This window comes from Lepus europaeus, chromosome 13, assembly GCF_033115175.1.
Source record: "Lepus europaeus isolate LE1 chromosome 13, mLepTim1.pri, whole genome shotgun sequence".
Taxonomy (NCBI): domain Eukaryota; kingdom Metazoa; phylum Chordata; class Mammalia; order Lagomorpha; family Leporidae; genus Lepus; species Lepus europaeus.
This window is the reverse complement of record NC_084839.1, coordinates 71,514,442-71,586,530: the sequence shown is the minus strand read 5'-3', so window position 1 is coordinate 71,586,530 and position 72,089 is coordinate 71,514,442.

The window sequence follows — 72,089 nt, the reverse complement described above, 5'->3', positions numbered from 1 at the left end:
CATATGCTAATGGATTGCAAGTAGAAACATCAATATAAACTCCCATTTAGCTTTAAGGAGATGTAGATGACTATATACAGATAGTCATAAACATGTATGTATACATGCTTCAGTATACATTCATGTATTTCCTTATTCTGTCAGCTAAGAGACATCACACTCCAGTAGTAATGGGTACACCCAGATCTTTGTTTCTAATATGATTATCCCTCAAAAATAAAGCAGGACTGTAGAAATGGCAAATTCAAGGATGGACACAGGCAATATACAACATGAACCTGGAGCAAGGAAATTAAGATAGTAATTAGAAAAAGAAAAAGGAAGCCATTGGGTACAGCAAGTTAAGCCTCTGCTTGCTACTCTGTCATTCTGTGTCAGAGCGCTGGTTCCAGTCCCAGTTACTTTGCTTCCAGCCAGCTCCCCGATAACTTGTCTGGCAAAGTAACAGAGGATGAGCCAAGTTCCCTGCCACACAAGTGGAGACACAGATGGAGTTTTGGGCACCTGGCTTTGACCTGGCTGCCTCCAATCATGCAAGTGGATGGAAGGTATCCCTCTCTCTCCCTCTCTCACTCCCTGCCCCCCATATCTCCCTACCTTTTAAATAAATAAATACATATTTGAAAAAATTATTCTCAATGATGGGGGTCAAAGGGAAACAAGAAGCAACTGAAATAGTACATGACAGCCACAGCTGGAACAATTGGAGCAACAAAAAGTAGGATTTAATATTTATAAATATATTTATAAAATAATATCCACAAGGTTATATGATAAATATAAGTGGTAGAGAATGGACAAATCTTTCTGCAGCAGAATCTCAAGTTATTTTTGTAGATACTTTGCCTTCAAGATACAGAGCATAATTCCCTACTCCTAACCTGCAGCTCACACAGAGTAACTTCTTTCCAAAAAAAATGGAAAGGAGGGGAAGAAAATTTAGGTTTACACTAGAGAAACCCCACAAACTCTGCCCCAGTTGCTTGGTCAAAGTCAATATTCACATACAGAGGGACTCCTTTGCGGTCCCTCTACCTCCAATTCACAGCCTTAATCATGAGAAAGCACCAAATAAATCTCACTAGAGGGACATTTACAAGATAATTTATCAGTATTCCTTACAAAATGCCAGTTTGAGTCTGGGCTGCTCCTCTTCCTGTCCAGCTCCCTGGTGCGGCCTAGGAAAACAGTGGAATATGGCCAAGTGATTGAGTCCCTTTGCCCATGTGGGAGACCCGAAGGAAGCTACTGGCTCCAGGCTTTGGTTTGGCCCAGTTTCAGCTGTTGCAGGCAGTTGGGGAATGAACCAGCAGATTGAAGATCTTTCTGTCTCTAATAAATAAATAAATCTTTAAAAAAAAATACTCTGGATTGTTCCAGAGTGCCGTATTTGAGAAGGGACCAGATACCCACTTCTTTATGTTATTGTTGACTCTAAATTTTTCTGTAGAAAGAAGGGAGCAATGAGTTGGCAAAGAATGATAATAAGCATTAGCTGAGCATAAAGGATTTCAAATCCTTTCTTCTCATCCTTTTTCTCTCCAACTCAGAGCTTTTATACTACCTTTTTGTATGTGTTCTGCAAGAGAAAAATGAACTCACAGCATGGCAGGCTCTTTACCTTTGGATTCTACCAGAAAGGATAAAAATCAGAACTAAATATCATGTGAACAAAACACAGCCATCCTTGGAGAGTACTGGAAACACAAAGTGTACAACTTTAACAGAGATGACCATCTTCCACTCAGCACCTATTCTTAACATCTTCTCTTCTGAAGATTCCTTATTTTATCCAGAGTGGCCATGTGCTTGTTTCAAACAATTCACTGGGGTGACTATCTGGTATAGCAGTTAACATATTGCCTCGAATGCCTAAATCCCATACCCAAGTTCATGGGTTCAAGCATAGCTCTGTTCCCAATTCCAGCTTTTTGCTAATGTATACCCTGGAAGGCAGCAGGTACTGACTCAAGTTCATGGTTCTCTGACATCCACGAAGGAGACATAGATGAAGTTCCTATCTCCTGGGTCAGCCTTGCCCAGTCACAGCTGTTTCAGATATGAGGAGTTAACGAGTGGATGGGAGATTTCTATACATATGTGTATTTCTCTATGTTCCAATTATTTAAAATATATAAAAATAAAACAATTTCTTAACCTCCTTGGCAACTAGTGATTATCGTATGACACAGTCATGGTTATATCCAATGACAGGAAATGTCTTAAAAGCGGGCTTCACTGAGCTAGCATAGGCCATTTCACCCTATCATTTTCCTTTTTCCTGTCTGGGACACGCTCATGGAGCTATCCAATAGGGATAGGAGCAAAATGGACAAGACAGTGGTTCCTGTGGCCATGAGATAAATGCATGCTACAGTGACTGAAGAAAGGCTGAGATCTGTGCATTTAATGCCAGTGCAGAGTCATACACGAGGCCACGACAGATAACCCAAATTTCCTGCTATGTATGAAGAAAAAATTCTAACTTAAGTTACTCTTTTAGGGCACATTTACTCAAAGCAAAATACAGTTCCTAACACACTGAACACTTTTTGTTTGCCCTCTATGGCTGATGGAAGGCTTTTAAACTTAGTGTCTGAAGACAAACGCATCCTCTGCTGGTTTTCTCTGCACATGGTTAAAGCAGCTTTCTCAGGGAATCTCAGCAAAACCACATGGGCATGAACACAGCATCTAGTTATATTTGGGGGTTAAAGTTTTATATTTTGTTAATCCATTTTCTTTCCTAATAACTTTAATCTGGGTAAAGTATTGATTACCCAAGTCAGTGCTAATGGCACTGTTTCTCCTTAGAATCAACCTTGGCAGATAAACAATAAAACTTCTTTGCTTAATAAGCTTTCTAAGTTTCATCATTTTTTCCTCCCATCTCCATAACCTTATCTCTGTTTATTTTTACAGCATGCAAAAGAAAATGCCAGTGGCCAAAGCTTATTATAAGAGCATTATAAAGGCACACGTATTGGCCTTCAAGGCCATACAAGTTGATTACTAACAGGCATGTAGAGAAAAAGGACTTATGTTTGCTTATTCCCCCTCCTTCCTCAATAGCTGATGGTTCTTTATCTCATTAAGTCTGGGGTAGTCTAATTAATAACAAAATGAATCAAAGCAGTCAACATAGATCCTCTAATGTGGCTCTGATTTACCTACTATCTGGTATGGGTAACTATCACATCAATACCTGTGAAAGGAAGCAAGATATTCCCAGAGTGGGCAAATATGGATGTGGTTACTCATGGCTGAACAAACACGAAAGTTGCTAGAATGAATGGAGATTAATTCAGTTCACTAGGATTTTATCAGTTCTTAGTAAAAGGTAGTACAAGTAGTTCATTTATATATGCCCTAAAATAGTAGCAAGACAATCGAGCTCATTCATCATGTATTAAGATGGATAACTGTACAACCAAATTATAGTCTAATAACATGCAAAAAGCTATAGCCCTTCTGATATTCACCCCATTCCTTTTCCCCCAAGTGAATGTAGATCCTAAAGGTCTTAATGCTGGGATAAAATTATGCTTTTAGAGTTGTGTATCATATTCACTGCATTCACAAAAGATGTAATTTGAGCCATAGGATTACAATAGCTAAGACAGCAAATTTTCCTGGATAATACTAATCATCCCTAGTTTCATCTGTAGTGACTTATTCAGAGCTGGTAAAGTATTTCAGATCTATTATTGTTATTTCTCAAAACGTGTCATAAAGTCGGCCATTTTATTTTTACATTTAATTGAAAGATAATCAAATGTCCACCAGACAGATGAAATGGCAGGCTGAAGGCTGTCAAGTTTATCAATAGTAATTTGATTCTCTTGTTACCCTGCTCAGTTTATGAATCTGGTGAACTTCACTTTTGCCTTTCTATTTTTTCTTTCATCATTAAATATACCAAATGCTCCTCTGTCAGTTAAAATGATTCGAGATGTATCTTCTGTTGATGGCTTCTGAATCTAAATCTCCTGTCATCTTCCATTCAAGTTACAACCCAGTAGTTCTAACATCTCATTAGGTACATTTTAGAGTTAATCTGTCACCTCAAAATCAATATGTAAAAGACTGAGCTCCCCTAAACTGGCTTTTCTCTCCATCACCCAATGTCTGCCAATGACACCACAATTTTCTGAGTCATCCAGGCTTGAAAAGTTCAAGTTGCCTTTCAAGTAGATTAAGTGTAAGTATTCTACATCCTTCAAATCCTGTGCCATACCAATTCCAAGGCAGCTTTTTGTTTTGGGAGTTTCCTGGCAACTCTTTCTTCACAATTCCATTTATATAGATTGATTTTGTATTCAGTCTATTGGCACCATGATACACTAAAGCAGGTGTCAGGAACTTTGTCCATAAAGGGCCCAAATGAATATTTCCACCTTTGCAGGCTGCTTGGTTTTTGATAAAACACTCAGGTCTACAGTGTTGTCTAAAAACAATAATCAACAATACATATATAAATAGACATGACTGTATCCAATGAAACTATATGCAAAACAATAGACTGGCAGGATTTGGCCCACGGGCCAAATTCTGCCAACCCCTACACTTCTCGTCACCACACAATTCAATCACAAGACTCCCTCTCATTGCCTTGCCTGGAAAATGTTCTTTCTCACAAGTGTTTATCTGTAAGCAACGGTAAGCATACTACACAAAGGTCAGGGATAATTGAATTAAAAGATAACAACTTTAGTACAAAAATGTTTGAAATTCTTGTGTATAAAGGATCTTTGAAAAGGTCATAGAAAATGCATATTATGAAAAAAATATGCACAGACTCCAAAAGTTTTTGCACCCAAAATAAACTTTTCATCTTTTAATTCTATTTTCCACAAAATTTCCATGTACCCTCATATTTGCAGGTCAGTACCCCTTAAGGACTATTTGCTTTGATTATATTATTCCTTTGCCAATTTTATCAAATTATCCTCAAACAAAGCTTTGGACAAAAAAGCCAATTGGGCACAATAATGTACCCCTATACACCATAGGGCACATCCCACCCCCCCCCATTTCATGCCTCGATTTCAGAGAGATTGATATTCTGATAACAAAACTAGTATAAATAGATTATAAGGGAGAATAAATATGACAACCTCGTTGTGAAACAGGAGAATTCACAGCAATTTGGGGGTTACCATTTCCACATGTTTTGTTCACGATCTGTTGACGCTGGCCTCCTTACTTTGTCATTAGCAATGCTTTATCAGAAATGTTGAATAACCACTGTCAAGTCTGTCAAATTATAAAATCCCAGTTTTTAAGGCCATCCACTTCCTATGACCTACCACACTCACCAGTCCTACTATTAATTTTGCTCAAGTCTGTGTTTCACTATCCTGTGAATGTGTCACCCCCTTTTTACCCACTCATAATATTGGCATGCCTTTTCTCTCCCCGGTTTCACTCAATTTATTGTCTATTTCTTCCCTAAATATTTCCCTATTGAACTCATTATTTGATTCAACAGAAACTGACCATTAATTTTGTGGCATCACACTACCATTACAAAGAAAACAAATACAAGACAGTTCTTGGCCTAAAACACAAGTAATATGCCAAAGTAGAAACATCCCCTTAGTAGCAAGAAAAGGTTAAATTTAGGCTTCAAGTTTTCCTCTCTTCTCTCTCCAATGTTCTTTCAACTGCAAGAGATTGCCTAATAAACCTTCCTTTAAATTTGCTTTCTATTCTATATTACAGGACATTACATATGAATGCACACTTTACTTTGTATGTAAATCTTTTACCATCCCACCTACTTTCCAATACATTCATTAGGACTCATATTGCCTTCAGGGTTGGCTGTCATCTCATTCTTATTAGGTGTCTCCCTAAGTGTACTCTATTCCTACAGGATGAGGACACAAGGAATAATCTGTACTTAGGGAACTGAAGCCACTTGAATTTACATTGTTTAACTATTAGGACTTAGAGCTAAGACCTCATGTGTCAACATGACTTTTCCATGTTCCAAGAAGTTCAAGCCTAAGGGGAAAAACACACACACAAAAGGATTAATTTCACCGGTAATTTCAGCAAAACCTAAAGTCCAATGTGCCCAAGTCAGCAGTCTGGGCATCTAGGCACACAGCCTCTGTCTCGAGACTATAGATTGCTCACCTGGGCAGATAGCCAGCTCACCATGCAACAGTTTATCAGAGCCTGCTTTCAGAAACTCACCTCTCTGTTTGCCCGTAGCACTACACATTACACTAGGAACTTTGCCTAATCCCTGTCAGTCCCTGTCATGAAGGACCCCTTTAAACCACACGAACCTAGACCCCAACACATGACAAATTTCTTGAAGTGAACTTCTAGAACTGTTTTTTTGCGTTGCTTTGCAGGTTTGGTTCTTTCTTTATAACTGATAGACAAAAACTGTATTTATCTATGGGATGTTGTGATGCCTGTAAAATTAACACATGGTATAATGTTCAAATCTAGGTAAATATATTTATTTTGGGGTGGGCATTTGGTGCAACAGTTTTGAGATCACTTGGGAATCCACATTCCACCTCAGAATACCTAGGTTTGAGTCCTGGCTCTGCTCCTCATTCCAGCTTCCAGCTAATTTGCACCCTTGGAGTTGGCAAATGATGGCTTGAGTGTTTGGGTCCTATACATCCAATATAGGAGGCTCAGCTTGAGTTCTATGACTCTGGTTTCAGCCTGACCCAGCCCTAGTTGTTGTAGGCATTTGAGGAGTGAACCACTGGATAAAAGAACTCTTGCAAATAAAATGGATGTGCATGTGCACATATATATTTTCAAATATTTATTTCTAAAGTGAAAACATTCAACATTTTTTCTAGTTTTAAATACATAATACACAACTGTTATCTATAGCCACCCTGCTCTGTTTTATTTTTAAACACTGTTTTGAACCAGTTTCTCACCCCTGGCTGGAATCTGGAAAATTCTTTATGAATAGCTGATTAAGTCCTCCTGCCCTAATCACCACAGGGCAAGAGACCACAGAACTAGGGCCAGTCCCTATCCCCTAAGCTTAGGAAATGTTTCAAATGAGCCAATCCCCAGGGAGCCTAAGAAGTTAGGTAACCCCATCTACCTCACTGTACCCTATGCTATACCACCTTACAATTCTAGTTTGCTATTCTTCTTTCCCTGGGTGAGTGGCTTGCTTTGTAAACTGTTCTCTTCTGCAGATTCGAGTAACAAAAAGTTATGCAATTCATCTACCTGTTCTTGTGATGATCCTGTAATCAAAATTTCTTTAAATCATAGAACACCCTCAGTCAGAGCTATGATTAGGTTTATTAAGGAGGTGCTCTGCCTTACTACAGTGGACTTCATGATTTGTCTTTGAGGGCCCACAAGCTATCCACATGCCTTTTTCAGGAGTTGGCAGTGACTATCTCTGTCCTTCAGATCACATTGCACAAATCTGACTACATCTTTAATTCATTAAAGATAGAATCTATTTTCTCTCAATTTCTTGTTTCTTCTAGTTTCCAGTTGCAATTGGATTCCCCAGAGAAGATGCATATCCTTCATTTTTCATTCACCTGATCTCTAAAACTTTACTGCAGAATGTAGACTATTGATTACAAATCTAGCTCTGAACAAAATACCATTTTATCAGATTTAAGGCACTGTTAAAGTGTTTCATAAATTTACAAACTTAAAAGACAAGCAATCATGCTCTGTGCAAGTCACCTTCATGTGCCTTGTTGATTTAATCCTCACCACAAGCCTGGAGAATAGGTTTTTGATGCACAATTCAGACAAGGAAAGTGAGTATCAGGGAAAAGTTTGTGGGTTCTTCTTTGAGCAGGTTTTGAGTTCTCTCACTAACATTCAAAACCCTTTGCCTTTATTGAGTGTTTTTGTAGCAGCACTGTGACCAAATTCACACAACAGCATAAGATACATATGATCACATTCTGCCGAAGTAGAGGAAACAACTTTCCAGATAGGTCAATCAGTGAGTCCTAAAGCAATCTATTGGATTTTAAGGCCTTTCCTTTGTGTGTACCCTGGCCATGCTTGGAATTACAGTTACAGTCTCTTCTTTCAACCTCAGGCCATTGGAATGGAAAAGTGTCTCAAATTTTCCTAGATCTCCAATCCACCCAAGTATTGTCAAATACTGCTCTCCTGGGAGCCATTTTCCAAATATCATGCAAGAGATCTTTTTGTTTTGCTTAATGGAAAAGAGGAAAAAAGGATTGTAAAGAGATCAATCTGTATCCTTTTCCTGAAATTTAACTTCAAATCCTCATCTTGTTTAAGCTTCATTTCCTCCACGTACCAAACGGGAAGTAACAATGATGTGCCAACTCAGAGAAATGATTATACAGAGAGAAAGATCTTACATTTTCAAAGCTTAGCATATTTTGGAATAACACATCTTGCTTACTGAGAGTAGTAACAATTAAGAACAAAAAAGATACAAAGGGAAAGCAAGTGACATCATTTGCTTCAATGCCTTTAGTCACTGACCATCTAAAACTCACCTTCATCTGTGATCATAATATATGAAGAACATTGAATTGGCGGTACCATAGGTAATTGAAATTCACCCATGTGTGATGATAATGCTTTCAGAAAATTCGGGAGTTCTTGTACAAACGTTGACTATGTCCCCATTAAAATGTGACTAATACTTACAAAGGAATGAGGTCATTTTTCAATACTGAGCAAGAAATGTTCATAGGGACACATATCCACAATTAGGGAACAATAAATACAAAAACATAAAACAATAAAACAAACTGACATCTTCACATTGAAGAAAGGATAACATGTTCAGAAACGTTCACATGAGAGTGTCTCTTCCTGTACTTAAGCAAAGTATTAAGTGAACTTTGTCCCTTGTATCAATATATAATGCAAATTTTAAAGATCTACACAACTCCATTTACAAGGATATAACTGAGGATCACATTTTAATTGAACTTTACCAGAACAATTCATGGTGAGCTGTTCCATCTCTAAACCCAGCTTTATTGTCTGCATAATTTATTTGGCTATCAACTATGCAATGGGACATCTAGTGCATTCTTACTGTGATTTTTTAAGGTAATTTTCAGTGTCTATCCTTCTCACATCTGCCACCATGAACTTTTTGGTATCCTTGAGCATAACCTCATGGTACAGGTAGAAAAACAGAGTTCTGCCTGTTGTAAATCTTAAAAGCATAGTTTTTTCTTAATTTTTAAGGTACATTTTAATTTTCTTCCACTATACAATATATTAATTTTGAAAATCACTAAAGGGTTTTTCAATAGCAAGATATGTACTTTTAAACATCTTAATTAATATGATCAAAGTTTTTTTTTTGCCCAACAAAATGTTCCTTGCTTAATTCTTAAGTCTCATCAATTGCACATAAGTCTAATAACTATTCCTCTTAGCATTTCAACATTATTTATGTCACCAAAAGTACCTTATAGTTTCTAATTTAAGATCACTGCTCAAGTATGTATTTTAGAAGAGTATCAGAATACTAGTCTGATATGCCCACATTTTCTTAATCATTTTATTTCAAGCAGTTGAAAATACCTGTTGTATCTAAAGCTTAGGTAAACTATTACTACTAAACTTTTTATGATCTTTTACTATTTTATGTCCTTAATTATAATGATTGTAAAGTTAAAAATCATCGGTCTACTACTTCATCACTCCCACTAAACAAGGGTGACCTCCTCAGGGCTCAATGACTGCAGACCCAAAAGCCCTTTCCTGAGCCCCAGAAGGGATCTCTCAGCCCTTTACAGATGCTCTGACCACAAAGACCCCATGTAGTCCCACATGTTTACCCGAGTTTCTGTTCAATCATAGATGTTTAAATCTCCACTAACACACTGTAGTGATTAATTTCAGTTACACGAGGATCTTTCTTAATATATATATCAATTGTCTTCCCATCTGGCTCTAAAATCATGGTAACAGATTTGTATACAATGCCGTAGGCCATTATATAATTGTTTGGTAACATCTTTAAACTTAATAGCATCCTGAATTCTTTTTTTTTTCTTTTCTGGAAAAGACAATTACCACGACTAAAAAGAAATCAAATTGACTTCTGCTTATCTCTCAAGTCTTTGCCAGGCTCCTATTCTGGCAAAGACCAACTCTGTGGAGAATGGAAATCCCTGGCAGCAAACTTCATGGGTTTTGGTCTTCAGTCCCCGAAGATGTTCGCCTGAGAAGGTCCTCCATGGGACTTTGTTGATTAGACTAAAGACTCTGTTCCAGTTTAAGGAGCACGGTCTGCCCGAAGCATTACCAAGCATAATTGTGCAAGGTGAAATAACAAAAACATAAAGGGCACCAAAACCAAAGTGGATAAAATAGGACGTATGTAGTTTTTTTACATTCTTACAGATGCTTTCTGACAATTTTTTTAAAAAAGGGGAGAGAGGGGTAGGGATTCAAATTCTTGAAAACTACTTGTGACATTGGGATTGTTTCTGGATAGGGCTACAAACAATCCTTTGTTCCCACCAGTGATGACTTGGCAGACATTTAGAAAATCAGTTTTAGGTATAGGTATTTTAAATGTATTCTCAGAAAAGAGATGGAGGAGGAGGAGAGTGAGAGGGAAAGAGAGGGAGAATCCTCCACCCACTAATTTACCCAGCAAATGCCCACAATGTCTGGGGCTGTACTAGGCAGAACCAAGAGCAACACACTCCATCCTGGTCTCTCCACATGGGTGGCAGGGGCCCAGACACCTAAGTCCACACCTGCTGAGTCCCAGGGTGTGCACATACAGGAGCTGAATGCAGAGCAGAGACCAGATCAGGTCCCAGGAACTCCTGTGTGGGATGCAGCATCCCAAGCCACAGCTTAACCTACTGTACAACAAAACCCAGCCCTGGTTATAAACTTATGAAATATTGACCTAAGGGCAAAGAACTTTTATCAACTCTAGGTGATACTATGTTTTCCAAGTTATTCATCAAAAGTGTTTATTTTTCACATTTTTAAATATCTTAATTTTTTTTACTTATTTTTACTAATCTGAAAGGCAGAGGGACAGAAACAGATCTCCCATCCTCTGGCTCACTTACCAAAAGCCTGTAAAGACTGGACCTGAACCAGGACTAAGCCAGGAAATCAATCTGGGTATCCCACAGGGGTGGCACAGGCCATCACTCACTGCTTTCCAGGGTACACATTAGTAGCAAGGTGGAATCAGTTGCAGAGCCAGAATTCCAACCCAAGCACTCTGATACAGGATGTGGATATACCAAGCAGCATCTTAATTGCTGTACCAAATTCCCACCCTATAAATTTTGATTCTATTTTTAGCCAAATTTGCCATTTCTATTTAATGTACTTATTTCCAATTACATAATATATAAAGTGAATTTTTTGATAAGAAGGTCAAAGATTTTTCTCGACTCCGAAGGTAAATTGGCTAACAATGAGTATTTTAAACCACTAAGTATTTTTTTAAGATTTTATTTCAAAGTCAGAGTTAGAGAGTTAGAGAGAGAGAGAGAGAGAGAGAGAGAGAGAAAGAAAGGGAGATCTATCCGCATGTTCACTACCCAAATGATCACATTGCTGTGGCTGGGCCAAGTAGAAGCCAAGAGTTTCAATCGGGTCTCCCAAATGTGTGACAGGAGCCAAGCACTTGGGCCATCTTCAGCAGCTTTCCCAGGCTATTATCAGGGAGCTGGATCAGAACTAGCACCCATATGGGATGCTGGCACCTCAGGCAATGCCTTAATCTGCTACACCACAACACCTGTCCCTACTGGTTTTCTTATTGATAACTTTGGTAGCCTTCATTGATTTTACAATTTACACATTTGCATCGCAAAGCACATTTGTCCACTGGATTATTTTCCTTCAGAAAAATCATTATATTCATCTTATTTTAGTGATATTATTTTACCTTTTCAAGAGTAACAATTAAAATTCCAAAGTAAATTCAAAGCATGTCCTGTCTCCAAATTATTCGTATCTACCTAGTCCCAGATGGAAAAAGCACCCTCAAAATTCACCTTTTAGCTGCTGCCTTAAACCAAGAATATTAAAAATTTCTCCCAGAACCTCTAAAATTAGTATTTCTCAATTCAAAATTCTCTTCTGGTCCACATTTTCAAAGATGCTAGAAGGCCAACAGGACACATAAGCACACCACAACATCTCTTCCACATCCACAAAATTCACAAACAATAAAAAAAAAAAACATGGAAAAACATTCCACTATCATAAAGTAGTGGCTACAGTCAACATTGTGGTGCAGCGGGTTAAACCACTGCTTTTGATAGTGGCATCCTATATCACAATGCTGGTTCAAGTCATAGTTTCTCTGCTTCTGATCCAGCTTCCTACTAATATACCTGGAAAGCAGTTGAAGACTGCCCTAATACTTGGGGCCTTATCACCCATGTGGAAGACCTGGATGGAGTTTCTGGATCCCGGGTATGGCCTAGCCTACACCAGGCTGTTGAAGCCATTTGGGGAGTGGACCAGCAGGTGGAATATCTCATGTCTCGTCTCTGTTGCTCTTTCAAAAAACAAAAACAGAAACAAAAACAAAAAACAAAAAAAACAAAACAAAAAAAACTTTAAAAAAAGCTTACAGCCTTTCCTAGGATTGGAAATGAATCTCAATCTTTACCAATTCCTAGTTGCTTTACATGAGATGTTTTCAACTGTGCCTGTAGCTCCATTGGAAATTTGATCTGGGTAAATATTTGAGTAAACATATCTTGGCTGTCATAGTAAATTCAGATCTCTCAGATTTTATTTTCTATACCCATAACCACAGTTTTGGAGACTTGCCTATTTTGCAAGATCTGGGAGTGCATAAGCCAGATGTTCCCACTGAAGATGCTGCTGAGTAAGGCTGCTAAGACTATCAAAAAGAAACTGATTCAAATTAATATGTCCTGCTCTAAATAGGACTTAGTTTAGCAGTCCTACATTTGTGCTTGTGGATGAAACAGCCACTGGAGACTTGTCCCATAATCCTCCCCTCCCTAAACCTTTTCATTGCACACATACACACACACACACATCTGTGTCAAAACATTATGGAAAATATGTACGATGAAAAATATGCATGGATTTCAAACTTTTGACATCAAAATAAACTTATCTTTTAATTCCATTTAGTTTAATTCCTTTTCTACCAACTTACTGCAGTCCCCTCACAGGTAGATCCCCACATCTTGGAATGTTAAGATATATCCAAAGCTGGCTCTTTTTCAACTAAGTGTATGTACATATAAAATTACAAATGGCTGGAAATCAAGTTCTCTAAAATCCAAACTCCATCTTCTGCAAGGTTCCTGAATTCATCCCAATGAGTTTTGTGCAAGAAGCTAAGAGTGGACCACTTCAGACTTTATTATACCTCAACATGCTAATATAACCTCTCCTGGATGGTATAATCATACTTCCAATTTGTCTGGGTATGTCCATCTCTGGAGAATAAAGGTTTTACCTCTCTGGTTTTTACAAGTGTCTAGTTTTTGATGCTGTACTACATGGTGCTAGCTGCTATTCATAGTTCACAGTGGTCCACATTGACATGCAATGTTAACATTGTCTAGGTACAGCGGCTTATGTGTCAGAATGAAATACTCTAAGCTTTGCAGGTAGCCACTTTGTCCCTAAGATATACTCAATAATTCTAGAAGTGAGCAAATATGAGCCCATCTAAAAGTACTTCTACTGTGGTAGTGATGATTCAGCAAAGAGCAAGGACACTGAGTTATTTCTAGGCTGAAAAAAAAAAAAAGCAATGAGTCATTACAAGGTGGAATAATGACCTTCTGACTCAACATTTACTCGGCATATCAGCCAGTTTATCCACCAGATTAAGATAATTGGTCAAAGTGAGAAAATAAACTGTTTATATGCAAACTTGTCTTCTAAATTTCTTCATTGTCTGTGAAAACTTGCCTTTGCCTTGACCTTATCAAACTTTTACTACTCATAGAATAAACACAAGTGTATACCCTTAGGCACATCATGCCTGGCATTTCCATAGTTTCCTTCTAACTAATGATACTGCTTCCTTAGTGATGGTTCTTTGTCACTGCCCTTTCTGGCATGTCAGCTGCATGCCTAATAGGTAAGCAGCTAGCCTGGACTAAGGCCTCTGTAGCCATTCTTTTCTTGACGTCAACTGGAATGGCATCCAAAGTTCTATAAATGAAAATGCTTATAAATTAGAAATAAAATCCAGACTAATACCATATTACCACTATGGTAATACCATAGTGGAGGTGCCAACATTCAATTAGGTAAAAAAATATGCAGCCATTTCCCTAACATTTAGCAAATCAGTTGTGTTTTCCTGCAGTCTGTCTTCAGTGTAATTATTCTATTTTACCTTGATTTAAGATGACAAGGTTTGTGTTACCTAAACATTAATTATAGCTGGATTTTCCTCTTCTCTATTATAATAAATAGGTAATTAGATGATCAATTCCAGCATCCTGCCACTTATCTCATTGGAGGCATTTAAAACAATTAGCTCATCCATTTGTTCCCTTTAAAGAATACCAAGCATGGCTCCCTGTGTCTATTTGGAGAAATTATCACTAAAAGTGCCAAATGTGGGAAATAAAGTGCAGTGTAGCACATAATGGGGTACAATTCACAGCCAACAAAATGTTAGATCTGAGGGAATCCCCAAATGGCTCTAATGCTGCTGTCCAAAATCCCCTTCACAGGTGCAGGATTCAGAGGAAATGAATGGTACAGAATGATAAAAATAAGTTGTTCTTTAGTATTTTTCCATTGACATTCTTGTTTAGCACTTAAGGCTGTAATTTTTCTATAGAGTCTTATCAATATGAGACATGAAAATGTATTTTGGAAAAATAAGAACTTTTATAACTTGAACCAGAAGACTCCTTTTTTAAATTATAGAATTTGTCTCTATTCTATTCATATTTATTCCACAAATTCATAAGTAATCTAACCATTCATAAAAAAGCAAGCATTTAGAGTAAAGATAAATACTCTGGGTATATACTTACATAGCTCTGAAATTTTATTCTTGTTGCTCATTCGTTATATAAGCTGAACTATTTGCAAGGATTTTTTTAAGGCAGAGAGTTTCCTGGTATACAGATAGAGAGCAAGTAAATTCCATCTTAAAATTGACTTTTTTGTCCATTCTCTAAATGCTAAGGGACCTATATAGAAATTGTGTTGCTGGAAAAATCTTTTGTTTTCCTGGTTTCATTGATGTGAAAGTTAAAAGCTTCTACCTCTTCTCCCAGCTCAGTACATCAACTGAAAATACCTTTAGAGAGAACACAGACACCCTAGAAATTCATTTTTTGAAGTTGCAGAGAGAATGAGCTCTGGGTAAACACACACTCACAAAATTATGTATGATTTTCAGGAGTACAAAAGAGAATGCCTGTTTATAGCAAAGAACTGCACCAATATTGGGCTGACCTGAGAATCTCTTTGGTGTGATTTAAAGAGTTGGAGATCCTCCTATGCCTCAAATATTCCTTCCCCAGGAGCCAAGGACTCTGTCACAGTTTTCAATGATGTAAGATATCAGAAACCTTATAAAGTAAAACATATCGAGCTATTAACAGCACAATATTCAACTTCTTGGTTAGGTTCCAGTTTAGTAGATACTACGAAGAGCAAGTCCTTGAGATAACTGTGACATGGAGTTGTTGGGAAGATAAAAACCCCCTAAGAGGAAAATTAAGCATCTAAAGTGAATCTGGACTACTTCATCTTTCCTTGGGTCTCCCCGAGGACAAAATTGTTAAAAGTCGTCAAAGTAAAAATTTGGTTTCTCCTCCATCTTCTCCATGTACTAGCTTTCCTAATGGATCCTAACTAGAAGATGGGGGGGGGCAGTTTCCCATATTTTCCATTAATCCTTTATATAATTTTGCTACGGTATTCAACAGAGAGGATGAGGTAGATATCCCAAGTAATTAATCCTCTGTAATGTTTAATTTTCTAAGTTGTAGATAAAGACTGTAAAATATGGCAGTTGCACGCAAAGTACTTGGCACACACAGATCAGGGAATGGCAATTAATAACCAAGAGTAACAACAAGAGTTGATTTGATAGATATAATTTTAGAAGTATGCCTATTTTTTTAAAGTCAGGGGATAAACTGTCTACCTATTATTCCTATAGTCAAAGTTAGCACCTTCTGTCTCAGGCTTAGCATTATATTGAACATGTATCCAGAGATTGACTTTACCTGGAACTTTTACATGAAACTGTCAGTTGAACAGTGAAAGGGTATGTGTTCTATAGTCAAAGGAATAGGTAACTAGAAATTCAGGCATATTCCTCCGATAAATTTAGGATATCCCCTTACAACTGTCTTCTTCAGGAAACCTACTGTGCTAGTTTCAGAACTTGTTAGCCCATTCTAGAATCCCCTATTAATTCATCTCAATGTTTTATGATTTACTCATTAAGTCATTGTCTTCTATCTTTTCTTCACAGAATATCTAGTGACAGAGCTTCATCCACTGCAGGAAATATTTTAGGAGAAGTTCCTCATCATTTTGTTCTATTATCAGCACCTGCTCTACTCCTGTCTGGGAAGGGATTAATCACATCTCTGCTGAAAGTATCTCCCAGCAAGGACCTCGTTTTGTGAATCTGAAAATTTCAGATTTCTCTCTCATTAACATTCCCAACATCTTCAGAAAGAGCTTTATATTTTGTGATCATCCTCCACACATCTCATCTTACATATTAATAGCATTTTTATCATATGTAACTAACTAATGTATCATATGTAACTAACAATGTGATATCCTTCCCTACAATGTCACTAAACCCACTTTCCTTGGCCTTCAGTGAACTCTTCGCATGAAGAAACTTCAATGAGTTAAAAAAAAAAAACAGAATTAAGAGCTAAATTTATTTTGATGAAAAACAAATTTGAAACCTTTCATAGTTTGTTCATGATTTTTTAATTTTTATTTTCCATGAACTTTTCTTGAGAGGCAAAGAGACAGAGATAAAGAAAGAGCTCACATCTACAGGTTTACTCTCAAAAGTCTACAGAGACAACAGCTGGGTCACACCTGAAACAGGAAGCCAGGAATTCAATTGAGTTGCCTAGTGTAGTTGGAAGAGACCCAACTACTTGAATCATCACTGCCACTCCCCTGAGTCTACATCAGCAAGAGGTTGGAGTCAGGATCTAGAACTGGGTATCAAACTTGGGCATTTTGTATGTGTAAAGAACCTTTTATTCTGCCAAGGGCCATTTGCATATTTAAAATACAATTTGCAAGCCACATAAAATTATCAACTTAAAAATTAGCCTGCTATAGATTTATTGAATTTCAAGTCCCACCCTGCAGTTGCCTTGGAGGGACCAGACCAATATTCCACACTCCTGCATGATGATGCAGGCATCTTAACTGCTAGGCTGAAAATTTGCTCTCCATCAACTTTGAAGAATAGTCATATTCCTCATACTAGCTCAATGATGCTATCCCTATTTTAATAGATAACATTGTAAATTTTTGTCATATACAACATGATGTTTTGAAGTAAATATACACTGTGCAATTGTTATATCTAACTCATTAACAAACACATTATCTCACACAGTTAACATTTTTGTGGTGAAAGCACACAGCATCAACTTTCTTGACATTTTCTGGAGTATGGTAATCTCACCATCCCCAGTGTAATACCAATAAACAATCGTTGTTCTATATTTCCAAAGGTTTTTCTTGTACATATCATTCTTCTCTTTTACCTTGCTTCACAGTGAGCATTCCTGACATGATACTGGTTTGTTATTAATAGCCAATATTTAAAGAGAATATTAAAACTGCATGTTCGTTGTTTTTGTTAATAAACATATGTTAATTTAAGTGAATTTATTAGTTTTGCAGTAACCAAATAAAACTTTATAGCCATAAGGTAGCAGGTGTTTAATTCTTTAGAATAATAGATTATAAATTTCGAATACTAACTCAAAAATACCCAAAAATAGCCTGTTGACGAAATTCTGCAAATAATTTTCTCCAAGAAGTCTAGAGTTAATTTCTCATATTTCTTTATCCTATTCTGACAATAACAATGACTTCAATTCTGGATTAAATGAGGACTTTATTACTCTTCAAATAATTAGAGATAACTAAGATCTTAAAGAGTAAATTCAAATTAGTCATTTCAAGATAGATCTGACTTTTGGCAGTGAAAAGCCTAAGTGAGTTGGATAGAGCTGACTCCTCTACAAACTTGGGGCTAATAGATGGCCTTCAACCACCACTAATGACAAAATAAACAGAACAGGGCCGGTGCCATGGCTCACTTGGTTAATCCTCCGCCTGTGGCACTTGCATACCATATGGGCACTGGGTTCTAGTCCCTGTTGCTCCTCTTCCAGTCCAGCTCTCTGCTGTGGCCTGGGAAGGCAGTGGAGGATGGTCCATGTGCTCAGGTCCCTGCACCTGCATGGGAGACCAGGAAGAAGCACCTGGCTCCTGGCTTAGGATCAAAAAGCCCTCAGACTTCATATAGATAAATTCAGGGCATAGAGTCTCAGGAAGTTTAGGTGGCATTTTTTCAAGGCCATCAACTTAATGAACGACAGACTTGTGACAGGAAACCAGGCTTTCCGGCCATATAGTCTTTACTCCCACTTTCTGCTCAAAATCAAATTACCTTTCTGCCAGTGTTGCTACATCACTAAAACACCCTTCAGATCTCTGCTGATAGAATGGGCTACTAACTAGTTATTTAAAAGGACTGTTTTCAAAAGTTGGTTATTTCAATTCTATTTCCAGTTTTATCTTAAATTCTGAAAACTAATGTATTTAAATCATTATTTTCTATACATAATTCAGATAATCAAGACTGGCCTTGATCATTCCACAGGTAACAGAAATCTGTGTTTTCCCACAATACTACGTGTGTATTTTTGACACTCATTTTCAAAGTGATTGAAACATCCAGAATATCAGGAAATGGTCCTATATTTTAAAGTCTAAGTACAACTCCACTTTCACTTGGCTTCTCATATACATAATGTAGTGTCCATGTATTGTTCTGACACCAGTAAAGCTGCTGGGAAATGTGCTGGGCTGCTTTTCCCTCGTCCCCATTACAATTTACATTGCCAGAACTCCTCTGAAGCTCAAGCATTCCCATGGCCATAAAGAAATCTTACTAAGAGTAAAACTTTTCAACAAGTGACTGTCCACCAAGTTCCAACTCCTATATTAAATTGCGTAAGCATCTTCCATTTCACCAACTTATTTTTAGAATTGCACTGTTTCAATGTGTTATTGGCCACAAGTCTGAGAACAGCAGGGTTAATATAGCACATGCTAGAGTTAGCCCATCTGTTCAGGTTTCCATCCAACCATGTTATTTTATGAGCTCTCTCTAGGAGATTTTTGGTTATCCAATTTGTAGTACTCTCTAATATAAACAGCCTGGTATCACTCGAGAAGCTCAGTGAGCCAAGCCAAATGATGTGAAATTGCTAGCTGCAAGTATAGTTAAATTAGAAATCCTTTAAAATATATGTATCATGTATAATTTTCTCTCCCTTTTACTTTTGGGACACAGGTAATACATGTTCATTACAAAAGAAATTTCTGAAATAAAACTAAACAGAAAGGATGAAGACGTGAAAGTTATCCATACCTCTACCTCCCAGAGGAAAGCATTGTTAACTTGCAGGTGTGTGCAACCATTCACTCAGAATTTATTAATTTGTATGTGGAAATGCATAAAATGAATCCACAGAAGACTCTACAGAGATTAAGTTTCTTTTCCCCTCACAATACCAGTGAACATTTTCTCCCATAAATATTTCCCAAAATGTTACATATGTATATATTATGTTTATAGTGAGATCTGTTTAAATTTTAAGTAAATTGAAATTGAGTACTTTCACTACCACTTGTTTCGTATGAAATTTTCTGGGAAAATTTAAATATGAATAGCTTTCAAAATCCAAATTATAAGTAACTTTTGGATAATATCTAACAATAAAGGATGAACTAGTTTTGAATTTACAGATCAGTGAATGGACTGACTCATGGATTGCTTAACATAATCGGTTAGATGGATGACTGTACCTGTTTTCTTAACTTTCAATGTCTGTTTTGACACACTATACAAAGCGTAAGCTTATTTACCATAGGAAAAGCAGTACAGGTGTGGTAAGTAATCCATGATAGATAAAACAGATAGTGTGGGAGAAGTATAAACAGACAAGTCATGCTGGAAACATACATAAAGCAGATTCACTACCGTTGAATAAAGGTCTCTTAATCACGAGACCATAACTGAAAGCAGAGCAACATCCTAAAGGACTATGATTCCCATTTCATCTCTAGTAAACCTTATATCCAAGGCCACACAGTCCTGAAATGAATTCTAAAGAAGTAATGAAAGCTTTTTCTTCTGCAAGAAACATGTAATTAGAACAGCGCAGATATAATGTCTCCAGCAACCCTAGCTCTAATCTCAACAGTTGTCCATTTTTGATGAAAAAATTTGTGATTTCATGGTGACTTCCTGGAAAAAGTTGATATATTTCATGGACATTTAGTGGATTGGAAAACATGCACACAAGAGTGATTTATTTCATATAAAATTTCAGTTTCCAGGGCCGGCGCTGTGGTGTAGCAGGTAAAGCCTTAAAGTGCCAGCATCTCATATAGTGCCAGTTCGAGCCCTGGCTGCTCTACCTCCTATCCAGCTCTCTGCTATGGCCTGGGAAAGCAGATGGCCCAAGTTCCTGGGTCTCTGCACTCACATGAGAGGCCCGGAAGAAGCTCCTAGCTCCAGATTGGCCACAGTAGCCAGAGCTGAGCCTATCGAGGAGTGAACCAGCAGATCGAAGACCTCTCCTTCCTCTATCTCTTCCCCTCTCTTTCTCTCACCCCCTTCTCCCCACCCCCACCTCTACTCTCTAACACTGCCTTTCAAATAAATAAGTCTTTAAAAAAATTTCAGTTTCCAAAATGGCTGTCTTTGTGTGCCAAGGCGTGTCTCATCTGTTAATCATTCCAATTTCTATTTCCATTAAACAGTTTCTAATACAAATGCTTAGGACTGCTACCATTCACCATTCACCTCGAAGCAACAGCATACTGAGTTCAAAAGAATTAGAGAGGCACATCCAGTAATAATTGTGGCAGAAGAATTGATATACTCTGCCTTCTGCCACCTGGCTAACTGCCATCCTTCCCCCACTTGCCATCCCCATTAAAGGAGAAAAACACCAAAAATTACTAAGAGTGGGGAAAAGTCCTGAGCCCTGAAACTAAGATCTAAACTCATTAATTTTAGGACACTTGGGACAGTGATGTAGCAGGTAAAGCCACCACTTGCAGGGCCAGCATTCCATATGGGCGTCAGTTTCAGTTCCAGCTACTCTACTTCCAATTCAGCTCTCTATGGCCTGGGAAAGCAACAGATGTTAGCCCAAGTGCTTGGGCCCCTGAGCCAGCATAGGGGACCTAGAAGAATCTCCTGCCTCTTGGCTTTGGACCAACCCAGCTCCAGCCATTGTGGCTATTTGGGGAGTGAACCAGCGGATGGAAGATTCATTCTCTCTCTCTCTCTCTGCCTGTATTTAACTTTGCCTTTCAAGTAAATAAATCTTTTTAAAAAATTTTAGGACATTTGCCATACAGAGTGCACACAGGCCAAAAACTGCAAGAAGTTACCTTTTTTGCATGACCCATTAGACTCTTAGTTTTAGAGAAAGCAGTGTAGTTCTTCAAAAAAAAAAGGGGGGGGGGGCGGGGGAGCGGAATCCTGCACTTTAACCAACACATCTACTGAGAAAAATGAATATAAACCAGGAGGAAAGACAGGGCCAGTTAACCAGGACTAGTTTTCCCTAGGTCAATAATATGTGTGGCAGCTCTTCCAAGAATAAGAGTCCAAGAGCAGGAACAGCCAAAAGAAATCCTTCAAGCAGCAGCAGCAGCACTCCCCAACCTAGCTTGTCTCTACACACACCGGCATGAAACGCTGGGCTGAAACATGCTGCATTGAAGGACACTTTTCCGACTCAGCAAGTAGCATGGGGGAAAGCAACTGGAATTGGCCACGTGCCAGTGTACGTCCATGCCAAACAAATAAGCAATAGAAAATTTCATCCCAGTTACCCAATTTTTACTAACACAAGTTTGCAATGAGCTCATTTCTCTTGTTAAAACTTGGCATTTTATAGTCTTTGCCTCTTAAAACTCAACCAGCCTGCTGGGTGTTTTTTCCTAGTTCCTTGTGGTACAATGTTAGATTGTTTGTGATCTTTCTTCTTACTCAATATAGGTATGCATTGCTATAAATTTCCCTCTTAGGACTGCTTTTGTTGCATCCCATAAGTTTCCTTGTGATGTGTTTGCATTTTCATTTGTCTCAAGGTTTTTATTCTTAATTTCTTTTTGTTTCTGCTGTGAAATATTCATTGTTTAGAAGCATATTGTTTAACTTCTACATAGTTTTTCCAGAATTTTTCATTTTAACTGATTTCTAGTTTTATACCAATATCATCTGAAGACATAATTAATATGATTTTAAACCTCTGAAATTTGTTAAGACTTGATTTGTTGCCAAATATATAAGCTATCCTGTACAATGTTCCATGCGTACTTAAAAAGGGTGTATATTCTTCTACTGTTGTGTGGATTATTCAGTTTATCTCTTGGATCCTTTTGCTCTAAAGAGTAACTCAAGTCCAGTGTTGTTTTTTGAAATTTTATTCACTTAAAAGCTAGAGATGACATAGAGACACAGAGACAGAGGGAATTGTTTCATCCACTAGTTCACTCTCAAAATGACAACAATAGCCAGGACTGTACCAACCTGAAACCAGGAGTCTGGAACTCAATCCAACTTCCTGCATGACAGGAGCCTAAGTACTTACAGCATCAAATGTACCTCTAAAGATGCATAATTAGCAGGAAGCTGTATCAGAAACAAAGGCTGTGCTTAAACCCAGGCATTGAAATATGGGATGTAAGCATCTCAAGTAGTGTCTTAATACTCCATAAAATATCCAACACATCACCCAATGACAACTGATTTTATGTATAGAGGATTTTTTTGTTGTTAAAAATGGAGTTTTGGAGTCTTTGATTTATATAGTTTAAGTCTCTCTTCTCTTCAGATCATGCAATAATTGTTTTATGTATTTAGATAGTCTAACTTTAGGTAAATATATATTTCCAAATGTTTTACCTTCTGCATGAATTGGTCCCTTTATCAATTTGTAGTGACCTTTCTTGTTTCATTTGTCTGTTTTGTCTGATATAAACACAGCTACACTTGCTTTGCTTAGGTTTCTGTTTGCATGGAATCTCTCACATCTCACTTTCAGTCTACTTGTGGGAAATTACTACTGAAGTTAAACTGCTGAAAGCCAGGGTACAAAGAACTGGAAAAAAATAACTAAGCCCAAAAATAGCAGAAGGGAAGAACTAATGTAGAGTGTGAGCCGGTGCTGTGGCATAGTGGGTAAAACCACCTCCTGCAGTGCCGGCATCCCATGTGCACATTAATTCTTGTCCCAGCCGCTCCTCTTCCAATCTAGCTCTCTGCTATAGCCTGGGAAAGCAGTAGTAGGTGGCCCAAGTGCTTGGGCCCCTGTACCCACGTGAGAGACCCGGTAGAAGCTTCTGGCTTCAGATCAGCCATTTGGGGAGTGAACCAGCAGATAGAAGACCTCTCTCTCTGCCTCTACCTCTAACACTGCCTTTCAAATAAATAAAACTTTAAAAAATAAAAAATAAAGTGTCACAAAAGTAAATTAAATAAAAACTGAAAATTCATTATAGAGAATTACTTGGGGGTGGGAGGGCTGCATGGAGTTACAGTGCAGCAGGTCAATCCACCAAGGGTTAAGCTACTGCTTCTAACACTTGTATCCCTTATCAAAGTGCCACATCCAGTCCTGGCTAATTTGCTTCCAATCCAGCTCTCTACTCATTTGCTGGGAAACAACAGATGATGGATCAAATACCTGATTACCTGCCACTCATATGGGATACCCAGATGGGCTTTCTGACTGCTGGCTCTTCCTGGGCCAACCTCTGCTATTGCAGTCATTTGGGGAATGGAAGCAGGTGGAAAATCTTTCTCTCTTGCTCTCTGTCACTCTGCCTCTCAATTAAATAAATACATCTTTTAAAAATTACTTTTTAAAGAGATGAACAAAATTGAGAACTTATTTACAAGATGAGGGGAGAAGAGAAAAATACAAGTAGATGAGATGATCTATTGTAAACAAAAGGCCAGGGAAACTACTATAAGCAATTATTAGATAAAACTTGGTTAATGTAGGAGAAATTAATTCATAAACACAACCCGATTCAAGACTGAATAATAGAAAAATCTTGACATATATAAGATTGAATCTGTTGTAATAACAAAATAAAAAGTAATACAATTTATTAGTTACTATTAAAGAAAAGCCAATGCCTAGATGTTTTCACTGCTGAATTCTATTAAACTTAAGAATATCTTCTTTATATTAAGGGAACAATTCTCAAAATCTTCAAAAATTTTGAAATAGAATATTTCCAAACTCATTTTATAATTATAGCATTTTCTTGATATCAAGGCCAGACAAGAACACTTAAGAAAAGAAAATAGGGCTGGCGCCACGGCTCACTAGGCTAATTCGCCTGCGGCACCAGTACCCCAGGTTCTAGTCCTGGTAGAAGCACCAGATTCTGTCCCAGTTGCTCCTCTTCCAGTCTAGCTCTCTACTGTGGCCCAGGAAGGCAGTGGAGGATGGCCCAAGTCCTTGGGCCCTACACCTGCATGGGAGACCAGGAGGAAGTACCTGGCTCCTGGCTTCAGATCAGTGCAGTGTGAGGCTGTAGTGGCCATTTGGGGGGTGAACCAATGGAAGGAAGACCTTTCTCTCTGTCTCTAACTCTGCCTGTCAAAAAAAAGAAAAGAAAATAGTTACACCAATAGCCCTGATGAACAAAAACGTGAAACTCATCAACAAAATATTAGCAAGCCAAATTCAAGAATGTATTAAAACAATCAATCACCATGATTGATTGGAATTTATCCCTAGGAAGTGAAGATGGCTCAACACAAGCAAATTAATGTGATACGTCATACTAACAAAATGAAGAAAAAAATCGTATGATCACCTTAATAGATGCAGAAAATGTATTTGAGAAAAGTCAACACCTTTTCATGATAAAAACTCTCAACAAAATAAAGAAATAGGGAATGTACCTCATCACAATAATCACCATGTAGGACAAACCCATTATTAACACCACTCTCAGATAGGAAAAGTTGAAAGCTTTTCCTCTAAGATCAGGGACAGTACAAGACTATACACTCTCATCATTCTTCAACATAGTAGCAGCCAAATCAATCAGGTAAGAGAAAGGAATACAAGACATTCCAAAATTGTTTTTATTTGCTTGTGAAATGATCTTATATACTAGAAAACCCTAAAAACACCAATCAAAACAATTAAGTGACAGGAAATTTAAGGATTCCAGGAAATTTAAGGATTCAAAACCAATGCACAAAATTTAGTGCTGTCTATGTACTAAGAAATTATTCAAAAAAGAAACAGGAAAAAATACTACTGAACCCCCCAAATTGCTGAATAGTGTGTAGTCACACCAATTTGGTTTGCTCTGGGACATGAAAAGAACAAAGGAAGGACTAAGTTTCTAGGGGTCTGACAAATTCTTGGTGAACAAGTAAAGCAGCAACAAAGATTCCGTGGGACAAAAGGAGAGAAGACACAGACACCCTGCAGCCAGCCTCACGGCCAACCAGCTGCAGGCTGTGAGACTCCATCTTATACGTCAAGGTAGGAAGACGTAGCTACGTACCCCACAGCCACCCACTGACTTTTACTTAAGCCTGGGGTGCTGAGTGAGCTCTGGGCAACTTCCAGGTTTGGAGCAGGCAAACTGCCTGACTTCTTTCCCCTCCTTTACTCCAGCATCCCACCATACTGCAGAAACAAGCAGCACAGTCAGGAGGACATACCATCATCTTAGAAGCCAAAGGAGTCTGCAGCAATCTGTGTCACTGCTAAGGTTGCCGCAGGGAAAACCCTGCAGGCCTCACTGACTTCGAGCCAGTCTGGAGCAAGAGTGGGGCAGAGTGCCTACCTAACCCTGCGAAGGGAGAGCACTCTGCCTGCTTCCCACCCCCCCAACAAGGGCTCCTGGGGACCAGCAGGGAGGAGGAGCCATCTTGATAATGTGAGTACAGGCAGCTTTGAGCATGCGAGTAGCAGATTTTATCTGAGGAATAAATCCATGGTCCCAACTGACTTCAAGTCTGGCCTGGAGGGTTGGCTAGGTGTCGGGCATCCACTTAAGCCTGTGAGGTGCGTCCCTCCCTTAATTCTATCTCAGACCGAAAAATAAACACACATAAATACATAAAAAAGAAAAAACTTTAAAACCTGACAGCAGTGTTAAAGTTTTATGGGATACTATCAAATGACCTAAAATATGAGTCTTAGGAGTTCCTAAAGGTATGGGAAAAGAGAATGAATTAAAAGGGCTCTTCAGTGAAATAATAATAGCAGAAAACTTCCCTAATTTGGAGGAACAAAGAGCATCCAAGAACACACAGAAATCAAAGTAGACATGACAAAGCTCTTCACTGCAAACCAACATAGTCAGCTTTCAACAACAAAACAAAGAAAAGGTTCTGAAATACGCACATGAGACATGCCAGATGACCTTCCTGAGAGGATCACCAGTTAGAGTGATTTAACATCAGAAACCTGAAAGGATAGGAGACAATGCAGTGACACAGTCCAAGTCCTCCAAGAAAATAACTGTCAACCCAGAATGCAGTGCCCTGCAAAGCTTTCATTTATAGATGAAGAAGAGGTGCCAGCACTGTGGCATAGTGTGTTAAGCTGCTACCTACAACTCCAGCATCCTATATGGGTGCAGTTAGAGTATCAGCCACGCTGCTTCCAATCCAGCTCCCTGCTAGTGTTCTGGGAAAGAAGTGGAAGTTGTCCCAAGTACTTCACCCCAGCACCCACATGGATGACCCAGAAGAAGCTCCAGGCTCCAGGCTTCAAACTAGCCCATCTTTGGCCATAGTAGCTATTTGGAGTGTAAACCAGCAGATTGAAGATCTGTCTCCTTTCTCTCTCTGTAACTCTGTGTTTCCATCAATAAATAAATCTTTAAAAAAAATGAAAGTGAAATAAAGGCCTTCCAAAAACAGAAATCCAAAGATTTTTGTCACTAGTTCTCCAGCCATAAAGTGAAACATAAGGATCACTACACATAGAAACACAGAAAGATAGTCATTGTTATGAAAAAATGTGAAAGCAGAACATCTCCTAGTAAAAGTACAAAGGAAATTCAAAGAAAATAGGAATATTTATGGAAACTTGGCAATATCAAATTATTTATAAAAAAAAAACTTTGAATGTAAATGGCCTAAATTCTACAATTAAAAAATACAAACTGTCCAAATGGATTAAAAAACAAGAACCATCTATTTGTTGACTGCAACAAACACACCTCACCAACAAAGATACAGACAGAAAGTGAAAGGATAGAAAAAAAAAGTAATCAGTGCTAACAGAAAGCAAAAATGAGTAGCAGTAGCCATTCTGGTATCAGACAAAATAGACTTTCACACAAAAATTTTTAAAAGAGACAAAGAAGGGCATTATGCAATGATGAAGAGATCAATGCAAAGGAAGATGTGACTATAGTAAATGTATATGCACATAATGTCAAGGTGCCTGGCTACTTAAACAAATGTTAATTGATGTAAAGGGAGACAGACTTCAATACAGTAATAAAGGGGGACTTTAACACCAACTTTCATCGACGTACAGATCAACTAGACAAAAAAAATCAAAGAAACAGAAGAGCTAATATACACCATGGATCAAATGGACTTAATTTATACCTACAGAACATTTCCTCCCACAGCTGCAGAATATATATTCATTTCATCAGAGCATGGAGCATTCTCTAGCATAGACCATATGCTAGGCTCTAGTGCAAGCCTCAATAAATTCAAAAAATTTTGAAATACCAGGTATCTTTTCAGAATAAAATGAAATACAGCTGGAAATTAACAAACTAAAAGTCTCTAGAAAATATGCAAACACATAGAGAATGAACCACAAATTCCTGACTGAACAGTGGGTCATAGAAGAAATTAAAAGTGAAATTTTAAAAATCCTGGAAATCAATGAAGATGACAATACATCAAAACTTATGGGATACAACAAAAGCTGTGTTAAGGGGGAATTTTTTAGCAATGGAGATTGAATCAGATGAGACTGGGCACATTCAGGGTGGTATGGCCATAGACTGAAACTGAATCAGTAATAATGATCCTCCCATCAAAGAAAAGCCCAGGACAGAATGGTTTCACTGCTGAATTCTACCAAACTTTTAAGATTTATTTATTTGAAAGGAAGAATTACAGAAAGGCAGAGGCAGAGGCAGAGAGAGAGAGAGAGAGGAGTCTTCGATCTGCTGGCTCATTCCTCAGATGGCTGCAATGGCCAGACCTGGGTCAATCTGAAGCCATAATTCCAAATATTTTCCAAGTTTTCAAAACAATTCAAATAGAAAGAATCCTCCCAAACTCTTCTATGAAGTCAACATCACCTTAATTCCAAAACCAGAAAAAAAGATACAAAGAAAGATAACTATAGACCAATATCCTTGTTAAATACAGATGCAAAATTCTCAACCAAATGCTAGCTAATCAAATTCAACAACACATAAGAAAAATCATTGACCTGGGTCAAGAGGGATTTACTCCTGGTGTGCAGGAATGACTGAACATTCAAGTCAATAAATGTGATATATCACATTAACAAACTGAATAGAAACCATATGATTATCTAATATGCAGAGAAAGCATTGTATAAAATACAACATACTTTCAGGATAAAAACCTCAGTAACACAATAAAGGCAATATATGACAAAACCACAATTACAATCATACTGAATGGAGAAAAGTTGGAAGCATTTCCACTAAGATCTGGAACTAGATGGTATGCCCAGTATCACTGATACTATTTAACATAGTTTTAGAAATTTTAGCCAGAGCCATTAGGCAAGAAAAAGAAATAAAAAAGATACAAATTGAAAAGGAGAAAGTAAAACCATTCACGTTTGCAGGTGTTATTATCCTTCATATAGGGAAATCAAAAGACTCCACTAAACCATTGGAATTAATGACATTTTGCTGAAGTTTCATGACATAAAATTCACACAGAAATCTATAGCCTTTGTATACACAGACAGTACCATGGCAGAGATAGAATTTTTAAGATCACTGTCATTCACAGTGGCTACCAAAAAAATATCTTGGAATAAAATTGACCAATGTGGTCAAAGACCTCTACAATGAAAATTAGAAAACATTAAGTAATAAAAGACACACAAAAATGAAAAAAAAAATCTTCCATGGTTGTGGATTCAAATAATTCATATTATCAAAATGTCCATACTACTGAAAGCAACTTACAAATCAAAATGCCAAGATCATTAGTCTCAGATCTAGAAAAAAAAATCATATGGAAATTCAAGAGACCCCAAATAGCTAAATGGAAGTTTAAACAATAAAAGAAAGCCAGAGGCATCACAATAGCAGATTTCAAGACATACTCCTGGGCAGTTACATTCATATAGCCTGGTACTGGCACAAAAATAGGTTGATCAACGGAACAGAATAAAAACCCTAGAAATTAATCCATGCATCTACAGCCAACTAATCTTTGAGAAAGGAGCTAAAAATCAACCCTTGGACAAAGGACAGTGTCTTCCGGAAATTGTGGCTGAGAAAACTGGATCCTTGTCTGAAAAAATGTGAAACAAGCCCCTTCCTCACACCTTATGCAAAACTCAAAATGGATCCGTAATCTAGATCTATTACTTGACATTGTCCTTAAGGGAAACTCTGCAATACATGGCATAGGCAAAGTCTTCTTTGAAAAGACTCCTGAAACACAAGTCAAAGTAAAAACAGGCAAGTGGGATTCTTTCAAAATAAGCAGCTTCTGCACTACAATGCAAACACTCAGCAAAATGAGGAGGCAACCGAAAAAATCTGAGAAAATATTTGCAAACTCTGCAACTGATAAAGGTTTAATATCCAGATGCATAAAGAGCTCAAGACACTCAACAACAAAACAAAAAATCAACTCTAATAGTGGGCAAAAGACATTAAAAGGCATTTTTCAATGTGTAAGATTCAAATGGCCAACAAACACATGAAAACATGCTCAGGATCAATAGCAATCGGGAAAGCGCAAGGGGCCAGTGCTGTGGCAGAGAGGGTAAAGCCGCTGCCTGAAGTGCTGGCATCCCATATGGCTGCCGGTTCAAGTCCTGGATGAACCACTTCCAATCTAGATCTCTGTCATGACCTGGGGAAGCAACATAAAGATGGCCCAAGTCCTTGGGCATCTGCACCAATGTGGGAGAGACCAAGAAGCACCTGGCTTTGGATCAGCCCAGCTCTGGCTGTTGCGGCCATTTGGTGAGTGAACCAGCGGATGGAAGACCTTTCTGTCTGTGCCTCTCACTGTCTATAACTCTACCTCTCAAATAAATAAAATCTTAAAATAGAGAAAAATGCAAATCAAAACCACAATGAGTTTTCACCTCACCCAAGTTAGAATGGCTATCACCCAAAAGTCAAAATACAAAAAGAGAGAACAAGATCCAAATACATAAAAATAGAAAAAAGGGGCTAAACCTGACAAAATAAAAATACAAAGGATTTTTAGAGATTATAGACAATTATACAGCAACAACTTTGTTAAACAAAAAGAAATGGACAATTTTCTGGACACATACAGAGTACTTAAACTGAATCATGAAAAAATAGGATACCTAAATAGACCAGTAATGATAGAGATTGAATCAGTAATAAAAAATCTCCCACCAAACAAAAGCCCAGAACCAGATTACCTTATTGTTGAATTCTACCAAACATTTAAAGAATTAATAATATTTGTGGTGTTGGCACTGTGGCATAAAGGGTAAAGCTGCTGTCTGCAGTGCAAGCAACCCATACGGATGCCAGCTCGAGTCTCGGCTCCTCCACTTGTGATTCAGCTCTGTGCTATGGCCTGAGAAAGCAGTCAAATATGGCCTAAGTCCTTGGGTCCCTGCACCTGTGTGTGAGATCTCAAAGAAGCTCCCCTGACTCCTGGCTTTGGATTGGCCCAGCCCCGGCTGTTGTGTCCACTTGGGGATTGAACTAGCAGATGGACCAACTCTGTCCCTGTAACTTTGCCTTTCAAACAAATCTTTAAAAAATAATCTTTCTTAAATTATTTCAAAAAATAGAAGAGAATTTTTTTTTCAAACTCATTTTAAGATGGCAGAATTAACACCAAAACAAGATGAAGGTGCAATAATAAAACAAAGTGACAGCCGGTGCCGTGGCTCACTAGGCTAATCCTCCACCTGCGGCACTGGAACCCCAGGTTCTTGTCCGGGTTGGGGCGCCAGATTCTGTCCCAGTTGCTCCTCCTCCAGTCCAGCTCTCTACTGTGGCCCAGGAAGGCAGTGGAGGATGGCCCAAGTCCTTGGGCCCTGCACCCGCATGGGAGACCAGGAGGAAGCACCCGGCTCCTGGCTTAGAATCGGCACAGTGCGCCAGCCGTAGCAGCCATTTGGGGAGTGAACCAACAAAAGGAATACCTTTCTCTCTGTCTCTCTAACTCTCTAACTCTGCCTGTCAAAAACAAAAAAAAACAAAAGTGACAGGTCAATATCACTGGTGAACATAGATTCCAAAATCCTCATCAAAATACTAGCACAGCAAACAGAACAGCACAATATAAAAATTATTTACCACAATCAAGTGAGAATCATCCCAGGGATGCAAGCAAGGATGAACATATGAAAATCAATAAACGGGGGCTGGCGCCTGTGGTGCAGCGAGTGAAAGCCCTGGCCTGAAGCGCTGTCATCCCATATGGGCGCCGATTCAAGACCTGGCTGCTCCACTTCCAGTCCAGCTCTCTGCTAGGGCCTGGGAAAGCAGCGGAGGATGGCCCAAGTCCTTGGGCCCCTGCACCCACATGGGAGACCCGTAAGAAGCTCCTGACTCCTGGCTTTGGATCGGCGCAGATCCGGCTGTTGCAGCCAATTGGGAAGTGAACCATTGGATGGAAGACCTCTCTGTCTCTCTCTCTCTGCCTCTCCTCTGTGTAAATCTGACTTTTGAATAAATAAATCTTTAAAAATAAAAATATCAATAAACATGACATAACACATCACGGAATGATATGATCTCAGTAGATGGCAAAAAGGGATTTGATAAAATTCAACATCTCTTCATGATTAAAGAAAACTCTGAACAGCTTTGACACAGAAGGAAAATATCTCAACATAATAAAGGTCTTATATAATAAGCCACCAGTCAACATTATATTGAATAGGACTGTCTCTAAGATCCAAACCAGACCAGGATCCTGTTTCATTTTTAAATATTTTTATTTATTTGAAATGCAGAGTTACAGAGAAAATGAAGGACACAGAGAGAGAAGGAGAGAGGGAGGGAGACAGAGACACAGAGAGAGAGGGAGAGAGAGGGAGACAGAGAGGGAGAGGGAGAGAGAGAGAGAGAGAAAGGGAGGGAGGGATAGAGGCAGAGAGGGATGGAGGGAGGGAGGGATGGAGGGAGAGAGAGAATGAGTGTCTTCACTGGTTCACTCTCCAAATAGCCACAGTGGCTTGGAGCAGGACAGGTCTAATCCAGGAGCCCTCAAAACTATCTGGGTTTCCCATGTGGGTGACAGGAGCCCAAGTAATTAGGCCACCACTTTCCCAGGGATTATAAAACTGTGCTCATACAGGATTTAGGTATCAGGTTGCAGCTGAAACCACTGTATCACAATGCCAGCCCCAAGGATGCCCACTTTCAACATTTTTATTCAGCACCATACAGGAGGGTCCTTGCCAGAGCCATTAGGCAATAGAAAGAAAGGGCATTGCAATCAGAAAGAAGGAAGTCTAATCGTCAGTGTTTGCAGATAACATCATATTGTATATTAGAACAACCTCCAAAAGTCCACCAAAACACAAGTAGAACTAATAAGCTCAGGGAAATTACAAAGCCGATACATAAAAATCAGTAGCATTGTTACACACCCATACCAAATCACCTGAAAAACAAATCAAGAAACCAATCCCATTTCCAACAGAAATAAGTAAGTAGCATAGGAATAAATATGAAGGGTCAAAAGATTTCAATCACTGACGAAAGAAATTGGCAAGTATGTGAAGAAATGGAAAGACCTGTTCACAGACCGGAATAGTAATATAATTAAAATGCTCATAATCCCCCACCAAAGCAATTTAAAAATTCAATACAATCCCTATCAAACTACCTGTGACATTTTTCACAGAAAAATAGATTCCCTACTAACATTTGTATGCAACTACAAAACATCTCAAATGAGCAAAAATGTTAAGCGATGGTCCAGCACTGTGGCATAGCAGGTAAAGCCACTGCCTGCAGTGCCAGCATCCCACATGGGTGCCGGTTCAAGTCTCAGCTGCTCCTCTTCAGATCCAGCTCTCTGCTGTGGCCTGGCAAAGCAGCAGAAGATGGCCCAAGTACTTGGGCCCCTGCACCCACAGGGGACACTCAGGAAGCTCTTGGCTCCTGATCAGCTCAGCTCTGGTTATTGCTGCCACTTGTGTAGTCAACCAGCAGATGGAAGACCCTTATCTCTGTCTCTCCCTCTCTAACTCTACATCTTAAATAAATAAATAGTAATAAATCTTTTAAAAGGAAGAGGTCACTAGTGTAAAAAAATATCAAAAATACAGCAAAGTGAGACATGTTATACAATCTGATTTAAAATAGATTATAATGTTATGTGACTCAGAACAGCATGATATTACCAAGAAGATAGACACACAGGGTTGGCATTTGTCACAGTAGTTATGATACCACTAGGACAAACACTTTCCATATCAGATTATCTAGCATAGAGTCCTGCCTCTGCTTCCAATGCTAGCTTTCTATTAATGCACAACTGAGAGGCAGCAGTTGATGGCCCAATAGTTACCTCCTCGCTACCTACACAGGATACATGGATTAAGTTCCAGGCTCTGGGCTTCAGTCTTGTCCAGCTATGACTCTTGTGGGCATTTAAAGAGTGAACCAATCTATGGAAAATCTGTATCTCTCTACAAGAGGCTTACTGACTTATATGTGGAATCTAATAAAGTTGACCCCATGGAAATAAAGAGTAGAATGATGGCGAGCAGATACTAGAGGTAGAAGAGGGAGGGTATGATCAGTTGTTGATCAAGGTGTACAAAGTTTCATATAATGGGAATAAATTTCAAGATCTGCACAATACAGTGATTATCATCAAAAACAATGTATTATGTATTTCAAAATGACTAAAAGCAATTCCAAATGTCTCTCCAAAAACATTGTTAAGTAAGGTGATGGATATATTGATTAGCTTAATTTATATGCCACAATTTATACATATATCAAAATATCATTATACTCTATAAATGTATATAATTATGATTTATAAATAAAATATTGACAAATGTTTAAACAAATTGTCTTCTGGAAACTTGGAAACTTAAGCCTAAATTACTTATGTGTATAACCTAAAGTGAAAGGGAATAGATTCTAGGCCGGCGCCATGGCTCAACAGGCTAATCCTCCGCCTTGTGGCGCCGGCACACCGGGTTCTAGTCCCGGTCAGGGCGCTGGATTCTATCCCGGTTGCCCCTTTTCCAGGCCAGCTCTCTGCTATGGCCCGGGAAGGCAGTGGAGGATGGCCCAAGTGTTTGGGCCCTGCACCCGCATGGGAGACCAGGAGAAGCACCTGGCTCCTGCCTTCGGATCAGCGAGATGCGCCGGCCGCAGCAGCCATTGGAGGGTGAACCAACGGCAAAGGAAGACCTTTCTCTCTGTCTCTCTCTTTCTTACTGTCCACTCTGTCAAAAAAAAAAAAAAAAAAAAAAAGGGAATAGATTCTAAATTGTTCCTTCCTTTTCACAAATTATCCTATGTTCTTGGGTAAGTACAGATATATTGCTTTCTGTAAGTAAATTTCTGGAGAACACAACACAAACAAGACTATACATTTGTACAGAAACACTGCGTATAGTAAGAATAGATTTTTGAAAAATAAATTACCTTAGGAAATACCAGTAATTTTAGAGAGCATCTATTTCCCTCACTATAGGTTATTAAATGAAACATATACCCTAAAAACCTAGGAATTAGGAAAGTGAAAATTTCAATGAAAACTATGCTAAAAAAGGAAAGGAAGCGACTGAAACCAATTTGGATGTGCTTTAAATCCCCCCCCCCCCAAAGATAGAAGGATAAAATCCAAGACAACAGCCACCAAACATCAGGAGACTTACATGCCAGAAAGAAAAATATCAAACTTATAAAGTAATTGGCTAAAACAATAAAGTTTTAATAAAAGAAATCTTAAATTTGATAGAGATTGAGGAAAATTTGAACTACAGTCCAAAAAGTTATGCCATATACCAGGAGAATCAAAAACTATTTCAAAAGTTTCTGAGGGGCTGGCGCTGTGGCGTAGCAGGTAAAGGCGCCGCCTGTAGTGCCGACATCCCATATGGGCACCAGTTCGAGCCCTGGCTGCTCCACTTCTGATCCAGCTCACCGTTATGGCATGGCAAAGCAGTGGATGATGGCCAAGTCCTTGGGCCCCTGCACCCACATGGGAGACCCAGAGGAAGCTCCTTGCTTTGAATGGGCGCAGTTCCAGCCATTGTGGCCAGTTGGGGAGTGAACCAGCGGACAGAAGACCTCTCCTTTATCTCCACCTCTCCTCTCTGTGAATCTCTTTTTAATAAAAAAAAAAAAAATCTGTTCTAAAAAAATATAGAATGCTTTTACATGCCAATTTAGTAGTTCAATAGACAAAAATAAAATATGTATACCTGCAGAATTCTTCCCATAGAATTCATAAGATAACAGAAAATAGAGAAATGTTACAAGAAATATGACTGGACAAATTGTAACTTAATGTCAACTTTTCAGTATAGATAAAATAGATACAAACAATAGATAAAACACATAAAATAGATATTTACTGGCATTTAAATACTCTGAAAATGTGACTCTTGAAGATAATTTCTTTTATTGAAGATGTACCAGGAAACTCATCAAGGGATCAAATTAAAATATTCACAAGTATTAGGGCCAGCATTATGTCATGGCTTGTAAATCCACTGTGACATGGGCGTAGCATATGGGTGATGGTCTGCTTCCCAGCTGCTCTAATTCTAATCCCTGCTAATGTCCTGAAAAAACCACCGGAAGATGATCCAAGTGTTGGGCCCCTATACCCATGTGTGAAAACCAGATGAAGCTCTTGGCTTTGGCCTGACCCAGCCCTGGCCATCGCAGCCATTTGAAGAATGAAGCAGCAGATCCAAGATGTATGTCTCTGTCTGTCTCTCTCTCTCCTTCCCTCCCTCTGTAACTCTGACTTTAAAATAAATTAGTGTTTGTGGATTTTTAAAAAGATTTATTTAAGGACAAAAGAACTAACAGGTAGGTAGAAATTTAGTTAAATTACAAGTAAATTAAAATAGTAATTGCATATAGTATTTAAATAAAAAGATTACAAGTCTCAGAACTGACTTTAGTAAAATTGTGTGTAATGTACATGATCAAAGGGGAAGAAGTGAGAGAGCCCAATTTCCTGTATCACTTTTGGAGAATCTGCAGGAATTGCAGTTTCTTTCTTGTTTGGGGTCGTTATAGATATACAGTTAAAGGCAATTCTTTAAAATAGAATTTTAAATACATCATTGGATTCCAATGCAGGCACTATGCAGTCAAGATTGAAGTATTTTTGTAAAATAGTCAATCCACAAAGAAAGAGACATAAAATTTACAACAAAAACATCAAGCAAGGAAAAGAGCTATGATGGGTTTGTCCCAAATATAAATGGCAAACAATTATCTCCAAAAAGAAATGCTTCAGAAAAGAACATTGATTTATGGGCATGGATAAATGACATTATTTCATAAAGTGACTCAGAAATGTTAAAATAAAAGAACTAGCAAAATATGTCTGCAAATAATAGTAAAATCAAAATACAGAAAACATAAAGTGAAACATATGCTATGAGAAAATACACTGTCATGTTGCTGCCATACTAGGTGACATAGCATCAAAATATCCAAAGCAAAAACTTTTAGAACATAATAAGAAATTGATAGAAACACAGTAGTAATGGAAGATTTTTAAAATAAAGTGGTGCTGCCAAGTGGGTAACAGTGATTTATTTTCTTTAAAAATGTCAACACAGGCAAAACAACAAAGTTTAAGATACAGGACATCTGTGTGTACAATGACAGATACTGAACAGAATGACTGACAGAACAGCAAGTCCCAGGGAGTGATACCATATCCACTTCTGTTACCCAGAACAAGTTCCTCATGTGCTCCCAGAGATGCTCATTATGTCACTATTTCTACTAATAGAACTTGTAAACAGCTTGGATGTTCATCATTATAGTAATGGCTACACAAATTTTTGAATATTTATAGGAGGGACATTTAAATCACATAAAACGGATAAATTCATTCTACATGGATTAGATCTGTTAGATCTTAAATGGATAATGAGTAAAAAAGTAATGGTTATTACATAAACATAATTAATATATAATGTATCCCGTCTATAATGCAGACTTATAACTTTAAAATTCAAAAGTCAATACATATGTTTCACATGGGTATTAATATGTTAAATTATAAAAATAAACAGACAAGAAAAGTACACAATAAACTCATGATAATTTCATCTTGAAGAAATAAAAATGGACTGCTAGGTTTTTTAAAAGAGACTTTAGTTTTATTTCTTTAAAAATGTATGTGTACATGCATGTGTTGCATTTGTAACAATAAACCGTCACTAATACAAAAACAAAGTAATTTAGGCAATTGTGCTATTTTCTTCACTATATTTCATTTTTTATTAATATAGAGAGAACAGATCATGTATTTCACAGGTACGGTTCTAAGACAATAACCATACTTCTCTCCTTCCCCTAGTAAGAATTAAACCTTCCTGATTTCTAGAAATCTTAAGAATATATGATTTCAATTATCTGAAAAACTATGGAAGGCAAAATAGGTATGGCTAAAATTGAGGGCTGTGTTACTTTTCTGATGCTTTACATTAAAACTTCTACTCAGAGGAAAATATCAGTCTCAGGTGCTTTTATTACAAGCAAGATACTTTTTTTTTTAATAAGAAGCTCTGGATTCAGCTTGGAATAAAGAACCACTTATTAAAAGTTCAATTCTTTAGTAGTAGAATGAAACTAAAAACCAAACCCCCCCACCCCACACACACACACTCACACCCCAGAGGTGTCTCTCAAGTTGAACTGTCTCCACTTTGAACCCCACTGCAAGTTATTCAAAAGAAATTATTATAACAAGTCATAGGCTCCATTAAATACTTTCTATGGTCTTTCCAATTCCAGTACAATGGTATTTGACAAAGAAAAACCCCTGGTTGTTTGGTAATGAACCCAGTTGTAGCCTGTACTTGATCCTATTCTGGTCAAGTTTCAAAATAGGGCCATATACAGAGAGCTAGAGTGGACAGGGAGGGAGATAGAGAGGAATTTAGGCATATACAGAGATGACAGGTAACATAAAAATATGTATTTTTTGCAATTTTTATTTTCCTTTGTTTAAATAGTTTAATAAAAAATAACAGATTTTTTCAATTTCTCTTACTATTTCCTTTATCCCAAACAAAATCCTAAATTTATTTTACTGCCATGCTAAACAATTCCCATAAAAATGTGTGAAGATTCATTAAACCTTTCTAAGCAATAAAATTATTTCATATACTGAAATTGGGTTTTGAAGGCAAAATATTTGTCTAGTTAAAATAAATTATGGGAAATATCCTAGAAAAAAATATTATTCCAGTAAATCCATCGTGCTAAGATTCCCATACAATGTTAGGAAAGATTCTTATTTCTTCTGCTGGATAAGATAGCTGGACCAGCTATCTAACTAATTTGTTTGCTGGATGACCAGAATAACTTGTACTATCTTAATACATTCTTACTCATATTTATTTTCCTGACATAATAACTAAATCTGTTTAAGTCAATCTGGTTTTATTCCACTTTAATATGCTTTCTAGGTATAGGTTGGGCATCCCTAGTCCAAAAATTTGAAATGCTCCAAAATCTGAAAAATTCTCAACAGAAACATGACAACACAAGTAACCAACTCCACAACATGAAACTCTATTGTACAGAACTATCCTCTGCTTCAAAACGTAAATGAATTCCATGTTTAAACGTAGGTCCAGGGGCCGACACCGTGGCGCAATCGGTTAATCCTCTGCCTGCAGTGCTGGCATCCCATATGGGCGCCGGTTCTAGTCCCGGCTGCTCCTCTTCCCAGTCCAGCTCTCTGCTGTGGCCTGGGAAAGCAGAAGTTGGCCCAAGTGCTTGGGCCCCTGCACCAGCGTGGGAGACAGGAGGAAGCACCTGGCTCCTGGCTTCGAATTGGCACAGCTCTGGCCATGGCGGCCACTTGGGGAGTGAACCAACGGAAGGAAGACCTTTCTCTCTGTCTCTCACACAGTCTAACTCTGCCTGTCAAATAAATAAATGAAATCTTAAAAAAAAAAGTAGGCCCAATAACCAAGATACTTGTATCTTATTGTGTATGTTAAGTATTCTAATACCAAAAATTGAGAATATTTCTGGTCCCAAGCATCTCAGAGAAGGAATACTAAACAAGTACTTACATGAAAGACTGACTATTGGTATTTATCTGTTTATAGAGATAATCATTTTCAATGGCACACAGAATAAACAAAGCCAAAGTGTACAAGAACAGAGGCAATGAGATACCAACAGACATTAGAGGAAGAGTCGACATTACTGGAAAGCAGGTGTAAACGTGGACAAATGACACAATAGGAAAGCAGCAACCTACCTTTGTGAAGGACAGAGGTTTGTGAAACAAGTAGAAGCCATAAGAGAAACAGCCAATGAATTCATATGATAGAAGGATTTGGCAAAGGACTGAAAAGCTGATCATCTGAATGCTTGTGTAAGTAGCAGGTATAGTTTCAATTCCCTGTCCCTGGCAACTCAGAGATTACATCTCTCCATTTACTGGCCACAGAAGGTGGTGAACAGTGGGTGTACTTTCCTTAATGTTTTGCCATACTGGGGCAGTACACATGTCAAGCCAAGGAAAATACAAAAACATACTACTGTGGGCTGGCACTGTGGCACAGTGGGTTAACACCCTGGCCTGAAGTGCCAGCATCCCATACTGGCACCAGTTCAAGACCCAGCTGCTCCACTTCCAATCCAGCTCTCTGCTATAGATTGGGAAAGCAGTATAAGAAAGCCCAAATCCTTGGCCCTTGCACCTACATGAGAGATCCGGAAGAAGCTCCTGGCTCCCGGCTTTGAATCAGTGCAGCTCCGGCCGTTGCGGCCAATTGGGGAGTGAACCAGCAGATAGAAGACCTCTCTCTCTCTCTCTCTCTCTCTGCCTCTTCTCTCTCTGTGTAACTCTTTCAAATAAATAAGTCAATCTTAAAAAAAAAAATAGTGCTGAACAAGTCCCACTCATGAACATCCATTCCAGTAGATGTTTTAGTTGCCTTAGTTATCTATGTGAATGGCTAATCATTAACAGCAGATACTTAAGGCAATCTCCTATCCTGAAGACATGAAATCAAGTGTTAAAAAGGAGCTCAAAGAAAACAGACATAGTTCCAGATGAAGAAAACCTGTAACAGTTTTGATGTGCTTCTATTACTGTAGAACTTGTAATCAACAGCCTGAAAGGGATAATTATCTAAAAGCACGTTATTTTTAAAAAATGACTTGAAGATAGAAAAATTATAAATATTAATGAAAACACTGAAAGATAATTAACAATCCCATAAAAATAGAAAATTAGAATTGAGAGATGTAAAATATTAAAATTTGAACATCAGACCAGGTGATCCAACACCAAAACAATACTAGTTACAGAACATAAAAACAAAAACACACTGAGAAAAAAACTTTAACATAAAATACATTTTTCATTGTTAAGAGAAAGAAGTCTTCAAATTCAAAAAGAGTCTGCTGAAGGTCCAGCAAAATTAATTTTTAAAAAGGACTCGGAGGAGCTGATTTCATGGTACAGTGGGTTAAACCACCACATGCAATGCCAGCATCCCATATCAGCACTGATTTGAGTCCCAACTGCTCAACTTCAGATCCAGCTTCCTATTTATACACCTGGGGAAACAGCTGAGGATGGCCTGAGTGCCTGGGCCCATGACCCACATAGGAGACCTGAATGGATCTGCAGCCATCGGAGGAATAAACCAGTGGATAGAACATCTTTGTCTCTCTGTCAATGCTTTTCAAATTAATTAATAAATATTAAAAAAAAGAATTCAGGGGCATGTGATTGACATAGTCATTAAAATAGTGATTGGGGCCGGCGCTGTGGCTTAACAGGCTAATCCTCCGCCTTGCGGCGCCGGCACACCGGGTTCTAGTCCCGGTCAGGGCGCCGGATTCTATCCCAGTTGCCCCTCTTCCAGGCCACCTCTCTGCTATGGCCCAGGAAGGCAGTGGAGGATGGCCTAAGTGCTTGGGCCCTGCACCCCATGGGAGACCAGGAGAAGCACCTGGCTCCTGGCTTCAGATCAGCGAGATGCGCCGGCCGCAGCGGCCATTGGAGGGTGAACCAACGGCAAAAGGAAGACCTTTCTTTCTGTCTCTCTCTCTCACTATCCACTCTGCCTGTCAAAAAAAAAAAAAATTAAAATAGTGATTGGAATTACATCTGATATTGGAATGTTTCATTTCTAGTCCCTGTTCTGCTTCTGATTCCAGCTTCCTGCTAGGACACACACTGGAAGGCAGCTGGTAATGGCTCAAGTACTTGGTTCCCTGCCACTTGAACGAGAAAATTGAGTTCCCAGCTCCCAGCTTTGACTCAGCACAGCCAAGGATGTATGGAGTAAACCAGTAATGAGAGCTCTCTTTCTCAAGCAAAAACATGTTATTCTAAAAGGATTCACATTGTGCAATCTGAAAATTCCTATGTGAGATAAACAATAGGCTCAAGGGAAAATGATTTCTTAATATGTTAATGCTTCTGAATAGTAACAAAGGATGCTAGAGAACAATGGGGTAATGATCTAATATTCTGAGTAAAAATCTCACTCATCCTAAAGGTCTTTATCCAGATCATATATTTGTGGTAATTTATTAAAGTCATTTTCAGAAAAGCAAATTCTCTAAAACTTTCTCACTAGAAATCCATTTTGAGGAAGCCATGGAAGGAAAATTTTCATCACATCTGAAGAGTAAACCAAGGACAGGATACAGGAAGGAAGTCAACACAGTGGAAAGGTGCAAAGTATGTAGATTGACAGCAAGTGGAAACCCCAGGAGGAAGCTCCGAGCCCAGGAAACAAAAGCCTACACTGAAGCAAAGGTCAAGTATTTCCAAAGAGATCTGCATCTCTATCTCCAAGAGAGAATGTATCATCTGGCTAGCTGTAATAGAAAATCATGTATACACATAAAGACATACACACAGCCTATGTTTGCCTAAGATTCAAAGTAAATTAAATAGTTAATAAAATGAGATCACTATTAAATAAAATATGATCATCATAGTACACTACTTGGCTCAGCTATACATGGTTTTACCTATTCATAATAAAATACATGTTGCTGGTTTCCGTAATGTGGTAGTTATCACATAATAAACTACATGTTAATATGGATTTAACCAGTAATTATAGTATCATTACATAGGAAGAGTATGATAATGAAAATCAAAGGGTGGTGAGGATTAAACCAAAGACAAAATAAAGCAGTGAATAGTGTATAAAATATTAGGAGCATGAACATAAAACTAGAAACGTGGGGTTAAATACAAGCAGACAGAGCTGATGAGTTGACAGCAGCTACGTTTGAGTTGATGAACTGCAGGGTAAGGAAAGAGTACGCAAGCATTTTTTCAGGATGGACATTTAGCCAAGTAGTTAACTCTCAGTTAAGTCTGCATCCCATATCGCAATACCTAGGCTGTGCCTACTGACTCCAGCTTCCTGCCAATACTGATCTTGTGATGCAGTTACAATGGCTCAAGTAAGTGGTTTCCTGCCATTCACAATGGAGACGTGGACTACACCCCTAGACCCCAACTTTGGGCTTCCTCCCTGGTCATTGCAGGCATTTAGGAAGTGAACCAGCAGTTGGAAATGAGCATGCTCTCTCTCAAATATTTGTTCTTTTTATTTATGTTTATGTATTATCAACATAAAAATAAGTGCCAATCTGCTCTTTTAGATGTAAGTTCTATCCTTTACCTCAGCAGAGTGTTCATGAAAGTAGCAAGGAGTCCTGAGACAAACAAGATTGAGCAACCACAGAAAGAGGAGCTGTTTTAAGAACCAATCCCAATCACCCAATTAGGCCCAATCCTGAGGCAGCAGAGACACTTCCAGAGTTCATTAGGAAGTGCACCAAGAACAAACAGCAAAGTCTACCACACTGACTCATCTTCAGGCCCTTCCCACCTTTTGTATGCTTTATTTTCCTTCTTTCTGGACAGGCAGAGTGGACAGTGAAAGAGAGAGACAGAGAGAAAGGTCTTTCCTTGCCGTTGGTTCACCCTCTAATGGCCACCGCAGCCGGCGTGCTGCAGCCGGTGCACTGTGCTGATCCGAAGGCAGGAGCCAGGTGCTCCTCCTGGTCTCCCATGGGGTGCAGCTGGCCTGGAAGAGGGGCGACCGGAATAGAATCCGGCGCCCCGACCGGGACTAGAACCCGGTGTGCCGGCACCGCAGGCGGAGGATTAGCCTGTTGAGCCGCGGCGCTGGCTCATCTGCATTATTTTCAAACAATCCTTATTCTAGACTTATTTTTGGTGCTATTTCTCTTGGAGCTTCTATGTTCTTTAATCTCCCTGAACTGTATTAGTTGATTTAAAAAATCATCCTCTCTCCCTACTTTTCTAGAACAGAAAGAACTACTCCATTATCCAAATTTTCCTTTCCAAATTCCTTTGCTTTGGATGCCTATAAATATCATGGTCACAATCTGAATTGTACTTTCCTCACTAAAAAAAAAAAAAAAAAAAAAAAAAAAATCAACCTTGAGATCAGGTAGGATCTGTACAGTTCTATCCTCAGAATGATGTGTGTAATTGGCCGGCGCCATGGCACACTAGGCTAATCCTCCACCTGTGGCGCTGGCACTCTGGGTTCTAGTCCTGGCTGGGGCGCTGGATACTAGTTCTGGTTGCTCCTCTTCTAGTCCAGCTCTCTGCTGTGGCCCGGGAGGGTAGTGAGGATGGCCCAAGTGCTTGGGTCCCCGTACCCACATGGGAGACTGGGAGGAAGCACCTGGCTCCTGGATTCAGATCAGTGCAGCGTGCCAGCCGTAGCAGCCATTTGGGGGTGAACCAATGGAAGGAAGACCTTTCTCTGACTCTCACTGTCTATAACTCTAAATCTGCCTGTCAAAAAAATAAAATAAGAATGATATGTGTAATCTCCATTTCAAAACAATGGAAATACTGCTTAAAGAGATGGTATGTTTGAATATTTTATTGTGTTATGGTAACATAAGCACCAAGGGGCAAGTAAGAAACAACACAATGAAATGATTGTCACCATGTTATTTCACATTCATAGATGTATGTTTGTATTAACAAATCCATTTGTTTTTATTTTAAGCATAGCTTCCCTAAATTTTTACCAATCTTAAAAAAAAAAAAAAAAACCTACAAAATTTCAAGTAGCATACACCCAGGGATTATATTCATCCAATATTGCCTTTTTTTTTTTTTTTTTAGGAACAAGCATCCATTCTGATCAGCAACTATCCTTGCAAAACTAATTGTAAAATAATTTAAATAGCCCTGAATTTGTCTTTGATACCACAGTGTTGAACACTATACAGACTGAATTAGTAAAACTGAAGACTGCCACACCCAAGCTCCACTTACTCAAGTTTTCCCTAACTGTTCTAGATTAGCTTTCCATCTATCAGTGGGACTTTGCACTGTAGCAGGTTTCCCAGCCATGGTATCCAGGACATTAGAAGATGTTTAGACACCATCCTTGCCTTCTATATCTCTCTGCTGTGACTAAAAAAATTGTTTCCAAATATTGTTGAAGGACCTCTGAGGGATAAAGATCACTGTTGCTTAGGAACCACTGATCCACAGGTATAGACTGGTCTCAAAACTTTCAATTAAATGGTATCATTATGGTTGTCTTTTCCCTCAAAAGCAGACATCCTGAAGTCTTACATTCAGTCATTCCACAGAAACCTAAACATCATCTACTGTGACACAAACATGCTTGGGCCAGACAAATACGATGCTTAACACCTAGAAAGATAATCAATTAAGTAACACTAATTTCTAACCACAAGTTATTTAGGTGTGATAGAATAGAATGATAGGGTGGCTTTGAAAGACCATGAGCAGGGGCTGGAGCCATGGTTCACTTGGCTAATCCTCCACATGTGGCACCGGCATCCCATATGCGCACCGGGTTCTAGTCCCAGCTGCTCCTCTTCCAGTCCAGCTTCTGCTGTGGCCCAGGAGGGCAGTGGAGGATCGCCCATGTGCCTGGGCCCCTGCACCTGCATGGGAGACCAGGAGGAAACACCTGGCTCCTGGCTTCAGATAGGCGCAGTGCCGGCCATAGCGGCCATTTGAGAAGTGGACAAATGGAAGGAAGGCCTTTCTCTCTCACTGTCTATAACTCTACCTATAAAAAATAAATAAATAAACAAGCATGAACAGAGCACCCAGTATAACTCAGGGATCAAGGAAACTCAAAGTGTCATTTGAGATGGTATCTGAAGGATGTGAAGAATAAAGTAGGAGACAGAGAAGGAAGAAATTGTTTAATAGTAAAAGGGAACATTAGGGAAATAATATCCTGTATAGAAGTTAAGTTGCAGGAGTAAAACAGCATCAGATCACATGCAGACTTGAAGTCCGTGTTAAAGACTGTTTTCATTTTAAGAACAGTAATTTTTATTGTATTTTCATTAAGCAGATGGTTGACACAATCCAGTTTACATTTCACTCTAACTTCAGGACTGAAATCAGATTGAGAGTGCAAAAGTGCATTCAAAATGAGTTATGCAACCCACAGCTACGGTGTAGGCGAGATAAAGTGGGAGCCTAAATGCATGCTACAGGGAGATGAAGAGAAATTCAAAAAATGTTTAGGCAATAAAACTGATTAAATGGTTAATAATGACACTTGATGCTTTGTGTTGCTGAGCTATGCACATTCAGTTCCAATGTGATGTGCTCAATGAAGCACGCTGGTATTCTATTATCCCAGGCATAACTATATTCAAGGAGAGATCCTGTGTTGACTCAAATTTCTCTTGAGAGTGCCTCTAATATCTTTTTATGATTTATCACAAACTTACAACAATGCAAATCATGATAATAACTAAATTTTTATCAGCTGGTTACTATTACTTGTCACAGCATCAGAATGACTACTTATCCACTGGTAGATATTTAGAAAATATATGCTCCAGCAAGTGAAGCTCTTCAGAGCACATACAAAAACCATCCTGGGAGCACTATTGGTTAAGTGAGAAAATTGGTACATACTTGCTAGAGGGCAATTGGAGCATATATATCAAAAAATGTTAAACTTCCATGACTTTAGCCCATTACATTGCCTTCCAGATATTCAATTTAAAGTGGTGGGCATGCATGCGAAGAAATGTCAGCAAGCATGTTCTTCATAAGGTTATAAATAATAGCACAGTTACAGGAAAGAAATGGTGGTCCTAGGCTACAGCAATTGTCCTCCGGCTCTAGAAAACTGAAAACTCTCTGCCTTGAGTCAGGAATAAACTGGATCTATTCTCTGTCGACTATCAACCTGTCCCTCAGATCTTCCATTTAATTAAAAAAAAAAAGATTTATTTGAAAGGAAGAACTACACAGATTAAGAAACAGACGCAGATCTTCCACCTGCTGTTTCACCCACTGTAGTGGATACCGCCTAAGCGTTCACAGCGAGCCACGGCCTCCTGAATGTTGGACACGGCTATGGTCCTGCTTCTGCCTGAGCAGGCCTTGCAGAGGCATACCTTCCTACATGGAATGTAGCTACAATAAGCAGAGGTTATTGGGTTATTATTAGGTTCTGCTTGAAGGAAAACTCCTTATCATACTTTAAGGGCATAGAAGATGAGCCAGGAACAACATGACCACCAGGAGCACCTTGAACTTTTGCTTTTCACCATAAATATGTCACACAGTGCTACCTCACTTGCTTGTGCCAGCTTGTTATTCGTTTACAATGATTAGTCTGGCTATACATTCCCGATTGTTATGTTACTAGTCGAACCCTAGACTAAATAATAAAATATGCTGGCTGGAGCTATCTGGCCGGTGCTCTTTTGATGATTTGATGAAGGAACCAGCATCTCAGCTCATCATTTGAAACTCCACAATGGTTGCAACAGCCAGGACTGTTGCAGGAGCTAGGAGCTTCTTTCAGGTCTCCCACATGGGTGCAGGGGCCCAGAGACTTGGGCCATCCTCTGCTGCTTTCCCAGGTTTATTAGCAGGCAGCTGGATCAGAAATGGAGCAGCTGGGACTCAAATCTGCACCTATATGGCATGCTGGCCTTGCAGGCTGCACCTTAACCCACTGTGCCACAGCACCAGCTCCCTGTGTTTTACTCTTAATGACTTTTAACAAGCTACTGGTAAGTGGTTACCCCAAAATCTTGCAAACTTTAAATCTGCAATATATGGCAAAATTAGATGTAGGCATTCTTCCTAAAGTATCATGTAACATTCCTTTTTTTTTTCCATTATATTTTTGTTTTGGAAACCCCAACTGGCTTTTCCAATTTCTCACTCCATTGGCAGTCTTTCCAATCTTGGGCAAAATTTCACAGCCTTTCAGATCTGTACACAGTGGCTGCCAGAAGTCTATTACTATTGTTTTTCTAAAACAGAAAATAGTACGTAGGATTTATCTTTGACTTCCAATATCCTCATTTCTTAACTCTTTGCTTTTCAGGGGAGGCCAGTGCTTTATGATTTCTGTTTCAACCAGATCAACTCAAACTAAAAGAATATTGGAAACTTTTTACTCACACCAGAGTATATTAATTCTCCCAAGGAGCATATGTATTTTAGCAAGGATCAAAGTCATACAATTAAGTGCTTAAAATAAAATTTTGAACATCAGTGGACTTACAGATGGGAAAACTGCCTACCTATTTGAAAGAGTAACCCACTTTCTTCTCATGAATATTTCAGAGTGCTTTACGCATCAATTTCTTTTTCTCAATGGTCTTCTACTATTCTGAGATGAAACTTAAGGTTAATTTCAGGTGAGATTAACATTTTATAGGTTTCTTGAAATATTCAAAATTGGACCTGTACCAAGTCAGATTCAAACAGCTTATGGAATCACTGCCCTATTCATTTTCTGAAACTTTTTCTATTGACCATTTATATCCAAAGCAAATCTAAATTTATGTTTATTTATATATACATATGTATCTTGTTTCACATAAATTAACTTTACAAAAGTTGGCATTTAAGGGTTATTTGGATAAATTTTCTGTTTTAACTCTTTCTTGGGAATTATCAATAATAAAGGCAACATAAAAGTAAAAGCTATTCTTCCATAACTGAGTAGGTAGCAATATTGATTATTCACAAAGTAATCCAATATGCCTTACTATTGTTGAGTATTTACATGGATAACTTATATTTAAATTCTAAAAAGTTTCCGTATATACAAAATTAAATAAATGTTCTTTATGTTACCACAGCAAAGCATTTACAGTCAATCTCCAATGATTAAATGATTGATGAGATTAGAAAGTGAGCTTTACAAGATTTTATATGTGTATATATATATGTCATAAATCCCATTCAATTTATCATGTAATACATCTGCCAGAAGTGTTTGACACCAAGGAGCAGAAAACCTAACCCAAACCTGATTCAATGGTAACCATCATACGAGTAAACTCATACAAGTAGGGCAAGCTTCTAGCTCCGGCTCCTTTTCCCTGCTGTTTCCCAGGATCCACCCCCATGCCTTGCCACACCTCAGAAAGGCTCCATATTTACTCAATTCCATTATGACATCTGGGGACAGAGAATCAATGAGTACTCGAGCCCAAGTTCTCCTCATTTGGTTTTAACAGGTAGTATATTTTTTTTCTCATGTTTGCTCAGCAAGCCTCCCCTTAAAAATTGCTAACCGGAAATGAAACAGAAATAAAGGCAATGATATTTAAATGAATAGATTTTCATGACTGTATAAAGAGGACAGCCTTCTGAAACAACCAAGAAAGCTTTACCTCATTAGAATACTTGACTTTCGTAATGGAAAACTACAGCAACACGAAATTCTTAAAAATGTACTGTATAAATGAACAGGGTAAGATGAATTAAGTTTTAGAAATGTTTCTAGCAATATGTCTAAAAAGTAACTTGAAACTTAAAAAAGAATTGAGTATTTGAAAATAAAGGTTTATGGGATGTATAGAACATTTCAGTTTCTAGTCATGCTAGATAAGCAATATGGTAGAAAATTAAATAAATAAAATTTTACATGCTTTCTCCAAGATCAACTGTCAGACAATATCAAAATACTGTTTGTTTTAATCACATTAACAAAATGTATGGTTAAGAATATTTACACACATACACACACAAAAATTTCCTATCTTTGGAAAAAGTAGAAGCAAGAATAAGACTGTAGGATTGATAAAATGATTTTGCGAATTCAAATCTTTGCTCTGTAAATTAATCCATCAAAAAAAGAATATTCACAAATGAGATTAAAATACAGGATTTTTATGTAAAGAAATGACAGATTAGACAGCAAAGAAAAAGTACAAAACATACAAAGTGTCGGGTTTTGTGGAAAAATAATGAAAAATCAAAGAAACTTTAGGAGTACAGAGAGTCTGCTCCAGGCTGAGAACAAATGTTGATTTCTAGAGTTTCTGTTTTGCTTTCTCTAGGTTTCAATTCCCCTCAAATGGGCCAAAATGATGCTTATATGCAAGTCAGACAGAAAAACTAAGCCTGACCAAATTAAGCATTTAAAAAAACCAAAAACCAGATTGTTTACAAATCCAATATGAAAAAGAAGGGGGGGGGGGTGTTCTCTGAGATAGACAAGGAAGCAAGAGTTGTCAAGACACACAGTAACTGCATTGGCTACCATTTCCCAGATCTTAAATTTGTGCTTGGATCTGTGATACTTGATTTTATTATCTTCTTCAGCCCTCATGCTAGCCAACAATTATCCCCATTATATAGATCAGGAATCTAAAACTCAGAGAAGCTAATGGCATAATCAATTCTACAAAGCAATTAATGAATCCAGGATTGCCACCCAGGAATACCTTACTCAGTGCCTGTCCTTATCCATCCCCTTACACTGCAACAGATTGGCCAGAGGCAGTCTTCAGACAAATACCTACCTGTAAATGCCAATGTGAATTTTTTACAACACAGGAGAATTTCAAATAATATCATCAGGAGTACCAGTAAATTCCCAGTCTCGCAGAATATTGAGTTATGGTGACAGAGAAGTGCCTCAGGGAAAAAAAATTCTGAAAATCATCTAGTCTTTGAAAGCAATTTTTCCCTGGGAAGAGATTATTTCATCCAAAGGCTAGAAACCTAGAAAATCTATTTGAATCTCCAAGAAGTCTCTTGAGGTCGGTTTTTCCTGCCTGTGCACTGAGCACAGTGGGTCACAGCTCTGCCCTACAGAGACCCTACTTTGAGGATTCAGCTGTGTCCCACATAATCCAGTTGTAGGTTCATAGGCTGCTGCAACAGAATACCATAGACCTAGTAGCTTAAACAACAGAATCTCTTTTCTCACTGTTCTAGAGACTGAGAAGTCCAAGATGAAGGTGACAGCAGGGTAGGATTCATTCTGAGGACTCCTGTCCTGGAAGGCTTGAAGACCTTTATCTATTTGCTCACATGAGGTAGGACAGAGCAAGGGAGAAGGGCAGGAAGGGAGGGAGACAGGAAGAGGTAGAGAGGGACAGAGGGCACGCTTCCTCTTCTTACAAGGCTGCCAACTATACCACCTTTATGACTTCATGGAACTTTATGTCATAAAGGCCTCATCATATTATGGGTTAGAGTTTCAACATATGAATTGAGAGGGGAGACACAATTCAGTCTGTAGCAGCTATAAGATTTATTCGTGTGGGCACGCTGATTCTGCTGTCATCCTGTGGGCAGTAGAATCACCATTGTAAGACCTTACAAAGGAAGATTCTGCACAAAATGAACACTATTATAAGAAACACACTTATTTTATAATAAACTGGAGGGAAAAGAGTAAATATTGAGGGTCAGTTTCTTCCTTCAATAGAGAGGAAGTCTAGCCTAGCCCAAGTAGAGGCAAGACAAAAAAATTAAAATTTTTAAAAAATTAAAATTTTTAAAAAAATTTTAAAAGGAAAAATTCTCACAACCTGGCAGGGAAAAAAAAAGTGTCAAAGTAAATACAGAGAAGAGATACTGGCAACAGCTATCACTACCTTTTACCATAAGGAAGGCTGACTTGGCTGGCCATGGGATGAATGAGATCACAGCAAATAACACGCAGGTTTCCTTCTGTGCCATACAACACTGTTCTGAAGCAACTGTGCCAGAAGGTCAGGTCAGTTTGTAACACTTTGACCTACCTGGGGAAAGGTTCTTCTCCCAAATGGCACTAACAGCACCAAGAGGGAGCCTGGTTTCAGCCTTTATGAGTTGTCCTTCCTGTCTTGGAAATTCAATATTGATTGATCTCCTTCTCACCTTTAGTTGTTGTCCTATCCCTTGATAAAAAAAAAAAAGTGTGCATGTATGTGTGTGTGTATGTGTGTGTATGTAATGTATGTAAATCCATGTAAAACAAGGTATCAAGACAGTTTTATAGCCTGGACATGTTTTTTGTTTTTTTTTTTTTTTTTTTTGTCAAGATGGATGGATGTTTTTACCTTTTCATTTTTGCCTAATTCTTTTTTTATTAAACTTTTATTTAATGAATATAAATTTCCAAAGTACAGCTTATGGGTTACAATGGCTTCCCCCTCCCAAAACTTCCCTCCCACCCACAACCCTCCCCTTTCCCGCTCCCCCTCCCCTTCCAATCACATCATGATTCATTTTCAATTCTCTTTATATACAAAAGATCAGTTTAGTATATATTAGGTAACGATTTCAACAGTTTGCCCCCATATAGCAACACAAAGTGAAAAAAAAAATACTGTTGGAGTACTAGTTATAGCATTAAATAAGAGTGTACAGCACATTAAAGGCAGAGATCCTACATAATATTTTTTTAAAAATTAATTAATTTTCTATGCCATTTCCAATTCAACACCAGGTTGTTTTTTTTTTTTTCATTTCCAATTATCTTTATATACAGAAGATTGATTCAGTATATAATTAGTAAAGATCTCATCAGTTTGTACCCACGCAGAAACACAAAGTGTAAAAATACTGTTTCAGTACTAGTTATAGCTTCACTTCACATTAGACAACACATTAAGGACAGATCCCACATGGGATGTAAGTACACAGTGACTCCTGTTGCTGACTTAACAATTTGACACTCCTGTTCATGGCGTCAGTAATCTCCCTAGGCTCTAGTCATGAGTTGCCAGGGCTATGGAAGCCTTTAGGGTTCGCTGACTTTGATCTTATTCCGCTAGGGTCACAGTTAAAGTGGAAGTTCTCTCCTCCCTTCAGAGAAAGGTACCTCCTTCTTTGATGGCCCCATTCTTTGCACTGGGATCTCACTCACAGAGATCTTTCATTTAGGTCTTCTTCTTCCTTTTTTTTTTTTCCCAGGGTGTCTTGTCTTTCCATGCCTACAATACTCTCATGGGCTCTTGAGCCAGATCCGAATGCCTTAAGGGCTGATTCTGAGGCCAGAGTGTTGTTTAGGACATCTGCCATTCTATGAGTCTGCTGTGTATCCCACTTCCCATGCTGGATCTTTCTCTCCCTTTTTGATTCTATCAGTTAGTATTAGCAGACACTTGGATTAAAGACTTAAATCTAAGACCTGAAACCATCAAATTATTAGAGAGCATTGGAGAAACCCTGCAAGATATAGGTACAGGCAAAGACTTCTTGGAAAAGACCCCAGAAGCACAGGCAGTCAAAACCAAAATTAACATTTGGGATTGCATCAAATTGAGAAGTTTCTATACTTCAAAAGAAACAGTCAGGAAAGTGAAGAGGCAACCGACAGAATGGGAAAAAATAATTGCAAACTATACTACAGATAAAGGGTTGATAACCAGAATCTACAAAGAAATCAAGAAAATCCAGAACAACAGAACAAACAACCCACTGAAGAGATGGGCCAAGGACCTCAATAGACATTTTTCGAAAGAGGAAATCCAAATGGCCAACAGACACATGAAAAAATGTTCAAGATCACTAGCAATCAGAGAAATGCAAATCAAAACCACAATGAGGTTTCACCTAACCCCGGTGAGAATGGCTCACATCCAGAAATCTACCAACAATAGATGCTGGAGAGGATGTGGGGAAAAAGGGACACTAACCCACTGTTGGTGGGAATGCAAACTGGTTAAGCCACTATGGAAGTCAGTCTGGAGATTCCTCAGAAACCTGAATGTAACCCTACCATACAACCCAGCCATCCCACTCCTTGGAATTTACCCAAAGGAAATTCATTTGGCTAATAAAAAAGCCATGTGCACATTAATGTTTATTGCAGCTCAATTCACAATAGCTAAGACCTGGAACCAACCCAAATGCCCATCAACAGTAGACTGGATAAAGAAATTATGGGACATGTACTCCATAGAATACTATACAGCAGTAAGGAACAATGAAACCCAGTCATTTGCAACAAGATGGAGGGATCTGGAAAACATCATGCTGAGTGAATTAAGCCAGTCCCAAAGAGACAAATAACATTTGTTTTCCCTGATTGGCGACAACTGAGCACCAAAGGGGAAACCTGTTGAAGTGAAATGGACACTATAAGAAACAATGACCTGATCAGCTTTTTTCCTGACTCTATATGTACAATGTAATACTTTATCCTTTTTAGTATTTGTTGTTGTTGTTGTTGTTCTAGTACTAGCAGTTGAACTCTGTAATTAACACACAATTATTCTTAGGTGTTTAAATTTTAACTGAAAAGTGATCCCTGTTAAATTTCAGAGTGGAAAAAGAGAGGGAGGAGATGCACAATTTGGGACATGCACAATCAGTCTTGCCCCAAATGATGGAGTTAGAAATGTGCCAGGGGATTCCAATACAATCCCATCAAGGTGGCATGTACCAATGCTATCTCACTAGTCCAAGTGATCAATTTCAGTTCACATTCGATGGCTTGGATAGGTCTAAGAAACAAAGGGATCACATTTTTGCCTTATTCTTGGCCAACAAAAAGTTCTTCGGACAAGGTTAGGAGTTATGTCCACCCTGTTATTTGCTAGATCACTGGTATTTCACACAAAACCTACGCTATAGTAGGCACAAAATCAGTATTTCTGTGAGTGACAGTTTGTTAAATGCCTAGAACTGTCCCTAGAAACGTCCTTAGATGTAACCCAAGAACAGCAAGGGTTTCTTCCCTTTCAGGTGACCAACTCTGGGCTTGTTTCAGGCTGTGCAAAATTTATCAGTACTATACCCTGGTCCATGAAGTCAGAGCCAGCTAACTGACTTACAGTCTACAGTATAGTTCAAGCAGTTTGGAAGCAGTTGAAACCTGCTCCTGTTCTCCAGCTCTTCCTGAGTAACAGACCTGAGGGGGACTGAGTGCAGCCAAGAAGTGCATGAAGAGTAACTGCTGTCATGTCCCACATAGCCACTCCTGGGATGAAGTCCAGATCATGCTCAAGTCATAGGAAAAGAAGGCCACTGTAGTTTGATCAGTGGGCCTCAGTAAGGAGAAGACTTGAAGGGCTTTACAGAATCTAAGAGTTCATACTCAACATCAACAAAACAATCCAGTGAAGAAATGGGCTAAGGAGTTAAACAAGCATTTTTCAAGATGGAATTGAAATGGTTAACAGGCACATGAAAAAATGCTCAGGATCACTAGCCATCAGAGAAATGTGTATCAAAACCACAGTGAGGTTTTACCTCACTCCAATTAGAATGACTCATTCAGAAATCAACAAAATACTGGTATTGATGTGGGGCACAAGATACCATAATCCACTGTAAATTGGTGTAGCCATTGTAGAAGACAGTACAGAGATACCTCAGAAATCTGAATATAGACCTACCATATGACCCAGTTATTCCACTCCTAGGAATTTCCCCAAGGGAAATGAATTCAGCATAGGAAAGAGTTATCTGTACCCCCATGTTTATTTTAACTCAATTCACAATAGCTAACATATGAAATCAACCCAGATGTCCATCAGCTGAAGATTAAATAGAGAACTTATAGTATGTACACCATGGAATACTACACAATGGTAAAAAATGAAATCTTATCTGCAACAAAATGGATGCAACTGGAGACCATTATACTTAGTGAAATAAGGCAGTCCCCCCAAAATCACCATACTTTCCCTGATCTGTGGTAACTAACAGAGTACAAAAAAGGTAATCTATAGGAGTGAAATTGATGTGATGATTTTGAAGAGCCCTTGTCTTGACTGTTGAGGAACAGTGTTTTTTTCTTTATACTATTTGTTCAACTGTTCAGCATAGGGTTAATATGAGTTTAAAGTTAATTGAAAGTAGAATTAAAGTAAGAATTTTAATAGGAGAGGGAGGAGGATGAGGGTTAAAGTGTGGGTGGAAGGTATGGCAAAATTTATCACTAGGAAATGCATGAGCTTTATATATCTTAAATAATAAAAGGAAAAAAGAAATATCTAAATAAAGAAAAATCTAACTATAATAAACTCATATGGCAAAGAAAGCAAAGAGAAGCTCTCAGTGGCTTGGGACCTCCTTGGTTTATTGTGGATAGTCCTGGTTAACCTAACATTACCCTAGTGCTTCAGGGTAATTATTAATAATACCAAATATCTCAGTCTAGAAATGGGCATTTAGCCCTATGGTTAAGGTCCCTGGATTCCACATTGGAGAGCCTTACTCCAGCTTCCTGCTGATGTAGACCCTGGGAGGCAGCAGTGAGCATTCAAGTAAATGGGTCTCTACCATGCCTGTGGGAGATCTGGATTGAGTTCCCAGCTCCTAGTGCCTACCATGAACCAGCCTTGGCTGTTGTGGGCATTTGGAGAGTAAACCAGTGAACAACAATTCTGCCTTATTCTCACTTCCATGCTCTCTCTACCTATCCCTTCCTTTCTCCCTCTGGCCCCACTAGGTCTCTCAAACAGATATAAATGTTTCAGTTTAGATGATAAATTGTAAGGCCATTTCTTATATGCCCTCTCCCCTTAAAACATTTTGGAATCTTAACACTATTTCAGAATGTGACCTTATTTTGAGACAGTCTTTATAGAGGTGATTCCCATTTAAAATTGGAATGTTAGTATAGATCCTAACCAAGAATAATTAGGGTCCTAACAAAAGGGAAAAATCAGGACATGCACAAAAGGAATACAATGTCAAGAGACACTGGGTAGGATGATCATCCACAACCTACTACAGAGACCTAGCCGAGTCCCTTGCTCACAGGCTTCAAAAGGAACCAACCCTCCAACACTTAGATTTTCAATTCCCAGGCTCCAGAACTGTCAAACTATGTGTTTTTGTCATGTAAGTCATCGAGTTTGTAGTACTTTGTTATGGAAGCACTGGAAAAATCGCCCTCCCTAAAAAACTCCAGAGGCCAAAATCATAAAGCTGCAACATTAAGTTGAAAACAGGGAGTTTAAGGAGTACCACAGATATCTGTATTTTCAAAGCTCTGCTTAGTGTCTATGTTATTAATAGTTTAATTCACCCAGTTTAAGATGTAATTGAAAAATCATAATTTTATATATTTATGGGGTACAACATGCTTTCCTATGTATAGACACCATGCAATGACTAATAAAGCTAACATAGTCATCACCTAATTTACCTATCCTTTAAGTTTAAATTTGTTATTTTAAAATATAAAGCACATTGTTATTGACTAGCAAAACTTATTACTGTCTGAAATTTTGCACACTTTGACCAACACCTTCATATTCCCTCTGTGCTATCTCTACTCCCATTTTCATCCATCTTCTGATAACCATCATTCTATTCTCTGCTTTTCTAAGTTCAACTTTTTAGGACTCCATGTGAGATTATGTGGTGTTTGTCTCTCTGTACATGAGGGCATATTTCACTTAACACTGTGCCCTCCAGGTTCAATCACATTATTGCACATGTTAGAATTTCATAGATTTATAAAGCTGAATAATATTCCATTGCATATAAATGCCACATATTCTTTATTCATCCATTGGTGGGCCCTTAGTTGATTCCATAGCTTTACTGTTGTGTGTAATGCTGTAATGAACATCAAGGTACAGCTATTTCTTTGGTAATGCCCAAGTTTAAAATTCTAATAACAAATATTTCTTCCTGATCACAGGAAACCATGGTGGTTATCTTACTTAAGGAATAGTCTGCTATTTATTTCTGGACTAACCATCTTTCCCTTTAGTCCTGTTTCTATTCAACTCAAATTATCTGCATCAAAAATGAAGCTATCTTTCTCTGCTTACTCATCTATGATTTAAAATATTTTCTGGTTGATTCTAGCTCTGGTAATAGCAACAAGATAACAAAGCAGGAAAGGGATACACATAGGGATAATCAGAAGCAGGATCTGATTCTAAGCAATGCAGTAGATGAAGCTTAATGTAGTAGACCAATGTTGACCTTAGCCACTCAGGAATTACTTTCTTTTGATGACTTGTTTCCCTCCCTATGATTTCATTTTGTTCCTGATATAACTGTCAATCACAATGCCTGTCTTCCTTGCCTTGGGAGAGGATATGGATCTTCTCTTCTGGGCCAATTACAGCACTCTACTGTATTAGAAAAGTGAGTGGTTCAAGGGTGATCATGGGACCCAATGGGGTAAATTGAGTTTTAAGGGTCTTGAATATATGAGACAAAAGCTTGTTTTTTCCTTTGAGAGTACTCAGAATATGACTGTTTAAAAGTGACCAAACACCCACAAACATGAAGAATGTGTGCTTACAAATGGATCTGAAGGACCCTTATGGGGGAGAGGGACAAGAAACTAGGCCTGGGCAGATATCAGGGGCTTCTTAAGAGGTTAGATGTTCCCCAGAGTCCAGCGGGCAGGACGTTCTCTGGGAAGGAAAAGTCAATCCCCTTCAGAGAACCTCTAGGCATGCCCAGAGCAGAGCTGCCACTCCCCTTCAGAGACTCTGCACTCTCCCTCAGCACTCTCCCTCAGCACTCTCCCTCAGCACTCTCCCTCAGCACTCTCCCTCAGCACTCTCCGGTATGCTAATTGTCCCTCTGAACTGACCAATCCTACGCATGCGCATTAGGAATATGCTAATTCGTTGCCTATATAACCTGTGTGAAACTGCCGCTCAGGGCTCCTCACTGCCTGAGGTGGGGGCCCGTTTGCGCAAACGTTCAATAAAACCTCGTGCTTTTTGCATCAACTGGTCTGGAGTCTGGATCTTTGGGCGTCCTCCCAAGCAAGTGGGCATCTCTGCAACTGAGAGGTCCAACAGATCCAAGTGAACACAAGGGAAGAGCCCTAACAGTATTATGCAACCTCTGAAGCCTGTTCGGCCTTCAACGAAAATCACTACTCAAGATGCTAGTCACATGGGCCTGTCCATACTTTTTCTTTTGTTATTCTGATTCCTGGGAGGTTTTTCTCAATTCAGTTCAATCTGTTCAGTAAGTACTATGAATTATTTTCAGTCTCCACCATTAGCATGGCTGTTGGTGTTAACTTTCCATTTGCTGTGATTCTTGATTTTTTGCTTTCTCCTCTTTATCTTTGTGGTTATTTTAGCAGGAGGCCATTAGAAGTTGAAAGGGAGAATGTTGGCCCTTTAACATTTTGACCGGAAGTCTTCTATTTTCTCTAGCATTTTGTTTATCTTTTTAGACATCTAGTCATGTTTGTCATGGGAAGCATTTAAGAGAATGTTGATTCAAGAAAGTATCACTATAACAATTATTGAAAGTTTTTTCAGGCACTAACCACTTGAATAGCAGCATTGTCCCATAGATTGTTTACTAATCACAAAATGGGTCATGTGTCTGTAATGGAGAAATCATATGACCACCCCTGACAAAATAACATTTTATCATTAATAGTGGGCCAAGCCAACATGATGTGACACCATACAAAGTGTATATGGCCTATGAAATATTCCTGGTTGTAATTTTTTTAACATGAATATAGTCAAGTTCTACTTTACAAAGAAAAAATCAGTCAAATCCAGAATGGTGACATTATTTGAATCTCAGTTTTCCTGAAGTAAATAATTTTTAATAAGGAAGAAGTAACAAAGAAACCAAATGGAATTCTTAAACTTTAATACTCGTCTCCAAAATCGCTATAAAAATATTCTAGAAATGTGGATGCTTTAAAAATTCTGAGTTTATTTCTTAAGTGCATCTCCCTATTACTTCCATATATGACCACCACTAACACTGTGCCCTATCTTAACATTCCATACATACTTAAAAATGAACAAAGGGTGGAGTTCTACCTTTGAAAAGAAAACAAGCATTCAGGACTCAGATTCTTGGCAATGGAACCTGAATGATATTTATCAAGTAAGGTAAGGAAAGTTCCTTCTCCTAATTATAGATTGGACAGTTATCTATCAACTGTTACCAAAATGAAATAAGATGGAAAATTTTAACCAACTGTTTTCTTAAACAAACTTCCTCCACTGCCAAAGATATTGAGTAGCCTCCTGGTGAGTCTTCTGGAAGCATTTCTTCACAAAATTAATAAATTTGTCTTCTACTTTGGAAAGCATTTTTGCTTTCATGTCTTCTATAGAACTGGCAACGTTCAGTGTTTCAGGGTTTTTTTCTGTTTTGTTGAAGGACTTTTGATCTTTTGATCTTGGTGTTGACTATTGAGTCTTTCGCATTCTGTTTTTATTTTTTGTGCATTTTTGCATGGGGTACCCCATATAGATTTCTTCACTGGTACTTTTTCTTCAGTTTCTTCATATTCAAAATCATCTTTGTGGCTGCCTTTGTGGCACAGTGGTTTAAGCTACCTCCTGCAAGGCCAGCATCCCATTTGGATGCTGGTTCAAGTCCCGGCCACTCCGTTTCTGATCCAACTCTCTGATAAGGTGCCTTGGAAAGCAGCAGCAGGTGACCCAATAGCTTGGACCCCTGCACCCAATGTGGGAGCCCAGATAAAGCACCTGGCTTCAGCCTGGCCCAGCCTCAGCTGTTGCTGTCATGTGGGTTATGAACCAGCAGATGGAAGCTTGCTAACTGTCTCTCCCTAGTTCTCCTGCACCCGTGTGGGAGATCCGGAAGAAGCTCCAGGCTCCTGGTTTTGGATCAGCGCAGCTCCAGCCATTGTGGCCATTTGGGGAGTGAACCAGCGGATGTAAGACCTCCCCCCCCCCCGCCTCTCCTGTCTCTGTGTAACTCTATCAAATAAATAAATATTTAAAAAAAATAGCTATCATTAGCATGTATGTATAGCAAAAACATGGTATACAATTCAGTACTATACTCTATACTTGGTTTTAGGTAACCACAGGGGTCATGGAACATACTCCATGTGGAAAAGGTGGGCTATGTTCTCTAAGAACAAGGAAAATACTTTACATATCTATTTTCAAATTCAACATTAGTTATACATACTAAACTAGTACTAAGTGATCATAAATTACCTAATTTCTATCCTTAGTTTAATTATGAATTTTGTTTTAATTAAATTTCCTGTCTTATAAGGTAACATCCTGATTTTTGTTTTCTCCTCATACATTAATCCACAAAGAAAAGACAAATGAAAAGAATCTGCGTCTATTTAATTACATCTCAACATTATTTTCTTCTATGTATTTTCTTTTCTCATAGCCTCATTAATCACAAGTTACCAACTGTGTTTCCCAATTCTTTGCACTCTCTTGTTGCTGTTTGGATAACTTTAAGTTAGCCTATAGTATTCATGTATCTTGATTCTTTTTAATGTACCCTTCCTTTCCATCATTTTATTCGTACTTAAGCAGAAAGTGTGTGAGTTTTATGAGTCAAATTTCTGTAATTTCAGTCACTATAGGCTGTAAGCTCTGTTCTCAAAAGCTTATCTGTTCCATATTTTGGTGCAGATATTTTAAGATATATTTATTTGTAAGGCAGAGTTACATAGAGGGAGACACACAGAGGAATAAAGAGACCTTCCATCCACTGATTCATTCTCCTAATTGTCACAAGACCCAGGGCTGGGCCAAGCTGAAGTAGAGCCAAGAGCTTCATCTAGGTCTCCACATGGGTACAGGGGCCCAAGCCACTTGGGCCATCCTCTACTGTTTTCCCAAGTGTATTAGCAGAGAGCTGGTTTGAAAGTGGAACAGCCAGGACATGAACCAGCACCCATATGGGATGCCAGCATTGTAGGTAGCAGCTTAACCCACTGTGCCACAGGCCAGTGCCAGTGTAGATTTTTGCACTTGATCTTAGCCAAAAGGCCTAGAAGCGATGCCAGTGCAGATTTTTTTTACCCCCAGTCACCCTTCATAGAAAAACAGTTCAATTGAGGCCGGCACTGTGGCACAGTGGGTTAACACCCAAGCCTGAAGCACTGGCATCCTATATGGGCACTGGTTCGAAACCCGGCTGCTCCACTTCTGATCTAGCTCTCTGTTATGGCCTGGGAGGGCAGCAGAAGATGGCCCAAGTCCTTGGGCCCCTGCACCCACGTGGGAGACCCAAAGGAAGCTCTTGGCACCTGGCTTTGGATCGGCGCAGCTCCAGCCATTGCGGCCAATTGGGGAGTGAGCCATCGTATGGAAGACCTCTCTCTCTCTCTCTCTCTCTCTCTCTCTCTCTCTGCCTTCCCTCTCTCTGTGTAACTCTGACTTTCAAATAAATAAATAAATAAATCTTTAAAAAAAACAGTTCAATTCAATTTCAAAAACATTTATTATAGATTTAACTATAAACCTAAATTTTTAGAGTCGCTTAAGAATTTGACAGTCTAAGAGGAGATGCCAAGGTTTAAATACTTCTAACACAATAGGATCAAGGCTAAAGTTGTAATGCGTGAACCCAAAAGAGAGAACAATTAACTATGCTCAGGCCAAGGGAGGTCATGAGTGACTAAGAAGTGTTTAGTTAAGTTGGGAAATAGATTCCGTGGTCGCGTGGACCTTCACACAAATGATGAACATGGGGTGCCACGAGCAGGTGCAGGAAGGAATATCATATGAAAAGAGATGCCAAGTGTGTGGGGAAGATGAACTGGTGAAGAGAAGGAGGTTATGATCTGATTCCTGAGGAATACTTACCTCAAAATGTGGTTTTGAGGATCAATGTGAAACACTGTCATCTAGATGCCTAGCACTCGGTTAGCATGCGATAGTTGTCAGGTAGTTCAAGACACTTTCAAATAAATAAACAACAAAGAAGAAAAACTGAAACCCACTGTCATATGCTTCCAACATCCTCGGAGCTTGCTCTCAGGAGGCAGAAACAGAAGAGTTTAGGAGGCAAGGTAAGCAAAGCAGAAAATCAAGCAGCAACAGCAAAAGGCCTGTACTGATTTTTCCTTACCTGTATATCCTATCTACCCCCCTTTTTCAATTTAGATGGACTTGGGTTGCATATTTATCAGAAAAATTTCCTTTTTTAAAATTGGTACCAAGGAAGGATTCTTTCAAAGACCTAAAGAAAAGTAACTTTGTATTGTAAAATGAAAATTTAAAAGATGTTCCTGGAGCTGGCACTGTGGTGCAGCAGGTTAAAGCCCTGGCCTGAAGCGCTGGCATCCCATATGGGTGCCAATTCTAGTCCTGGCTGCTCCTCTTCCAATCCAGCTCTTTGCTGTGGCCTGCGATAGCAGTAGAGGATGGCCCAAGTCTTTGGGCCCCTGCACTCCTGTGGGAGACCTAGAAGAAGCTCCTGGCTCCTGGCTCAGATCGGCACAGCTCCAGCCATTGTAGCCATCTGGGGAGTCAACCAGTGGATGCAAGACATCTCTCTCTGGCTCTGCCTCTCTAACTCTGTGTTTCAAAGAAATAAAAATTCTTTAAAAAAAAAAAAAAGTTGTTCCTAAGATTATAACACACTGTATTTGTTTACAGGAAGACTTTTCACAAGAGTAAATTCATCAGCTCCGATAAAAGTTATCATTCAAGGCTAATACTTTAATAGCAGGAGAGCAGGAAATAAATAAGATAGGAGTGATAAAGGTGAGTGAAGCAAGATTTAACAACACTCCCGCTGGATTCGAATCTGTCTAGTTGAAATATTTATCACCTATCTGTTGTTGAGGAAATAATACAGTGTATGTCATGTCAATAATTATTTGTCTGAGTTTTGTTTGACTTTGGTTGCTCAGTTTGCTCCAGAGTTATGCACCTGTGATCTTAATTTACATGGCAATCTGTATCTTTGAGTGATTCCTGATTCTTAAATCACCTTTGACCACTGTTCATAACTAGTGACATACCATCTGCAGCTGGGGACAGTTTTTCTCTCCTGCCCTGGGTTCTGAGCCAACACTAGTTTTAAAGATCCCAAGAGAATTCCTGCTTTATTTCATGTTAATACAATTTCCTATCCTAATTGCAACTTAGTGTGATGAAATTTTCAATTTAGTGTTTGTTACACACTATGCTTTTAAAATCCATCTCTGGAAATATTTTATGAATTCTGAACTGAACCTACAAAGAACAGGACTGTGTGCGTGTGTGTACCTGCTCACATATGTGACAAAGTTAATTGTTTATGCTTTCAGAACAAGTTCCAATATATCATAGAATGGATTCTTCCTAACTGTATGATTTGTTAAAAGAAACCATATCTTCCTTTCCTACAGTGGCGATTCAGAGTGTTCCATGGAACACTTAAAATGCCTCAGCCCATCTCCAAGCCTTGTTCTTGTTCCAAGATAATGTACAAGGCAATGAAGATGTCTCTTCCTTGCAGGACCTAATAATGTACTCAAAATACTTAATCCAAATAAGACAATACCTCAATGAGATTTCATCACAAACTGTTGTCTTCTCGCTACCTTCAGCAACTATTTTTTAATAGCAGGCTGAAATAGATGCCATAGGCAAAACTTAAAAATCACCACCCTAAATCAGCATTTAGGTGTCAAAAAATGATTATCAAGATTGGAACCCTGATTTTTTGTAATACCTGTCAAAAAGTCCTAAAATGATACACATCCTTTCACCTAGAATAAATTTCTAGGAGTAGAATTGCTAAGACTATAATCTCAAATACAGAAATACAACTTTCGGGATGTTCACCATAACCTTCTTCATGGAAGTGAAGACTATCACACAACTAATGTCCTTGCAAGGGATTCAAATGGTCAAATCCAAGTAATTTGTGAATAAGCAGCAAAAAAAGTATAGTTATAGAAAAATGTGTAATGATAAAATAAAATGGCATAGGGTGGCTCATTGTCAGTATCCATGACCCTTTGTTCTCCTTAAGAACATCGATTTATTCAGATGGCAAAAAGGCCAGCTGAAATCTAAAATGATTGATCCCTTAACACTAGGTAAGTAAATATCATCTGATGAACTTCTAGCAGCACTTTTAAGAAGTAGATAGATACAACTTACATCTGAAATTCCTTTTGTCTCTTTGCTATTGGTAGCTTAAGTCTGATTAGCCTGTTTTTGCATGAATACAAAGAAAGTCTATCCAAAGATTAATATAAGAAAATCCAGAAAAATTCTACATCATATCCTATGACTGAGAGATCATGGATACTGTAAGAATTTGTACAAGGTAAGCTGTGGCTTACATACCAAACCATGGTTCCACCAATTTCTGTGATTAAGTACTCTAGATATATGAAATGCTGTAGAACAAGAATCTCAAGGCAGTGGTTGTAATGGTATTTGGTTAGGGGGATTAGTTAAATGACCTTCTCATAGCATCTCCACAGAGCATGTGCAATCGTTTGAATGTCTGTTTACCTCCATAATGTATAATTCTAATTTTTAGAATTATAAGGATTAATGTTCAAATTCAACCTTCAATGTAAAAGTACTAAGAGGTAGGGCATTTTGAAAGTGACCAGGTGATCAGAGATCCTCTCTCATGAAGGATACTAAATCCTTTATAAAAGAGTCTCTGATGGGGCCAGCACTGTGGTATAGCAAGTGAAGCAGCCACCTGCAGTGCCGGCATCCCTATGGGCGCCAGTTCAAGTCCCAGCTGCTCCACTTCCGATCCAGCTCTCTGCTATGTCCTGGGAAAGCAGAAGATGGCCCAAGTCCTAGAGCCCCTGCACCCTCATGGGAGAACCAAAAGAAGCACCTGACTTCACATCAGCCTATCTCCGGCTGTTGTGGCCATTTGTTAAGTTGAACCGGTGGATGGAGGACCTCTCTCTCTCTGCCTCTCTGTATCTCTTTCAAATAAATCAATATTTAAAAAACAAAAAAAAGTCTCTGCATGGTCCTTTTGCCTTCTGCTATGTAAGGATGGAGCAATAATGTACTATCTTGGACATAGAGTTTGGCCCTTATAAGACAACAAAACCTATCAGTTCCTTGGTCTTGGACTCTCCAATTGCCAAATTGGAAAAATTAACAAATTTCTATTGATTCTAAATTATTGAGTTTTTGGAATTTTGTTATGGCAGCATGAATAGATTACAATAGACAGCATGCCCACAGTGTACAGTCAGTGTTATAGCTGCCTGGGTTCTGTCAACATAAAGCAAGCTAAGCGGTTTTGGTTAAGATTTATCTGTTGTGAGACTGTTGATTTTCCATTCTTTTTCAAATACACTACTAAAATTTAAATGTCTGTGCAAGTTCTCATTTTCTTGGTGTGAAGAATTTGAAAGGGATCTCACATGATCTGATTAAACTCATCACTGCTACTAAAAACATGCAAATGGACCTACTTTATAAAATGACATACACAAAATGCATACTATGTATAAAGTAAGGATTTTAAAAGTAGAGATCTAGAAAATATTCTCTTTAAGTCTCTGAAACAGGGTTGTACTAACAATTTTAACAACAGACTATCTTAATAGACTACCAGAAAACAATGCTCTACATCATGATTTTTAATATGTTTCAATCAATTAAGTTTGATTACTGACTCAATCCTTTATCGGTTATGGGTTTACTCATGTTCTCTATTTCTTCACAACTTCTTAGCTATATATTCCTAGGAATTTATTCATTTTACACTGAAAACAGCAAGGAAAGAGTACCTATAATCACCATTTTAGTCAATATAACACTCAAAGTCTTAAAGTAATTATGAAAGAAAAGAATGTATCTATATTGGAAAGAAGTCATTTCTATCATTTATGACATGATTTTATATATAAAAGACATTGAATATTACACAGACCTATACACATGCAGAGAAAAACAGTTGAATAACTGCAGCAAAGTTTTAGTATACAAAATATAAAATTCTATTTCTGAATATTAACAATGAATAATTCAAAATAGAAATGAAGAAAGTAATGCCATTCACAATAGTATCAAAAGGAATAAAATACTTAGAAATGAATTGAGGAGACTTGTATACTGGAAACTATAAAACTATCCTAAAATAATTAAGATGTTCTTTATTCATGTATTAGTAGACTGAAATATTGTCAAAATGATCATGCTACTCATAAATCTACACATTTAACATGATTCCTACCAAATCCTGATGGCATGATTTGTAGAAATATAGAACAACCTTAAAATCCATATGGAACCACAAAGGACTCTACATATTTAAAATAAGACTGGCTGGCGCTGCGGCTCAATAGGCTAATCCTCCACTTGTGGCGCCGGCACACCGGGTTCTAGTCCCGGTTGGGACGCCGGGTTGTGTCCCCGTTGCTCCTCTTCCAGTCCAGATCCCTGCTGTGCCCAGGAAGGCAGTGGAGGATGGCCCAAGTGCTTGGGCCCTGCACCCCATGGGAGACCAGGAGAAGCACCTGGCTCCTGGCTTTGGATCAGCGAGATGTGCCAGCCGAAGCGGCAATTGGGGGGGTGAACCAATGGCAAAGGAAGACCTTTCTCTCTCTCTCTCTCTCACTGTCCACTCTGCCTGTCCAAAAAAAAAAAAAAAAAAAAAAAAAAAAAAAAAAAACAAACAGGACTGAGAAAGATGAACTAAGCAGCAGGTATCACAAATCCTGACTTTAAAACAGATTACAAATGTTTTGGTTATCAAAACAGTATAGAACTAGCATATAGACAGATATGTGCATCAACGAAGTGGAATCAAGGATCCAAAGATCATTGGATCATATTGACAAGAGTGTTAAGACTACAAAAGCAGGGGCGGGAGGTGCAGACATTGTGGTGCAGATTAAGCTATCACTGGGATGTTCACATTCCAAAACTGAGCAGGAGTTTGAGGTCCAGCTCTTCTGCTTCTGATCTGTTTTCCTGCTAATGATCCTGGGAGGTAGTGGATGATGGCCCAAGTACTTGGGTTCCTGCCAGAAATATGGAATCCTGCCTTCAATCTGACCTAAGTCTGGCTGTTACAGGCATTTGGGGATGAACCAGCAAATTTAAGAACTTTCTTTTCCATTCTGTGTTTAAAATACATAAATGTTTTCTTAAAAGTTGATCAATACTATACCCCTAATGGTAGAGCTAGAAATGTGCCAGGGGATTCCAATTCAATCCCATCAAGGTGGCATGTACCAATGCCATCTTACTTGTTAAAGTGATCAGTTTAAGTTCATAATTAATCAAAAATATAGGGTTAACTGTCAAAGGGATTACATAAATAAGACCAGTGTCTGCAAATAATTGATAGAATTAAAAAGGAGAGAATGATCCTACATGGGAAGCAGGATGCACAGCGGACTCATAAATGGCAAATGCCATAAACAGCACTCTGGCCTCAGAATCGGCCCTTAAGGCATTCAGATCTGGCTAAAAAGCCCACAAGAGTATTTCAGGCATGGAAAGCCAAGATACTCTGGCAAAAAAAAAAAAAAATGACCTAAATGAAAGATCCTTGTGAGTGAGATCCCAGCAGGAAGAATGGACCATCAGAGATGGCAGTACCTTTCTCGGAAGGGAGGAGAGAACTTCCACTTTGACTATGGCCTTGTCTAAACAATATCGGAGTTGGTGAACTCAAGAGGCTTCCATAGCCTTGGCAGCTCATGACAAGAGCTTCGGGTGATTACTGACATCATAAATAAGAGTGTCAATTGTTAAGTCAACAACGGGAATCACTGTGCACCTGCTCCCCATGTAGGACCTCTGTCCTTGATGTGTTTTACTATGCGAATTAGTGGTAAAAACTACCCAAACAGTACCCTATAATTTGTGTGTTTTTGTGGGTGAAGTCTGTTGAAATCTTTACTTAGTATATAGTAAGTTGATCTTCTGTATATGCAGATAATTGAAAATGAATCGTGATGAACAATGGGATGGGAGAGGGTTTGGGAGATGGGATGGTTGCAGGTGGGAGGGAGGTTATGGGGGGAAAGTTGCTATAATTCAAAAGTTGTACTTTAGAAATTTATATTTATTAAATAAAGGTTTTTTAAAGTTAATAAATACAAATAGGGAAAAACAGCTTTTTCAAAAAGTGGTGTCAAGAAAACTGGATATCCATATGCAGGTCAAATTGGACTCTTACCATACACTATTCAGAAAGGTCAATCCAAAATTGATTAAGGAATTACATTTAGGAACTAAAACTACAAAGTTACAAGGAAAAAAAACAGGAAGAAAGCTGCAAACCTTTGGTCTTAGCCATGATTTCTCAGACAGGAAACCAAAGACAGAGACAACAAAACCAAAAGGCAAGCTGTGTTTTATAAAACCAAAAAACTTCTGTGCAACAAAGGTAACAGAGTGATAAGTAACCTACATATACGGATTGCAAATACTTTCTTCCATATCTGGATTAGTTAAAGTCCAACAAAAACACAAATAAGGCAATTAAAAATGGGCAAAGGACTCAAGACACACAAATCGTTAATGGGTACATGAAAAGATATTCAACATCACAAATACCAAGAAAAGGCAAACCAAAACCACAATTAGATATCACCTCATTATTTAAAAAACGTTCAGGAGGATGTAAAAAATTGGAATCTTAATACCCAATTGTTGAGAGTGTAAAATGAGGCGGCCACTATGAAAATATAATAAGGTTCCTGAAAAGATAATTGAAAATTTAACTACTTATGATCCAACATTCTTTCCCATTTATCTTTTTAAGATGACATTTGTAATTTACATTACATTCAAAAGGATTAATGTTCCCCTAAATAGAGTTCAACAAAAAGACAATAGTTCAAAAGGAATATAGACAAGGGCTATAAACAAAAGTCAATGATAAGACCTCAATTTTACTCCTACACAGCAAATTTTAAAATAGTCACAGATCATTAAAACTATAAGATATCCTTTTTAACCATTTATTTAGAAAAGATACAAAAAAAAAGAAAAACACTTGACAAAAATATATTTGCAGCAATATTGTTACCCACAGGCATTTCTTACTGTTTTTAGCTTTTTTTTTTTAATTTGATATCTATTAGGGTACAAAAATCTAATTCAGAAACCCAGTTTTACTATTTATGGAATCATAAACAAATATTATCACCCACACACAGCAGACTCACAGAATGACAACAGCTTTAAGTTGCACACTGACCTCAGAATCCGTCCATAGGGCATTCTGGTCTCGCTGAAGAGACCATGGGAGCATTTCAGGCATGAAAAGCCAAGACACTATAGCAAAAATGTCATGATGTGAAGGACCTCGATGAGGGAGACCCCAGGGGAAAGAAGTAGTCTTTAAAGGAGGAGATACTTGTCTCTGAAAGGAGAAGAGGACTTCCACTTTGGTTATGGCCTTGTCTAAATACTGAAGGAGTTCGTGGATTCAAAAGGCCTCCATAGCCTAGGCAGCTCATGTCAAGAGCCTTGGGTGATCACTGATGTCAAACTTAAGATTCTTAATTATTAAATTAACAACAGAAATCACTGTGCATTAACTTGCCATGCAGGACCTCTGCCCTCAAAGAGTTGTATTATAATTATGTTTAAGTGCTCGCAAAATCTGTATCAATTTTGGGTGCTTCTTTAATGTTAATTAAGTTTCTAAAAAAAGAAAAGTGAAATTAACTTCAAGATGCCATGACTTTGAACAGACCTTATCTCAACTATTGAGTAACAGGTTTGTGTGTGTGTGTGTGCAAATTATTGAACACTTTACTTAGTATAGAGTGTGTATTTGTGTGTAAAGTTTATTGAAAATGATTCTTAGAAGAGAATGGGACTGGATTGTGAGAGGGAGGATGAGGAAGGGTGAGAGTGTGGGTAGAAGGGTGAGTATGGTGGGAAGAATCCCTCCATTCCTGAAGTTGTACTTATGAAATGCATGAAGTTTGTATTCCTTAAATAAAAGGTTTTTTTTTTTAGGGGGTTGGGGAATAAAGGAAATGTTTTCACATTGCTTCTTCTATTTTTCCAACGGGGTTGAAATAAATTCCTAAGTAATTTTGTCAAATCTTAGAAACTCCCTCAAATTTAGCAGCAAGTATGTACCTGTGGTACATCCAAACAATGAGCCAACTGTGATGACTTTAAATGGTGGCATAAAAGTTAAAAAAGATCCAAAACCAATCCCTGGAATAAGGATAGTCTATTCAATAAATGGTGCTGGGAAAATTAGATTTCCACGTGCAGAAGCATGAAGCAAGACCCCTACCTTTAATCTTACACAAAAATTCACTCAACATGGATTAAAGACTTAAATCTATGACCCAAAACCAAATTATTAGAGAGTATTGGAGAAACCCTGCAAGATATAGTTACCAGCAAAGACTTCTTGGAAAAGACCCCAGAAGCACAGGCAGTCAAAGCCAAAATTAACATTTGGGATTGCATCAAATTGAGAAGTTTATGTACTGCAAAAGAAACAGTCACGAAAGTGAATAGGAAACCGACAGAATGGGAAAAAATATTTTCAAACTATGCTACAGATAAAGGGTTGATAACCAGAATCTACAAAGACATCAAGAAAATCCACAACAACAAAACAAACAACCCACTGAAGAGATGGGCCAAGGACCTCAATAGACATTTTTCAAAAGATGAAATCCAAAAGGCCAACAGACACATGAAATAATGTTCAAGATCACTAGCTATCAGAGAAATGCAAATCAAAACCACAATGAGGTTTCACCTAACCCCGGTGAGAATGGCTCACATTCAGAAATCTACCAACAACAGATGCTGGCGAGGATGTGGGGAAAAAGGGACACTAACCCACTGTGGGTAGGAATGCAAACTGGTTAAGCCTCTATGGAAGTCTGTCTGGAGATTCCTCAGAAGCCTGAACATAACCCTACCATACAACCCAGCCATCCCACTCCTTGGAATTTACCCAAAGGAAATTAATTTGGCAAACAAAGAAGCCATCTGTACCTTAATGTTTATTGCAGCTCAATTCACAATAGCTAAGACCTGGAACCAATCCAAACGCCCATCAACAGTAGACTGGATAAAGAAATTATGGGATATGTACTCTATAGAATACTATACAGCAGTCAAAAACAATGAAACCCAGTCATTTGCAACAAAATGGAGGAATCTGGAAAACGTGATGCTGAGTGAATAAAGCCAGTCCCAAAGGGACAAATATCATATGTTCTTCCTGATCGGTGACAACTAACTGAGCACCAAAAGAGAAACTTGTTGAAGTGAAATGGACACTATAAGAAACAATGACCTGATCAACTCTTGTCCTGACTCTAGATGTACAATGTAATACTTTATCCTTTTTAGTTTTTGTTGTTGTTGTTGTTGTTCTACTACTAGTGGTTGAACTCTGTAATTAACACAGAATTATTCTTAGGTGTTTAAATTTTAACTGAAAAGTGATCCCTGTTAAATGTAAG